Source organism: Lethenteron reissneri, chromosome 27, assembly GCF_015708825.2.
Source record: "Lethenteron reissneri isolate LAM-NWPU_2019-01 chromosome 27, ASM1570882v1, whole genome shotgun sequence".
In the NCBI taxonomy this organism is placed as follows: Eukaryota; Metazoa; Chordata; class Hyperoartia; order Petromyzontiformes; family Petromyzontidae; genus Lethenteron; species Lethenteron reissneri.
Genome location: NC_083805.1, coordinates 129,097 through 196,386, shown reverse-complemented (window position 1 = coordinate 196,386; position 67,290 = coordinate 129,097). Strand labels below are relative to the sequence as shown.

At 56.6% G+C, this 67,290-nt stretch overlaps 1 protein-coding gene across 2 annotated transcripts; it reads left to right on the top strand.

Annotated features, from left to right (window-relative positions):
• Positions 1–24,028: 24,028 nt before the first annotated feature.
• On the top strand, positions 24,029–55,630 carry LOC133348247 (T-box transcription factor TBX2-like). Of its 2 annotated transcripts, none has more exons than XM_061560962.1 (6): positions 24,029–24,784; positions 27,637–27,904; positions 41,951–42,097; positions 52,569–52,645; positions 53,118–53,263; positions 54,454–55,630. In XM_061560962.1, exons 1-6 carry the CDS (start codon positions 24,441–24,443, stop codon positions 55,521–55,523), a joined length of 2,052 nt encoding a protein of 683 aa, XP_061416946.1. In that variant the 5' UTR covers positions 24,029–24,440; the 3' UTR covers positions 55,524–55,630. The 2 variants fall into 2 exon arrangements, with proteins under 2 accessions (XP_061416946.1, XP_061416945.1); XM_061560961.1 differs by having other exon boundaries at positions 24,033–24,784; positions 41,930–42,097.
• The last annotated feature ends 11,660 nt before the right edge of the window (positions 55,631–67,290 follow it).

The window sequence follows — 67,290 nt, the reverse complement described above, 5'->3', positions numbered from 1 at the left end:
TCTCACAGACACAGCCTGCGGGGGGGGCGATGCTGCTGCTGTTGCTGTGTGTCTCACAGACACAGCCTGCGCGGGTGGCGATGCTGCTGCTGTTGCTGTGTGTCTCACAGACACAGCCTGCGGGGGAGGCGATGCTGCTGCTGTTGTTGTGTGTCTCACAGACACAGCCTGCGAGGGAGGCGATGCTGCTGCTGTTGCTGTGTGTCTCACAGACACAGCCTGCGAGGGAGGCGATGCTGCTGCTGTTGTTGCTGTGTCTCACAGACACAGCCTGCGGGGGAGGCGATGCTGCTGCTGATGCAGCTGTTGTGGTCTCGCCTCGGGGCGCCTCCACTGGCAGCTGTCCCTGTGTGACACGTATGTTCGTTGAACTTCTTTCGCACCGTACGGAGACAACCGTGCTGGTCGGAGGTTCGGGAAATCGGAGGCGCTGCCGTGTTTCACAGACACAGCCTGCGGTAGTTGTACAGTAGGGGGTAGGGGGGGCAATGCTGCTGCTGCTGTGCCAATCGCAATTGAGTCATTTGCTGGTGATTATTCTAATTTGGTCAAGTTGGACCGTGACGCCGGCACGGGATCTTTAACGTCCCCACACCGTGAATGACGCACAGACGACGCGTCCTAAGATTATTCTCACGATGAATCCACCCGCAGAAACAAAACTATTAACCAGAGCGACCTGCCGGGGTCGAACCACGAAGCTTTGCAACACGCATCATCACCCACATACACACGTGACATGGGCGACGTTTGGGGCAATGGCCCTTCTTCATGACAGCAGAGAGACCATGATAGTGTCCACTCGTGTCCATCGCTGTGGGACGCGGTCTCGCATTGTAGACGCGGCGTGCACCTCAATCCACTGCTGGATGAGGGGCGGGCCGCGGGGGGCGATTTGACCATACTTCACCACGCTGGTCAGTGCCGGTCGAGGAAGGTGAGAGGGCAGTGAATGTTGCCGTGTGGTTACAACGGCAACGCGTCCACGCGCGGATTCACATCGCATCGCGTTGTGAATATCTCGGTAAATACTCACGAAATCAGTGGTGTGTCGTTATCGCTCCGTGTACTTTGTAGTTGTTAGTCGAGTATGTCACGACTATTTGTATACGTGTGTGTGTCACCTGCGTGCATGCGCGTTGTGTGTGTGTGTTTTAATGTGTATGTATGTGTCGTGATGCACTAGAGAGACGCTAAAGTAGGAGGCACTCTGCTTATTTAGAGCCCTCGCAGGCAGAGGGAATACTTGAATCGGGTCAGGACAGCAACAGGCTGCCTGGCCCACGAGGCTGAAGGCGAGGGTAGAGGCGGTGTTGAAGACGAACACTCCAGGGGTCCACTCCAACTACCGCCCCGAGTCCTCTCCGGGTCCCCCTTTTACCCCCCCCCCCCCCCCCAGCGCAGCCTCGCCCTCCCTCGGCTACGCCCCCCTTCTCGAACCTCCTCGAAGGTTCCCGGCTTTCTCCCGTACCCCCTCCGCCACCTCTCCCCACGTCCCTTCTCCGTAGCGTATGTCGCGTTATGCTTGACGTGCATGCTGTGTTGATGTTGTGTATTTTGTATTGATCTTGTGTATATTGTGGCGATGTTACATAGTATCTTGATGTTGTGTATACTGTGTTGATGGTGCGTATATTGTGTCGAAGTTGTGTATATTGTGTCGATGTGTGTATTGTGTTGCTGCTGTGTATATTGTGTTGATGGTGTGTATATTGTGTTGATATTGTGCATGCTGTGTTGCTGTGTATATTATGTTGATGGTGTGTATATTGTGCTGCTATTGTGTATGCTGTGTTGATGCTGTGTATATTGTGTCGATGTTGTGTATGTTATGTTGATGTGTATATTGCGTTGATGCTGTGTTTACTGTGTTGGTGTTGTGTATTTTGTGCTGATATTGTGTATGCTGAGTAGATGGTGTGTGTATTGTGTGTATGTTGTGGATGTTGTGTATGCCCTGTTGAGTATTGATCAGGAGGCGCCAGGTTTCCACGTGGCCGCAGGAGCCAAATTCACGGACTGCCCGCTCAATCCGCGTTCATTGACCCGGGGACGCCAATTAATTAATTAATAATCCATTAATCGACCCGCGGGGCGACTCGGGGGCGAGGGTCGCGGACCCCCCCCCTCCCCCCGAGTCGCGTCTCACACCCCGTGAACTCGGGACGGGGGCTCGTACCACGCCACGCATGACACGCCACGGTGTAGCGAATACCATACTGCACACCACGCAGCACAATACACCACGCCCCAATGGTACTCCGACGACCAAGATAAATCCCACGCCAACTCCCATGCAAAACACCGCGCCACAAAGCGCGTCCCACGCGAGACCGCCACGGCGCGCGCAGGAGGATGCCCCGTGCCACCACGGCGTCTATCGCCGGAGAGCCGCTCCCGCCGCTCTAATTGCTGCTGTGGTCTCGCGGGCAGAGGGGCTAGCGCCTCGTGAGGCGCGGGATGTGTTCACCGCGGTGCCTTCGAAGGGAGAGAGATCGTTTTCAATCATTGCATTGATCAAACATATCAACAACGGCGATCTGCGATGGAACAGCAGCAGCAACAAAGCAACAACCTCACCGTGTGCGCAACGGGACAGGCAAAGTGGCATCTGAGAGGCAGAGAGAGGAGGAGGAGGAGCACGTGGACCAGAAAATAAATGCAAATCTCGCACCGCGTTGTCTGCCAATATTCATTTTTGAGCGGCTATGGGGGGCATGCCGCATGGCTGGCAGGCGAGATGACGAACGGGGCTCGAGACTAACCACGGGCCGCACGGCACGGCAGGCTGAGGATTGAACACGCTCCCGAGAGGAGGCCCACAGTAGCGATGGGAGGGATGGGGATCAGCTCGGTGACCTGCACGCATCGCGGGCGGGCGGAGGGATGGCCAGAGGCATGGGTTAGTGGGGGCTCATCCAGCAGTGGATCGGCCGTGGCTGGTGACGTTGCAATAAAACCGCGCGCGCCGTGTTCACGGTCGGCGGAGGGGCGGCGGTGAATGCCGCGGTGAGGGAGACGCGGGGACCGGATCGCGACGATGTCGGAGTACCGTGGGCATCGCCGCGGTCGTCCCGCCTCGTCCCCGTGGCCACGCTCGCGGCGTCCCCCGCAGTGGAGTCGAGAGTCGTGAGGAGCGGAAGCCCCCTCGTATTCTAGCCGGAGGAAGAGAGATCCCACAGACAAAGATCCCCCGTGTAGCCTTCACAGACTGTTAGGGCAAGCGCTGTTAGCCTGCACTATACATTCCGGAACGGCGCGTGAGGGGTTGCCACTACCACGCCCGACCGCCACTGTCTCCCAAGTGGCGATATTTCCACAACGCCCCAGGTACTAATTTGAGGCTGAGGTGACCTAGGGGAGGCCCAGGATTGGTTCGGATGATCGTTACTGGTGTTGACCAGAGAATCTGATTCGGGTCGCCGGGTTCGTAGTGCAGTGCACTAACTACTGCACCGCTGCTCCCACAGCCCAGGGAACACACGTGGACACACAGGGACACGCAGGCGTCTTGTGTGTGAGTGTGTGTGCGTGTGTGTGAGTGTACATACATGTACTTGTGTGGGAGAGTGTGTATTTATATGTTTGTGTTTCTATGGTGGGGAGCGGTGGTGTAGTGGTTTGAGCACTGCTCTATATACGACTCAAGAGACCACCTGTTGTGACGTGTCATAGACCACCTGTTGTGACGTGTCATAGACCACCTGTTGTGACGTCATAGACTACCTGTTGTGACGTGTCATAGACTTCCTGTTGTGACGTGTGATAGACTTCCTGTTGTGACGTGTGATAGACTTCCTGTTGTGACGTGTGGTTGTTGAGGGAAACATGCGGAAATTGTCCCAACAGTCTGCTGAAGACTATACGGTGGACCTTTGTCTTTATATATGTTTGTGTGTATATATATACACACGTGCGTATATGTGACCACGTGCGTGCATATTGATGCGTGTTCATATGTACGTATGTACGTGTATATGGTTGTTGGCCGTTGTGTGTGTTTATTTGTGCATGTGCGTGTGTATTTGCGTCTTTATGCATATTTTAATACCGCATAGCTATTTATGTATTGGCACATGTCTACATGCACGGCTTGAATAGATAATTTGACGGTTAAGGTGAGTGGCCTTGGACAGGACGCGTCGCTAGAAGGGTTGGTGGCCGCTGGGCGAGACTAACAGAGGAGTGGCAGCCAAAGTCGGGAAACTCGCGCGATGGGACGTCCGCCGCGGAGACGGAGCGATCAACCCAGAGATCAACTCAGCGATCAACCCAGAGATCAACTCGGAGCTCAACTCGGAGATCAACTCGGAGATCCGCGAGCGGTGCGGTCGTGACATCGCACAACCGCGAGAGGTAGCGACGGCTTAGCTTGGGGGGGGGGGGGGGAGGCCCCATCCAGCAGTGGATTGATCACGGCTGCTGCTGATGATGTTGGCGTGTGTGTGTACTTAATTAACGCACGCATGTGCTGTGGTTAACACACCACACAATTCGTGAACCAACCGTGCGTGAGTGTCAGGAGGCACACGCACGCCACGTATCCTCACCAATAAAAAAGATCCCCCGTATAGCCTTAACAGACTGTAGTGGCAAGTGCTGAAGGCCGGAACGGTAGACGAGGGGGTGGGTGGGTGGCCAGCACCACGCCCGACCGCCTTTGTCTCCCCAGTGACGATGTTTACACACACACGTATCCTTACCACCACCAACAGCCAGTCCACTACTGCATGAACGCTTTCCCCAAGATATCGGCACAAATACTCGAGCCAATGCGCCCACGAAGCACCTGTACATTTCGTCACTCCATCTCCCCTCGGACGAGACCCATTGACCACGCGCAACACAATGTCTACTTCACACACACACACTCGCTTTACACACACACACACACTCGCTTTACACACACACACACTCGCTTTACACACACACACACTCGCTTTACACACACACACACACACTCGCTTTACACACACACACACTCGCTTTACACACACACACTCGCTTTACACACACACACACTCGCTTTACACACACACACACTCGCTTTACACACACACACACTCGCTTTACACACACACACACTCGCTTTACACACACACACACTCGCTTTACACACACACACACACACTCGCTTTACACACACACACACTCGCTTTACACACACACACACATTCGCTTCACACACATACACACTCGCTTTACACACACACACACTCGCTTTACACACACACATACACACTCGCTTTACACACACACACACTCGCTTTACACACACACACACACACTCGCTTTACACACACACACACTCGCTTTACACACACACACACTCGCTTCACACACATACACACTCGCTTTACACACACACTCGCTTTACACACACACACACTCGCTTTACACACACACTCGCTTTACACACACACACTCGCTTCACACACACACACACACTCGGTTCACACACACACACTCGCTTCACACACACACACACTCGCTTTACACACACACACACTCGCTTTACACACACACACTCGATTTACACACACACACTCGCTTCACACACACACACTCGCTTCACACAAACACACACTCGATTTTCACACACAAACACACTCGCTTCACACACACACACTCGATTTACACACACACACTCGCTTTACACACACACACTCGCTTTACACACACACACTCGCTTTACACACACACACTCGATTTACACACACACACACACTCGATTTACACACACAAACACACTCGCTTCACACACACACTCGCTTTACACACACACTCGCTTTACACACACACACTCGATTTACACACACACTCGCTTTACACACACACACTCGATTTACACACACAAACACACTCGCTTTACACACACACACTCGATTTACACACACAAACACACTCGATTTACACACACACACTCGCTTTACACACACACACTCGCTTTACACACACACACTCGCTTTACACACACACACTCGATTTACACACACACACACACTCGATTTACACACACAAACACACTCGCTTCACACACACACTCGCTTCACACACACACACTCGCTTTACACACACACTCGCTTCACACACACACTCGCTTTACACACACACTCGCTTCACACACACACACTCGCTTTACACACACACACACTCGGTTCACACACACTCGCTTCACACACACACTCGCTTCACACACACACACTCGCTTTACACACACACACACTCGGTTCACACACACTCGCTTCACACACACACTCGCTTTACACACACACACTCGCTTTACACACACACACTCGCTTCACACACACACACACTCGCTTCCCACACACACACTCGCTTTACACACACACTCGCTTCACACACACACTCGCTTCACACACACACACTCGCTTTACACACACACACACTCGGTTCACACACACTCGCTTCACACACACACTCGCTTTACACACACACACTCGCTTCACACACACACACACACTCGCTTCACACACACACACTCGCTTTACACACACACTCGCTTCACACACACACTCGCTTTACACACACACACTCGCTTCACACACACACTCGCTTCACACACACACACTCACTTTACACACACACACACTCGGTTCACACACACTCGCTTCACACACACACTCGCTTTACACACACACACTCGCTTTACACACACACACTCGCTTTACACACATACACACTCGCTTTACACACACACACACTCGCTTTACACACACACACTCGCTTCACACACACACACACACTCGCTTCACACACACACTCGCTTTACACACATACACACTCGCCCTGCCTCTCGCCCTCTCTCTCGTAGCGGAAAACAGAGGCGCGACCCGGGGTGAGAGAGAGCACGGCATGGGGAGAGAGACGAGGAGAGAGACGAGGAGGGGGGGGGGGGGGCTATGGGGGGAAGAGAGAGGGAGAGAAAGGGGGGAGCGCGGGGAGAGAGAGGAAACGTCCCTTTGAGGGAAGCGCCCCCCCCACCACCCCCCACTCCCCCCCCCCACCCCCTAGCCCCTCCCCCCAACCGGGGGGCGCCAAACCCTCACCGCCGCCCATTGATTTTTTCCGCGGACAAATTTTGTAAGATGGGGGGGTGGGGTGGGGGCGATCCCGCTCGTGTCGCCTGCGCGTCCGCGCCGCCTCTGGGCGCAGCGCCGACGGCGCAGAGAGCGGCGAGGAGCCGCGCGCGGCGCTCGTCGAGTTTCCCGTAAAGCGAGACGCGCACTCGGCGCCTCCCGCGTCTCCCGCGTCTCCCGCGTCTCGCGTCTCTATCCGCAAGAACGCGCGCGCGTGCGTGTGTGTGGGTGTGTGCATGTGTGTGCGTGCGTGTGTGTGCGCGTGTGTGTGCGTGCGTGTGTGCATGTGTGCGTGTGCGTGCATGCATGTGTGTGCGTGTGTGTGTGCGTGTGTGTGCGTGTGTGTGCGTGTGTGCGTGTGTGCGTGTGCGTGCGTGAATGTGTGTGTGCATGTGTGTGTGCGTGTGTGCGTGCGTGTGTGTATGTGTGTGCGTGTGTGTGCGTGCGCGTGTGTGTGTGCATGCGTGTGTGCGTGTGTGGGTGCGGGTGTGTGTGCGTGTGTGCGTGCGTGGGTTTGTGCGTGTGTGCATGCTGCGTTACGAACCCGGCCAGTCGAGTTCGATTCCCGCTCACGGTCACCAACACCAGTGGCGAATCTTTGAGTAAATGCTGGGTCTCCCCTAGGTCGACTCAGCCTCAATTGAGTATCTGGTGCGATGTGTAAACATTGCCACGAGGGAGATAAAGGCGGCCGGACGTGGTGCTGGTCACCCTCCCGCTTGTGTACCGTGTTCGTCTTTCATAGGTGCTCGCTAACAGCACTTGCACCAATAGTCTGTCAAGGCTTCATATCGCACACGCGCCTTTGGGTATAAAATCACACTCACGCCAACTCATTTTCTCACACCAACTCACTAACTCGCTCACTAAACACCGTCACAATGCACGCACTTACACACTCACTCACTTGCTAACTCATTCACTAACGCACTCGGCAACTAACTCACTAACGCACTTACGAACTCATCCATTCAGGAACTAACTCACGAAATCACTAACTCGCTAAGTCACTCGCTCACGAACGCACTCACTAACGCACCACAAGACACTGCACCTGGCAACGCGCGGAGAGGTCACTCCCAGTCCCCTCCGACTCCGATCCGAGTCTCCATTGGAGCGACAACCACGTGGTCACGGTCGCCATTGGAGCGACAACCACGTGGTCACGATCGCCATTGGAGCGCCAACCACGTGGTCACGGTCGTCATTGGAACGACAACCACGTGGTCACGGTCGGCTCCATCAGAGCCCAGGCCAGGGTAATGCCACGGTTCCTGCCACACGGTCAATTGGCGCTGATGTTCCCATCCAGAGTAGAGCCACGAATCTGCTTGGCACGACATCCCACGTGAGGCGTTATGGAACGGCTCTACCTGAGAAACTGAGTTATATTTGCCGTGCCAGTCTCCCTTGATCACCATCACTGCTGCTGCCAATCTTCATTTTTTCGTACATCTGATGTGGATGCGATGTCTCCTTCGTATTTGTGGACGGGACACGTTGTATGGTCTGTTCAGGATGACCACAGTCGCACACTACTGGAGAGTTTTTAATTTTACATTTGTGCATCAGGTATCCGCATGTGCCATGGTTAAGTGCAGTGGATGCGATTTAGGGTGAACCTTGAGCTCCTGATGCTGCTGAACACAGCAGATTCCGCCCGAGCCTGAATCCTGCTGCCGATGCTGTTGCTGTCACATCTGGAGTGGAGCTCCCAGCTTCTACTTTACAGTTGTAGCCGATATAACTCCGAGAGAAGCAGCAGTCGGGGTGATTGATGCAGCCTGCACTCGCCGACTTGCTCGAGTCGATCGCTCACTCAGCGGCGGTCAGGCGCCTCCCCGTCACTCTCATAGCGCTACCATCAGCGGTAATGTTCCCATACCAACAACTACCATCAGCGGTAATGTTTCCATACCAACAACTACCATCAGCGGTAATGTTCCCATACCAACAACTACCGTCAGCAGTAATGTCCCCTACCAACAACAACCATCAGCGGTAATGTTCCCCTACCAACAACTACCATCAGCGGTAATGTCCCCTACCAACAACTACCATCAGCGGTAATGTCCCCTACCAACAACTACCATCAGCGGTAATGCCCCCTACCAACAACAACCATCAGCGGTAATGTTCCCCTACCAACAACTACCATCAGCGGTAATGTCCCCTACCAACAACTACCATCAGCGGTAATGTCCCCTACCAACAACTACCATCAGCGGTAATGTCCCCTACCATCAACTACTATCAGCAGTAATGTCCCCTACCAACAACTACCATCAGCGGTAATGTTCCCCTACCAACAACAACCATTAGCGGTAATATCCCCTACCAACAACTACCATCAGCGGTAATGTCCCCTACCAACAACTACCATCAGCGGTAATGTCCCCTACCAACAACAACCATCAGCGGTAATGTTCCCCTACCAACAACTACCATCAGCGGTAATGTCCCCTACCAACAACTACCATCAGCGGTAATGTCCCCTACCAACAACTACCATCAGCGGTAATGTCCCCTACCATCAACTACTATCAGCAGTAATGTCCCCTACCAACAACTACCATCAGCGGTAATGTTCCCCTACCAACAACAACCATTAGCGGTAATATCCCCTACCAACAACTACCATCAGCGGTAATGTCCCCTACCAACAACTACCATCAGCGGTAATGTCCCCTACCAACAACAACCATCAGCGGTAATGTTCCCCTACCAACAACAACCATCAGCAGTAATGTCCCCTACCAACAACTACCATCAGCGGTAATGTCCCCCTACCAACAACTACTATCAGCGGTAATGTCCCCCTACCAACAACTACCATCAGCGGTAATGTCCCCCTACCAACAACTACCATCAGCAGTAATGTCCCCCTACCAACAACTACCATCAGCGGTAATGTCCTCTACCAACAACAACCATCAGCGGTAAAGTTCCCTACCAACAACAACCATCAGCGGTAATGTCCCCCTACCAACAACTACCATCAGCGGTAATGTCCCCTACCAACAACAACCATCAGCGGTAATGTCCCCCTACCAACAACAACCATCAGCGGTAATGTCCTCCTACCAACAACAACCATCAGCGGTAATGTCCTCCTACCAACAACAACCATCAGCGGTAATGTCCTCCTACCAACAACTACCATCAGCGGTAATGTCCCCCTACCAACAACAACCATCAGCGGTAAAGTTCCCTACCAACAACAACCATCAGCGGTAATGTCCCCTACCAACAACAACCATCAGCGGTAATGTCCCCTACCAACAACAACCATCAGCGGTCATATCCCCCTACCAACAACTACCATCAGCGGTAATGTTCCCATACCAACAACTACCATCAGCGGTAATGTTTCCATACCAACAACTACCATCAGCGGTAATGTTCCCATACCAACAACTACCATCAGCGGTAATGTCCCCTACCAACAACAACCATCAGCGGTAATGTTCCCCTACCAACAACTACCATCAGCGGTAATGTCCCCTACCAACAACTACCATCAGCGGTAATGTCCCCCTACCAACAACAACCATCAGCGGTAATGTTCCCCTACCAATAACTACCATCAGCGGTAAAGTTCCCTACCAACAACAACCATCAGCGGTAATGTCCCCCTACCAACAACAACCATCAGCGGTAATGTCCCCTACCAACAACTACCATCAGCGGTAATGTCCCCGTACCAACAACTACCATCAGCGGTAATGTCCCCCTACCAACAACTACCATCAGCGGTAATGTCCCCTACCAACAACAACCATCAGCGGTAAAGTTCCCTACCAACAACAACCATCAGCGGTAATGTCCCCCTACCAACAACAACCATCAACGGTAATGTCCCCTACCAACAACTACCATCAGCGGTAATGTCCCCCTACCAACAACAACCATCAACGGTAATGTCCCCTACCAACAACTACCATCAGCGGTAAAGTTCCCTACCAACAACAACCATCAGCGGTAATGTCCCCCTACCAACAACAACCATCAGCGGTAATGTCCCCCTACCAACAACTACCATCAGCGGTAATGTCCCCTACCAACAACAACCATCAGCGGTAAAGTTCCCTACCAACAACAACCATCAACGGTAATGTCTCCCTACCAACAACTACCATCAGCGGTAATGTCCCCTACCAACAACAACCATCAGCGGTAATGTTCCCCTACCAACAACTACCATCAGCGGTAATGTCCCCCTACCAACAACAACCATCAGCGGTAATGTCCTCCTACCAACAACAACCATCAGCGGTAATGTCCTCCTACCAACAACAACCATCAGCGGTAATGTCCTCCTACCAACAACTACCATCAGCGGTAATGTCCCCCTACCAACAACAACCATCAGCGGTAAAGTTCCCTACCAACAACAACCATCAGCGGTAATGTCCCCCTACCAACAACAACCATCAGCGGTAATGTCCCCTACCAACAACTACCATCAGCGGTAATGTCCCCCTACCAACAACTACCATCAGCGGTAATGTCCCCCTACCAACAACTACCATCAGCGGTAATGTCCCCTACCAACAACAACCATCAGCGGTAAAGTTCCCTACCAACAACAACCATCAGCGGTAATGTCCCCCTACCAACAACAACCATCAACGGTAATGTCCCCTACCAACAACTACCATCAGCGGTAATGTCCCCCTACCAACAACAACCATCAACGGTAATGTCCCCTACCAACAACTACCATCAGCGGTAAAGTTCCCTACCAACAACAACCATCAGCGGTAATGTCCCCCTACCAACAACAACCATCAGCGGTAATGTCCCCCTACCAACAACTACCATCAGCGGTAATGTCCCCTACCAACAACAACCATCAGCGGTAAAGTTCCCTACCAACAACAACCATCAACGGTAATGTCTCCCTACCAACAACTACCATCAGCGGTAATGTCCCCTACCAACAACAACCATCAGCGGTAATGTTCCCCTACCAACAACTACCATCAGCGGTAATGTCCCCTACCAACAACAACCATCAGCGGTAAAGTTCCCTACCAACAACAACCATCAGCGGTAATGTCCCCCTACCAACAACAACCATCAACGGTAATGTCCCCTACCAACAACTACCATCAGCGGTAATGTCCCCCTACCAACAACAACCATCAACGGTAATGTCCCCTACCAACAACTACCATCAGCGGTAAAGTTCCCTACCAACAACAACCATCAGCGGTAATGTCCCCCTACCAACAACAACCATCAGCGGTAATGTCCCCCTACCAACAACTACCATCAGCGGTAATGTCCCCTACCAACAACAACCATCAGCGGTAAAGTTCCCTACCAACAACAACCATCAACGGTAATGTCTCCCTACCAACAACTACCATCAGCGGTAATGTCCCCTACCAACAACAACCATCAGCGGTAATGTTCCCCTACCAACAACTACCATCAGCGGTAATGTCCCCCTACCAACAACAACCATCAGCGGTAATGTCCTCCTACCAACAACAACCATCAGCGGTAATGTCCTCCTACCAACAACAACCATCAGCGGTAATGTCCTCCTACCAACAACTACCATCAGCGGTAATGTCCCCCTACCAACAACAACCATCAGCGGTAAAGTTCCCTACCAACAACAACCATCAGCGGTAATGTCCCCCTACCAACAACAACCATCAGCGGTAATGTCCCCTACCAACAACTACCATCAGCGGTAATGTCCCCCTACCAACAACTACCATCAGCGGTAATGTCCCCCTACCAACAACTACCATCAGCGGTAATGTCCCCTACCAACAACAACCATCAGCGGTAAAGTTCCCTACCAACAACAACCATCAGCGGTAATGTCCCCCTACCAACAACAACCATCAACGGTAATGTCCCCTACCAACAACTACCATCAGCGGTAATGTCCCCCTACCAACAACAACCATCAACGGTAATGTCCCCTACCAACAACTACCATCAGCGGTAAAGTTCCCTACCAACAACAACCATCAGCGGTAATGTCCCCCTACCAACAACAACCATCAGCGGTAATGTCCCCCTACCAACAACTACCATCAGCGGTAATGTCCCCTACCAACAACAACCATCAGCGGTAAAGTTCCCTACCAACAACAACCATCAACGGTAATGTCTCCCTACCAACAACTACCATCAGCGGTAATGTCCCCTACCAACAACAACCATCAGCGGTAATGTTCCCCTACCAACAACTACCATCAGCGGTAATGTCCCCCTACCAACAACAACCATCAGCGGTAATGTCCTCCTACCAACAACAACCATCAGCGGTAATGTCCTCCTACCAACAACAACCATCAGCGGTAATGTCCTCCTACCAACAACTACCATCAGCGGTAATGTCCCCCTACCAACAACAACCATCAGCGGTAAAGTTCCCTACCAACAACAACCATCAGCGGTAATGTCCCCCTACCAACAACAACCATCAGCGGTAATGTCCCCTACCAACAACTACCATCAGCGGTAATGTCCCCCTACCAACAACTACCATCAGCGGTAATGTCCCCCTACCAACAACTACCATCAGCGGTAATGTTCCCATACCAACAACTCGGGAAAGATCCGGTGACGCAAAATATCCCAGGCTTCGATCTTCTGGGCCACAGCCCAAACTAAGCTAAACAGCGCCGGCACACAACTCGTGGCAGCAGCTACTGAGGCCACTCAATGGTCACGATGACGGTGGTGATCCACACGTGGAAAAAAAAAACTCTCCTGTCTGCGTGTGGAGTGTGCGGACACCCAGAACAGAACCATGGAGCAAATAACGGAGACTCGGTGCTCGATTCACAATCACAGTGGAGCAGCCATCATCACGGCATTAATGCTACACTCCTGATGCTACTCTTGGCGCCATCATCTGGCTCATCAACAACCTCCATGTTCAATAATACAGGGAGCTGTTGCTCTCCATCAACATCAGCTGCTCCTCCGAACATCACTCAATGACTCCTCCGCCCGCGTGAAAAACTCGGTCTGTACCCTGCCTGCTGCCAAAACAACCACCACCACGCTGTGTTCAACCCCCACCGCCACCACAACCACGTTGCAGCTCACAGCACGTGCTGTTAGCGAGCACCACCTATGAAGGTTGCGACGGCACACGAGGCGGTGGGTGGCCAGCACCACGCCAGGCCGCCTTTGTCCCCTAGTGGCGATGTATTATTACACACTGCACTCATATTCGGCTGAGTCCACCTAGGGGAGGATCAGGACCGGCTCACGGCCAACACCAAACGTCACTGGTGTTGGCCGTGAGCGGGAACCGAACTCTGGTCGCAGGGTTCGTAGCGCAACGCGCTACCCACTGAACTACCGCTCCTCACACTCACTCGCTGACACACTCACTCGCTGACATACTCACCCGCTGACACACTCGCTGACACACTCACCCGCTGACACACTCACTCGCTGACACACTCGCTGACACACTCACTCGCTGACACACTCAATCGCTGACACACTCACCCACTGACTCACCCGCTGACTCACTCACTGACACACGCACCCGCTGACACACTCACTCGCTGACACACTCACTCGCTGACACACTCACCCGCTGACACACTCAATCGCTGACACACTCACCCACTGACTCACCCGCTGACTCACTCGCTGACACACTCACCCGCTGACACACTCACCCGCTGACACACTCACTCGCTGACACACTCACCCGCTGACACTCGCTGACACACTCACCCGCTGATTCACTCACCTGCTGACACACTCACCCGCTGACATACTTGCTGACACACTCACCCGCTGACACACTCACCCGCTGACACACTCACCCGCTGACATACTTGCTGACACACTCACTCGCTGACACACTCACCCGCTGACACACTCACTCGCTGACACACTCACCCGCTGACACACCCGCTGACACACTCGCTGACACACTCACTCGCTGACACACTCAATCGCTGACACACTCACCCGCTGACAAACTCACCCGCTGACACACTCACTCGCTGACACACTCACCCGCTGACACACTCACTCGCTGACACACTCACCCGCTGACACACTCACTCGCTGACACACTCACCCGCTGACACACCCGCTGACACACTCACCCGCTGACTCACTCACCTGCTGACACACTCACTCGCTGGCACACTCACCCGCTGACACACCCGCTGACACACTCACCCGCTGACTCACTCACCCGCTGACACACTCACTCGCTGACACACTCACCCGCTGACACACCCGCTGACACACTCATTCGCTGACACACTCACCCGCTGACACACCCGCTGACACACTCACCCGCTGACTCACTCACCTGCTGACACACTCACTCGCTGACACACTCACTCGCTGACACACTCACCCGCTGACACACTTGCTGACAAACTCACCAGCTGACACACTCATTCGCTGACACACTCACCCGCTGACACACCCGCTGACACAGTCGCTGACACACTCACTCGCTGACACACTCAATCGCTGACACACTCACCCGCTGACACACTCGCTGACACACTCACCCGCTGACACACTCACTCGCTGACACACTCACTCGCTGACACACTCACTCGGAGTGCGCTTCATTTCGGATCGTGTCGTGCAGACGTGATCACACTCCGAGTCTGCGTGAGCGTGCGGTGTGCACACGTGTTCTAATCGTGTGTACGCAGTGTGATTATGTGTACACATGTTCTAAGTGTATGTACACGTTTAGGTGTGTGTGCACGCGGTTTAAGTATGTGTGTGTACACGTTCAGTGTGTCCGTGTACATGTGTGCGTGCGTGCACACGTTCAGTGTGTACACACGTGAGTGAGTTCGTGTGTGTGCGCACACGCGTGAGTGAGTGTGTATGTGTGCGCACACGTGAGTGTGTGTGTGCGCACACGCGAGTGTGTGTGCCCACACGCGAGTGAGTGTGTGTGTGTGCGCACACGCGTGAGTGTGTGTGCGCACACGCGTGAGTGTGTGTGTGCGCACACGCGTGAGTGAGTGTGTGTGCGCACACGTGAGTGAGTGTGTGTGCGCACACGCGAGTGTGAGTGTGTGTGTGTGCGCACACGAGTGTGTGTGTGTGCGCACACGCGTGAGTGTGTGTGTGTGCGCACACGCGAGTGTGTGTGTGCGCACACGAGTGTGTGTGTGTGTGCGCACACGTGAGTGTGTGTGTGCGCACACGCGAGTGTGTGTGTGTGTGCGCACACGCGAGTGTGTTTGTGTGTGCGCACACGCGAGTGTGTGTGTGCGCACACGAGTGTGTGTGTGTGTGTGCGCACACGTGAGTGTGTGTGTGCGCACACGCGAGTGTGTGTGTGTGTGCGCACACGCTTGAGTGTGGGTGTGTGCGCACACGCGAGTGTGTGTGTTGGTGGAAACCGCTGCTGCCCGCGTGGGAGTCGCTGCGATCCCAGCGCCGCGGACTAAACTTAGCGCGCGGGACGTGGGATCGAGTTCGGGTGAAGGAGGGGGGGGGGGCGTGTGAACTCGCGACGGGGGCTGCGTGGGGCCCCGCGTAGCCCCCCCCCCGCGTTCATGGAGCGAGGCGGCGCTCCACGTGTGCACGTCTCATGTCGAGCGAGAGCGCGCTTCTAACACACTTCGCGCGCAGACGCGGCGAGCTCGAGACGAACCATTAAAGACCGGGCCTCATAATTAAATTCCTTACTTCTTGTTTCTTTGTGGGGGGGGGGGGGGGCTTCTGCACAGAAAAAAGCAACCTTAATTTGTTTAGTCTCTAGAAAGTTGATCAAATATCGGAATAATATAATCTGTTAAAATGTATTAGGCGCGGAATAAAAACAACCCAACCGCCCCCAGCCCCCCCCCATCTCCCACTTTACGTTGCAATTTTTTTACACATTGGATGAGTAGAAACCCAAAGGTCCAACGCGTGAAGCGCCCAGCAACAAACCGCGCTATCGACGTGATCACGGATGAGAGTAAACGCGTGTCGTGCATTGTTGTCGCCGGAGCTCGGGGAAACAAGACGGCGGTGACGAGAGAGGGAATCCAGCCCGGAGCGGCGCGAGGAGAGAGGCAGACAGAGAAGTGAGGCGACATGCAGTGTGGTGAGTGGGTGGGGGAGTGGGTGGGGGAGTGGGTGAGTGAGCAAGTGGGTGAGTGGGGGAGTGTGTTTCTGCGACCTGCAGTGTGGTGAGTGGGTGGGGGAGTGGGTGAGCAAGTGGGTGAGTGGGTGGGTGAGTGTGTTGCTGCGACCTGCAGTATGGTGAGTGGATGAGCAAGTGGGTGAGTGGGTTGCTGTGACCTGCAGTGTGGTCCTTGAACACAGCATGGTGGTTGGAAACGGAGTGGTGGTGGATGAGACTAATCAGTGGGTGTGTGGTCCAGGCCGAGTCTAAAGGGACGTTTTCAGGAGCGTCCTGCCAAATGCTGTGTGACCCACGCCGTGCAGCTCGCGTTCTATACGCGGCGTTTGGCGCGTGATGTCCGACGTTTCGCTCCACGTGCTGAGGAGCTTCTTCAGGAACTCAACGTTACTCAATGACTCGAGCCCAAACAACGCCTCAACATTAACCCCGAGTGAATAATAATAATAATGCAGTGCCCCTTTGTCAATCCACTGCTGGATCTCGGCCTCCCCAAGCCACCGCCACCTTCCATGATGCTGCGATGGTGGTCCAGTACCAAAGCAGTCTCAGCATCTACCACTCAGCACTGAACCACGTGGCCGGTAAACCCATGTTGGACGCCACAATAAACACGGATTAGGGTTCGGTGTGGAGCGGAGGCATAGTGGTTAGCGCACTGTGCCATGAGCCGGCCACGGCGAACATCAGTGGCAAAGTGATATCTGAAGCGGGCCTGGGACCATCCCTTAAAAAAAACCCGCACTGACCAGCGTGGTGAAGTATGGTCAAGCAAATCCAACACTAGAAGTGTGGGAGGCTTTCATCCAGCAGTGGATTAACAATTCGCTGGAAACAAGACCAGATTGTATCAATCATGAAACCGAATTAATTTATCATTAAACCCAAATTGACATGAAACCCGAACCATAACCCCAACATTAACCCTGTCCATATCTCTAACCCTGTCTCGAGCCCTAACCCTGTCCCAACCTCAGCCCCATCCTTGCGGCCCTGCAACCCCAACGCAGCCCTGAGCTGAACGCCACTTAGCCCCGCGGCGGGATTCAGCAAAGCAGCGCGACGGAGGGGAAGGGGTGCGTGCGAAATACGTCCGGGGGGGGGGGGGGGGCATGGAGGTGGTTGGGGGGGGCGAGGTTCTAGACTGGGGGGCGGGGTGGGGGCTGGAACCAGGCTCTCCGCCTCGCCCCACCCCCCCCCTCTTCCCTGCCCCCTAATCCACCGCCGCTCCTCCGGCCCGGCAGCCGCGGGTTCCGCTAATAGGCGCCTAATTGACGCGCCGCGGGAGGGGCGGGAGCTGGCGGGGAGAGTGGTGGGGATGGTGGGGGAGGGCTTGGTGGGGTGGGTGGTGAGCGGTGTGGTGAGGGGTGGGTATGGAAGGTGAGTGGTGGGGGTGAATGGGGGGGGGGTCACCCTCGCGGGGGGTCGCGCCCACACGCGCAATCGTCTGTATCAGAATTGGACGCGGTGCGGCTCCGGCCTCCGAGGCGCCTGACGCCGGCGCGGTGACTATTTACACGCGGGGTCAACACGGAGAGCCGGACAGAGATTACACCCCCAACACCCCCCGCCCCACCACCATAGCCTTAACTGCTGATGAGGGTGTTGCTCGTGCTGAACCAATGTCGGTGAGAAGGGCTGATGCCGGGATGCGCGCGATCACACGACTCGCGTTGTTGACGCGGAGAGGCGGGTTCGTGAAGGAGACGTCGCTTAGTCATTTGGTTATAGCCCCCAACAAAGACAAAGATGCCCCGTTTGCCCATATAGATTGTTGGCGCAAGTGTTGTCAGCGAGTACCCATTAAGTTCGCATCGGCACACGCCACCAGCGAGTGGCGTGATCAGGAATCACGCCCGGCTGCATTTGCCTCTCCGGTGCTGATGTGTACGCAACAGGCACTAATTAAAGGCCGAGTAGACCTAGGCGAGGCACCAAACCGGTTGGGATATTCGCCAATGATTGTTTGGTAACCATGAGCGAGAATCTAACTCGGGTCGCTAAGCACTGCGCCACCGCTCCCCACACTCGCGCACAACCGCACACACCTGTGCGTTGTACACGCAGGCGGCGTAGGCGCTGTGCTTGTAATGTGTGTACACGTGTCATCACGAGGTTTGCAACATGTGATCACGTGGTTACGATGCGTGTACAAGCTGACACTTGGACACCCGCGCAAACCCCATCTAAATATTCCAATATATTAAAATATATACATTTAATTCACATCTGATTTGAAGCTTTCGTGACTGCAGCAATCCATACTCTTTGGTTATTCCGGTAAAGTCACGTAGGTAGAAAAATTATAGATCACGACGTCGTGAGCTATTATTTAATTCATGTGTTTATAAAAATTATTGTATTCAACAAGGTGCTGCTGAACAAAATCTACTCCCACAAGGCCATGTGGGCTACTGGGATGGGTAAAACAAATATGCTTTTATTTTAGATGTGCAGAGACATGTATGTGTGTGTCGGATGGGATATACTCCGCTCATCTATATCGCAATGTAGATTATTTAGCGTAATTATTATACCCCTTATTCTCCCTGCAGCGATGCCAGAATGTTGTGTATCTTAACACACGTACGCATTCGCGAGCGGTGGCGCAGTGGTTAGCGCACTCGTCTATACGAACCCGGCAACTACGGTTCCATATCCCGGCCACGGTTATTATCAGTGGCGAGTGATATGTGAACGGTCCTAAGCCTTCATTACAGTAATTCGCACTGACCGGTATTGTGAAGTATCGTTAAACGACCAACATGGTGATAGACAATGATTAACATTCACTTAGACTCAACACGGATGTATATTCAACACAACGGAAGCATATTTGTCACCAATTAGGCATTTACGCCACAACGGCGCCGGTGCTAGTGTTAGAGGTTGGACGAGGAGTGAATATGCACACACATGCACATACACAGGCAAAGACCCCCCGTCTAGGCATTCAGACTGCGAGGGTAAGTGCTGTTATTGAGCAGCTATCAAGGTCTCCACCGCGTAACGCAGGACGCGGTAACGCGCTCGACCGCCAGTGCTAATGTTCACACACCCGCGTCAGCTCATCGTTTAAGGCTGAGTGGACCTACACGAAGTGTGACAGAAACGATTGAGACGTTAATCGAGACTGATTCTCGCTGTGACCCGGAATTGAACTCAGGAAGCCGGCTTCGTCGCGCACTTTGTAAACCACTGCACTACCGTCTCCCTGCGCCAACAAACGCACCCGCACACATCGACACAAATAAACAAACGTAACGGCTGCCGACAGGCGCGTGTGCCAGGCTAGGTGCCCTTTAATAGACACTCTACGCACGCGTGTTTGCCCGGGGCTCGTAGAGACGCGCACGGCTACAATTTGTCAGATTTTCGGTAAAATCGCCGCGATGCCTCCGTCGCCTCCCGCAGCGGCGCGCACCCCCGCGACCCCCACGACCCCCGCGACCCCCACGACGGGGGTCTCGAGGTCTCTTCCCGCTACCCCAGCGGCAGACCCCCATGAGAGACGCCCCCCACCCCGCTCGGCCAAACGCCCACAATCATCCGCACGTTCGCCCTGCGCACCGCGCCCTGCATCCAGCGCCCTGCACCCAGCTCCTCGCACCCAGCGCTCTGCGCCCTGCACCCAGCGCCCCGCACCCAGCGCCTTGCACCCAGCTCCTCGCACCCAGCACCCTGCACCCAGCGCCCTGCACCCAGCTCCTCGCACCCAGCGCCCTGCACCCAGCGCCTTGCACCCAGCACCCTGCACCCAGCTCCTCGCACCCAGCGCTCTGCGCCCAGCGCCCTGCACCCAGCGCCTTGCACCCAGCTCCTCGCACCCAGCACCCTGCACCCAGCGCCCTGCACCCAGCTCCTCGCACCCAGCGCCTTGCACCCAGCTCCTCGCACCCAGCACCCTGCACCCAGCGCCCTGCACCCAGCTCCTCGCACCCAGCGCCCTGCACCCAGCGCCTTGCACCCAGCGCCTTGCACCCAGCACCCTGCACCCAGCTCCTCGCACCCAGCACGCTGCACCCAGCTCCTTGCACCCAGCGCCTTGCACCCAGCTCCTCGCACCCAGCGCCCCGCACCCAGCTCCTCGCACCCAGCGCCCTGCACCCAGCGCCCTGCACCCAGCGCCCCGCACCCAGCTCCTCGCACCTAGCGCCCTGCACCCAGCGCCATGCACCCAGCGCCCTGCACCCTGCACCCAGCGCCCTGCACCCAGCGCCCTGCACCCGGCTGATTGCTCCGGGCGGGCGGGCGGGGCGCCGCGTATCGCCGCGCCGCTATCTGCGCGGCCGCGCCGTGTAATCCGCGCGGATTGTCTCTGTGTGCGCAGCAAACTTCGCGTTTGTTCTGCGCCTCACACTTGAGATAAGAAGTCGGAGTAGAGGCCGCGGCGCGGGGGTCTGAATGGCTGAGCCGGGAGGCGCCGCCTTAATCTGCTTTCAAATGCGAACCCCCCTCCCCTCAGCCTCCCCCTCCCCTATCTCGATCCCTTTGTGCGCCGAGTCCTGTACTTGGTGGTGAGAGTATTTACGGCCACTAAAACGAGCCTCGACATCGGTCACCTCCTCCTGCTCCTCAATATTCCGGAGGTCGGTGCAGCGGATCGCCGGGTCCCCGGTTCCCGCATCCCCCCCCCGCCCGCTCCCCAACCCCACACCGCCACACATGTCCACTCACAATCGTGTTCACTCACAATCGTGTTTACTCACAATCGTGTTTACTCACAATTAGGGAGGGAGGCGCCGCGAGCGGCACTCGAGCCACTCGCCCCACCCCGCCGGTCCCCGCCGGCCTCCTCCTTATCTCCTCGTGCCCCCCCCTCCTCCTCCCCCCCGCAGCGTCCCCGTCCCCTCCTCGGTGGAGGAGGTCGTGGCGCTCCTCTCCTGCGGAGCGCGGCGCGCGGCGCGGCCCGGCGCCACAACTCACCGCGCCGCGCTCACCTGCCGAAGGCTGGGGGGGGGGGGGAAGAGCTGTTAATCCCTCTCCCCTCCCTCTCCCCTCCCTCCCGCCGCCGCTCGACTCCCAGACGCCGCGTCGCCGCCGCGGGTCGCGTCCACTCGTCCCCGCTCCGCCTCGGTCCGGTCACGCAGCGCTAATGACGACGTCACGTTCATTATTTTTCCGAACCCCTTTTTTGTTGTTAAATTAAGCGGCCAGATTAAGGGCATTGTGAGCGCCGCGGCGCCGTGGATTACGCGGCGAGCGTCGCGGGCAGCGTCCTCCACCCTCTCCTCCGCGGCGACAACATCTCTGGGGCACACAAAGCACCCTCGTTGCCTCTCCCACGCTGCCGCCGCCGCCTCACGGCCACTTGCAGCGCGGCGGGCACTGCGCGAGACGCGAGGCCCCGAGAGCGAAGTGACATGGATTCTCGTCCCGCAGCTGCCGCCGCTGCTGCGTTTTGACCGAGTCCGCCAACTTTGAATGTCGAGGTTGGATTCCCGTTGGCCAAATTAGCGAAACACCCCTCCCCGCTACTCCGGACCTCGCGGGATTCGAGGAGAGGACCCCCCCCCCCCATTATCCCCGAGCGTGCGGGGGCCCGGGGCCCCGGGGCCGCGACGCGGGGCTGAGTGGCCCCCGCCATTGTCCGGGCAGCAGCCGCGCTGGCGCCGTGCGGGCGAGTGGTCTGTCGGAGCGGCTAATCACTTTACCCGCCGCGGCCTCTCCCACACCGCCCCCACCGCCATCCCCCTGCGAGCCCCCGCCCCTCATCCCTCATCCTCCCCCCTCTCTCTCGCTCTCTCGTCCCCTCCCCACCCTCGTTCATCCTACTGTGGTCCCGGCCGCCCATCCGTAACCCTGTTAGCACGGCCGGCACCCTCATCCTCCTCCTCCTCCTGCTGCAGCCCTAATCCCCGCGCCGCGCTTCTTTCAGCGCCGCGCCGAAGGAGACACGGGAGGGAGGGGGGGTGACCCCACGCTCGGACAGCGCAGTGGCCCATGAACCCCGCGGGGGGAAGGGATGGGGGTGGGGGCGATGACCTCTCCTCTTCGCCGGGGCGCGGCGCTGCTTATTAAAGGGCGCTAATAACGACGCGAGGCGCTGGACAGGGAGCGCGGGGGGCGGGGGAGCGACGGCGCCGTGATGAACACGCACGGAGGAGCGCGGAGCGCGACGCCGCGCCATGTAAACACGAGCGCGTACCGCGCGTCTCGCCGTGGCACGAACCCGGCGTCAAATCCATCGCGATGACGGTGGGGTGGGGGGAGTAGGGGGGGGAGTTGTGTGGGGAGGAGTAGGGGAGGGGCAGGGGGAGGAGGGGGGGGGGGAGCGTCCTGGGAGCGCGGCGGGATGAGAGGCAGCGGCGCCCCGCGCGTCCTGGGCGCCGCGACACCAACACGGCCCCGAGCACGCGCGGGGGGGGGGGCGGCCGCGATGAAGGCGCCGCCGAGGGGGCCGAGGGGGGGGGGGCGCCGGAACGGGGAGAAAGGGGGCCCTGTGGGGGGTTGGTGGGGGGTCGGGGACAGCGCAGGTGGGCAGTGGGTAGGGACGATGGGCGGGGGAGGGGGATAGGTCACCTGCACGGAGTGGGAGGCGGTAGGTGGTGGGGGTGGGGGGGCGCTATTGGCTGCGAAGCGCCTCGTCCTCGTCGCGGGGGCCGTGCGGGAGCCGCGGGACACCCGCGGCTCCCCTCCCCCTCCCTCACTTCCCCCTCCCTCCCCCCTCCCTCTCTCCTCCCCCTCGTCGAGTTTTTTTTGTTTCTCGCGCTGGGGAAGTCGCGGCGACACCTCGGCCGGCCGCGCGGTGACGCAACGCGCGCGGCGCCGCCGCGTCAAGGCACCACGCCCCGCGCCGCTCGCCATTGGCCCGGGACGCGTCAACGAGCCAATCAGCGCCACTCAATCAGCGAGCGCACAAAGACGAGGGGGGAGCGGGGGGCGACGCGCGGCGCCGCGACTTCGCGCAGCGGCAGAGATCGGCGCTGCGCTCGTGGCCGGACGCAGCAGCAGCAGCAGCTCGCAGCGCCGTCCCCTGCCCGCAGCCCCTCCGCGGAGTCCTCCTCCCTCCCTCCCAAGCGACCGCGCCAAGCCCGGGTGGGCGCGCTTCCATCTCTTCTCGCCACCGCCGCCGATCCTCCTCCTCCTCGTCCTCCTCCTCCTCGTCCTGCATCTCCTCCTCCGCCGCTCCTCCCGTCAGCAGCTGCGACCCCCCGCACGACTTTACCGAGCGAGCGACCCCGCCGCGGACGAGGGCGCGCGCGGCCTCCTTCTCGTGCGTCCCGATGCGAGAGCCGGCCCTAGCTGCGAGCGGAATGGCCTACCACCCCTTCTTCCCCGGCCGGCCGAGCGACCTCCCCATGAGCGCCCTGCTCGCCGCGCAGCCCCCGTTCTTCCCCGCGCTCGCGCTGCCGCCGGGACTCTCCGGCTCCCTCGGGAAGGGGATGCCCGGCGACCCCGGCCTCTCGGTGTCCGCGCTGAGTCACCAGGCCGCGCACCTGCGCCACCTCAAGGGGCTGGAGGCGGAGGAGGCCGTGGAAGATGACCCCAAAGTGACGCTCGAAGCCAAAGATCTGTGGGACCAGTTCCACAAGTTCGGCACGGAGATGGTCATCACCAAGTCCGGCAGGTGAGCGCCGAGACACGGGGTGCGAGAGGGGGGGTCCCAGCGGGAGGGGATTCCGGGGTCCCTCCCCAGCGGGAGGGATGCGGGGCCCGGGGTCCCGCGACCGAGTTCGAGAGACCCCGCGAGGCCCCCACGCCTCCTCCTCCTCGTCGTGTGCGCACCTTCGCTGACTCCGACATAGCGGACTCGGACAGAGCGTGTACGCAAGTGTACGCACGTCGCTGTAACGGGCGTACACTATTGCAATGTGTACACACTGTGTGTGTACACACACACAGTGTGTACACGCAGTGTGCACACGCCATGCATCGCGTACGACGACGCGTATACGCATCACCGTTGCATCACGTACACGTTGTCACAGCGTGTGCGCAATCGCACGCGCGTACACCGCGGCGGGGTGCAGGCGTCGTCCACCGCAGTGTACACAGGCAGAGTCCCCGTCGCGGCGTGCACGGACAGACGTGCGGGCACCATCACGAGGTGGCGTGCGACCCGCGCAGTGCAAACTCCGCGGGGCCCCAGGAGCTGTGCGGGACGTGGGGCCCAGCACGGACCTCAAGACCAGCGCATTTATTTTGCTCCGAGCGAGAGTCGCCGTCGCGCGCGCGGGAGGCTCCTTCCCGTCTCTCGCGGCCCTTCCACGCGGAGCCGCCGCGCCTCGGGCGCAGAAACGGCGGCGGTGACAGCACCGCCGAGCCGGCTACGTCGCGCGCCTCTGCCGCGGTCTCCTCGCGGTGTCGTCTCGCAGTCTCTCCCCGCGGTGTCTCCGGCGCATTCCGGAGCGAGGAGGGTCGTTCGGCGTTCGAGTGAGAAAATCTCGAGAGCGACTCTCCTCTCTCCTCCCCTCGTCCCCCCCCCCTCTCCTTCCCTCGCCTCTCCGCACATTTCCTCTCCTCCCGCGCCGCACAGCTCAGAGCGACCACTGGGGCCGATGTTGCAAACCGAGACTCGACCGGCTGAGATCGCGGCTCGCAGGCAGCACAGGGGTCGACAATCGGGATCGCACGGGGGTGGATTTGAGCGAGAGTGGTTTCGTTTGTAGCTTACACGAGGAGAGAGAACGAGGGGGGGGGGTCTCACAACCCCGAGCGAGACGCGGCCTCGCGAAGCGCCCCCATGACGCAGGCCTGGCCGGCTTCTCCGAGTTCGCTCTCCCACAACAGTTCGCACTCTGCCCGCCTCCGCCGCGCGTCGCTCGCGTGCGAATCGTGCAGTTGGGGGGGGGGCTTGAGAGAGAACTCGCGGGGAGAGGACGCGACGGAGACGCCAGGAAGTCGGCCGATGGTCTTCGCGGGTGTTTGTCGGCCGGGCGCGGTGCCGGCCACCCCCTCGTGTGCCGTCCCGACTCTCGTCGGCGCTCGCGAACAGCACTTGCCCCCACAGGCTACACGGCAGATATGTCTGTGTGTGTATGTATATATGTACAACTCGGTGCGCGATGCACGCGTGCACGCGCACATGCTTGCCCGAAAAACAAATGCGGATCTCGTTAAGATTAATTAGAACATTTGCACGTCGATGTTTTGTGGACAGCGAAACATCGCGTCGCGTTTGCCGAAATGTCGGAAGGACTCGTGGGTCGAGCGACAGCCGCGCGGACCCCCGACACAAAGACAAAGATCCCCCGTGTAGCCTTCACAGACTGTTGGGGCAGGTGCTGTTAGCGAGCACCTACGAAGGCCACATCGGCACGCGAGGGGGTGAGTGGCCAGCACCACGACCGGCCGCCTTTGTCTCCCTATTGACGATGTTTATATATCGCACCAGGCACTCATTGTAGACATATACATAGACACGCGTGAACTCTGCTCATCCTACACACACGAACGCACGATTGTGCTCGTGTCAATCGTTGGTGTTTTCGCTGCTGATAGTTTGTGTGTACACACGCATTCTGTGTACACCGCGTGTGTGTGTGTCTACACACACACACGCGGTGTGTGTACACACACACACGTGGTTGTCTGTCTCTGCGTGGGGCTGGCTTGAGTGTTTGATAGTCCACGACGTTTGCACACGCGTGTACGCACGAACGCGCAGTCGTGTGTGTGTATATGTGCGTAGAGCGTGTATAGACATTGGCTATATGTGTATATTCACTCTTATGTACACGCATTCGTGCGTACGTACTCATAAGACCTCACGTGCACATTTATAATTCAACCAGCAACTGAACACGGAGAAGGTAGCTGGATATCTTCACACACACATACGTATTCATGTGTGCGCTTGTATATATATTTGTATTTGTACTCATTTTATCGTACAAACTTTTCATTGCGCACATGTTTGCATCTTAATAATCACGCACACGTCCGACAATATAAATCGAACCCGTGTACTCATCAGCCCGTGTACGCTGCATCCCGTGTACTCGTCATCCCGTGTACTCGCCAGCCCGTGTACTCGTCATCCCGTGTACTCTGCATCCCGTGTACTCGCCAGCCCGTGTACTCTGCATCCCGTGTACTCGCCAGCCGGTGTACTCTGCATCCCGTGTACTCTGCATCCCGTGTACTCGTCATCTCGTGTATTGGTGTCGGCGCGACTCTTGATCAACGAGGCCACGGTAACCGCGCGGGTTTTCTGTGCGCGGCTCCGCGCGAGCAGCAATAATAGCACGCGACACCGGCGATGTCTCATTTGATTATGGGACATCAGCTGTGTCTGATTATGAAAGGGCATAGCTGCGTCTGATTGCGACTCGTGTGTCTGATGATTCGTGTTTATTTAAAGGGCACACGGCTGTGCCTGGTTATTCGGGGGCGCCGTCTGCGTCTCGCTGTTGCAGCAGCAGACGACACCGTCTTGTCATCGCCGACTCGCCGTCTCCCCCCCCCCCCCCCCCGCAGGAGAATGTTCCCGCCCTTCAAGGTGCGAGTGTCGGGTCTGGACAAGAAGGCCAAGTACATCCTGCTCATGGACATCGTGGCGGCCGACGATTGCCGCTACAAGTTCCACAACTCTCGCTGGATGGTGGCGGGCAAGGCCGACCCCGAGATGCCCAAGCGCATGTACATCCACCCCGACAGCCCGGCCACGGGCGAACAGTGGATGTCCAAGGTGGTCTCGTTCCACAAGCTGAAGCTCACCAACAACATCTCGGACAAGCACGGCTTCGTGAGTACACCACCACCACCACCCGCCCCCCGTCGCGCGCACATGGGCCACTTAGGGTGTTCAGGTGGCTGTGGAAAACAGGCACCTTTAGTCTATGTATACTTACAGACATGTTATGTAAGTACGTGGTTTATGTTGACTTGTACTGCCTTACAAGGGAACGTCTATGCGTTATAAATAAGGTACATAGTCCGAAACGTCATCTATATATGTTATTGACACTTGATATTATTAGTATGATAGTTAAAGTGTTTAGATGTTTTAAATATATATTTGTTTTGATTGTGCACCAAAGCCAACGCAGCAGCTGCAAGAGATCATCAGTCTCACACAAACGCACCGTGAGCACAGAGACTTTAGTCCGGACACAACGCAGCACTTCGACGCTTAGCACAGAAGGCGCCGTGAGCCTCGACCACGCACAGACGCGCGCATCTTCACACGCGAATCTTCGCACGCGAATCTTCACACGCGAATCTTCACACCGACATCTTTGACACAGACACGACGGCCAGGGCGCACTGCGCCAGACCCTGCCTCGTGTCTGCAGGGTCCACAGACGTCCCTGGAGACACGATGCACAGACACGATGGGTAGTCGATAACTTCACAAACAAACTGCGTGTCTAACTGGACACGAGCTAACGGCAGCTACCTACAGGCTGTCGGACGCAGCCGACAACAAGCCTGACAGCCGCACACTGTAACACGGCTACACTGACACATGGGACCCGTCACGCAAACTTGACAACTACCTACACCCGTCACACAGCCTGGCAGCGACACATTTCACACACACTTGACAGCTACACCCGTAGCACAGACTGTACACACATACAGACAAAGATCCCCCATATAACGTTTGTATTCGCTAACAGCAAGGGCAAGTGCTTTTAGCGAGCACCTATGAAGGCCGCACCATTCCCCACGTCTCCACCATCCGCTCAAGTCTCATGATTCATGTGCTACACGTGTTTACCATATATATGTTACATGACCCACGTATGTTGTATGCATATATAGATGCTAGTGAACGTTGTTCTTGTTGCGATAGCCAAGCGCTCAGGTGTAGCCCCGCCAGGTAAGCCACGTGATGATGGTCGTTCCGATAGGCCGAGTGTGTGGGTGCGGAGTCTGGGGCGGCAAGGGGGGGGAGTGTACAACACGCGTGCGTGTGTGTGTGTGTCCGTGTGTACACGAGTGTGTGTGTCCGTGTGTACACGAGTGTGTGTACAACACGTGTGTGTTCGTGTGTACACGCGTGTGTGTGTTCGTGTGTACACGCGTGTATGTGTGTGTGTACAACACCTGCGTGTGTGTTTGTGTATAACACGCGTGTGTGTGTGTACACTAATGTAGAAAGACAAACATCTCCCTATATCCTTCAACAGAATGTCGGGACAAGTGCTGTTACCGAGTAGCACCCATGAAGGCCGGGGCCGGCATACGCGTGTGTGCGTGTATGTATAACACGTGTGTGTGTGTATAACACGCGTGGTGGGCGGATTGGCCAGCACCACCACCACCCGCTCGTATTTGTCTCCCTAGTGGCGATGTTTACATATCGCGCCAGATGCTCGTTTTAGGCTGAGTCAACCTAGGGGAGGCCCCAGGACTGGTTCCGATGAATCGTCACTGATATTGGTGGACGTGAACGGGAATCGAATTCGGGTCTCTCTCTGCTGAGTTCATAGCGAAGCCACACACACACTCGTGTACACACGGACACACACTCATGTACACACGGACACACTCGTGTACACACGGACACACACTCGTGTACACACGGACACACACTCGTGTACACGCGGACACACATACACACACGCGATCCTTTGCACGCGCGCGTGTGTGCATGTGTGCACGACCGCGTGTACACACACGCACAGAGCTGCAAGTGTGCACAGACAACGTGCACGCGCTGGAGTGTAATAAATAAATGACGGTGCAAATGCATTCACGTATGAATTAAATAGTGATCACATGGAGGCATTCGTGTGTGTTATATACGTGTGTGTGTGTGATACACGTGTGTGTGTGTTACACACACGTGTGTGTGTGATACACGTGTGTGTATGTGTTATACATGTGTGTGTTATACATGTGTGTGTGATACACGTTTGTGTGTTGTAGTGAAGTGTTCGTTAGCGCGATTCCCGCTCGCGGTCACTGTCGGTGACGAATATCTGAACCGGTTCTGGGAAAATGTCTCCACTAGGTCGACTCAGAGTTAAATGGGTACCTGGCGTGGTGTGTAAACATCACCGGGGAGACAAAGGTGGCCGGGGCTTGTGTTGTCCACACACCCCCTTGTGTATGCCCCGTATATGCCGTGCCAGGTCTGTGCGCTCGCTAACAGCACTTGCCCCAGTAGTCCGTAGAAGGCTATATGGGGGACCTGTGTATATATGCACGTGTGTCAACTCGGCCTCAAACGAGTACCTGGTGCGGAGCGTAAACATCAGCACTGGGGAGACAAAGGCGGCCGGGCGAGGGGTTGGCCACACAACCTCCTCCCTCTGTGCGCGATGCCGCATTTTGATCGGGACTCGCTATCAGCACTTGCCCGCAACTGCCTGTAAGGCTACAGGGGTACCTCTGTCTTTGTGCGTGCCAGTCGACTCCGACTGCGTGGTTATTTATTGTTGTGTGAGTGTACGCGCCACGGTGTTTGTTTTTTGTGCGCCTGTATGGACGAATGTGCGTGCATTCACACCCAGAAACGTGTGCCATTATCTGTGGACGTGCGTGTTTACGATTGTGTGTCTTTGTGTGTTGTGTGAGCGTGTGTATGTTATTTAGTGCTCGTATTTGCTGTACTGTATATATGTGTGTGTGCATGCATTTGATCAAATGCACGTGTATATCATATGCTGTGTACGCGTGTGTGTGATGTGTGTGCGTGTGCCGTTGTGTATATTTGTGTATGGTGTGTGTGTGGTGTGTGTATGGTATGTGCGTGTGTGTCGTGTCGCGGTTAGCGCGCTGCGAGACGAACCCAGCGACCCGGGTTCGATTCCCGCTTACACCAGCGACGATTATCTGAAGCAGTCCTGGGCCTCCCCTAGGTCGACTCAGCCTCAACTGAGTACGTGGCGCGATGTGTAAACATCGCCACTAGAAAGACAAAGGTGGCCGTGAGTGATGCGGGCCACCCACCCCCTCGCGTGCCGTACCGGTCTTCAAAGGTGCTCGAATGTAACACTTAGCCCAACAGTCTGTTAAGGGGGTATTTGTGTTTCTTGTGTGTGTTATATCAGTGTTTCTATTTATGTACAACCACATACACGTACATCTGTTGTGTGCACATGCATTGGTGGTGTATAGCTGTGTCTATGTATTGGTACACACGTGTCTCTAGTTACGTGTGCACACGTGTTGATGTGTACACACGCGTGCGCGCTCGTAGCTGTGTACACGTGTATGTACGTGTGTGCGTTTATGGGAGCGGTGGCGCAGTGGTTAGCGCGCTGGCGCTAGAGCCCGGCGACCCGAGTTCGATTTCCGCTCACGGCCAAAAAGTTGTCCTGTGCCTCCCCTAGGTTGACTCAACCTCAAATAAGTACTGTACCTAATAGACATCGCCACTAGGGATACAACAGCGGCCGGGCTTGGTGCTACCCCCTAACAGCACTTGCCCCAACAGGCTGGTAAAGGCTTTACGGGGGATCTTTGTCTTTGCACCCAAAGCGTGTGTTCTCGTGCTGCCGCTGCCTTTGCGAGGCGGCATCGCGGCCGCGGGCCCCGAAACGGGGCCCAGGGGCTCGGAGCGCGGTCGTGGGCCGAGGCGGGAGGGGGGGGCTTGTGGCCCTGGGGCCACGGGGCGGACGCGGCGCTAATTGAATCAGCGCCGTTTGTTTAGGATCCTTGCGCGCGGGAATTCGCTGCGCCCCGCTCCCTATTCCACGCGTTCGTGCGACAATTGTGAGCAACTCGACAAAGACAAACACGGCCGGGGGACCTCTCTCCCTCTCTCCTCGCTCTCCTCGCTCCCCCCTCTCTCTCGCACGCACTCTCCGTTTCGTGAATATGCTGTAGTTTGGAAACACGCGGACAGACCAACACACACACGCGGGGACAGACACACGAAGTCGCACGGGAACGCCGCATAGACACTTTCACACACAACACGGAAGACGCACGCAGGGCAACAGGAACACGCTGGGCACGCGGAGAAACACGAACCCACAGACAAAGACACGAACACACACAGTGAGGGACACACAAATACAGACACACACATGGACAAACAACACGCAAAGACACACGCGGGCACACACAGACACACACGCGCAGACTCGGAGCCGGCACCGCGGAAGGCGATGACTCCACATTCCTCTCCCTTCCTCGCCTCCCTCTCCCCATCTCCCCCGCCTCCCTCTCCCCATCTCGTCCGCCTCTTCCCTGCCTTCATCTACTCCCTCCTTCCCACAGTCTCTCACTCTCTCGTCCACCACCGTCTCTCCCCTTCTCCCCGCTTCGCTCTCCCGACCCCGCGAGTCGCTGCCGGGCTCGGGGAACGAACAACGCCGTGAACTTGAGCGGGAAATGGGGGGGGGGGGCGTGGGATGGGGGCAGGGCTTGAGCGAGCTGCATTCAGGGGGTTTCCAAGCCCCCCTCGTTCCACCCCTACTACCCTCTCCAACTGCGATCGACAATCACCGCTCGTATCGAGACCGCCCGCCCCGTTAGCCCCCCTCACCCCCGCCCTCTCGAGACGGGGGTCGCGCGGAGAACAATAGCGGCCTGCGCGTAGCGGTGCCACCGTGACCCCGCGTTGCCGTGACCCCGCTTTGCCTCTACGTTACCCCAGCGTGACCATCGCCCCTGTGTTGCCTCCACCCCTGAGTTACGGGGTCACTCGGCCACGGGGTCGCGTTAAGGGCCGGCCTCGATCCGGGGTCGGCTATGGGGAGTGGCTGTGGTCGATTGGACTCCGGTGTGGTGGGGTGGAGTGTTGATATCGGTTGGGATTGACTGGCAGGGTCGAGTGTGGGCATTGATTCGAGTTAGCCGGCTGACCGGTGGGTTGACTGAGGCGTGGGAATTGGCTGTGGTTGACTAATGAATGTATGGTGGGGTAAAGTGTGTGTATTGGCTGTGGTTGACTAATGAATGTGTGGTGGGGTAAAGTGTGGGTATTGACTGTGGTTGACTAATGGATGTGTGGTGGGGTAAGGTGTGGGTATTGGCTGTGGTTGACTAATGAATGTGTGGTGGGGTAAAGTGTGGGTATTGGCTGTGGTTGACTAATGGATGTGTGACGGGGTTTTCCCGCTGTGTCCCCTCCTCGCGTTCCCGGCTCCAATCCCCGAGCCCACAACGAAACGTCCACGCTTCTGTGCACAAGCGCTGTTGTGTCGGTGAATATTGATATGCGGATGTTGATTATGTGTTAGCTTTGTGTGTGACTGGTGTTTAGGTGTGTGTGTATTTCTGTATTCGGTGTGTTGACGTTTGTGTTAATAACACATGAATTGTGTTCGTGTGTTTTTGTGCATTTCTATGAGTTATGTACGATGTTCTCGTTTTTGACAATCAGGCGTGTGTGTGCTAAATGTACGTGTTTTGTGCGTTCATAAGGGTGTATGTGTATATTGTGTGGTAATTATGTCCGTGTACTCGTTGTGTGTTGGCTCTGTAATTTGTGTAATAAATTACCACGCATATATACAAATGTAGCACCTCCAATTAGTACGGTTGGCTACGTACGGTGCGAAATACGTTCAACATGCTTACATGTATATGTGAACCACTGCACGATTGTGTATTTTCGCATGCGGATTCATTGCGTCACGACACATATTTTTGTTTGTTCTACGCAGTGTAATTAATTAACAAATTGTGTTCATTGTGGTGGTTATGTGTGCATTGCTCGGTTGTGTAGGCGTGTGTACGCGTGTACATATATACATGTATATGTGTTCGGACACATCTTGTTGTGCACGCGTGTGTTCATGGTCTCTGCTCGTTTGTGCGGTGTGCCTGTCCTTATGGTTATGTACACGATTGTGTACGCGTGTTTGTATATATATATACGGCTGTGCGAGTTCAACACGTTCATGCCTCTTTGACTGCTGATGTACACACACGTCCCATGCATGGCCCACTGAATTTCCAGTTCTGTATCCCCTCATATCTTGCACCGCGTTCTCTACGCTGCCGGGTTAATATCGGCGCGCTCCGATATTACACGAATGTTGGTATGAATCACTTGCAGTAGTTCACAGCTCGTGACGAGGTTGTGTCCAGCGTAACGGTGCAATACAATGTGGAGTGGAAGAGCTGCTAAATCACGACCGTCCATCACGTGTAGTAGATGTTGCATACACAGCGGCGTCACCCTTCATATAAATCGCGCCTCTCACAATCGCCGAGGGAGAATCATAGACGCGAGCGTGAAGATGGCAGCATCAGCCAGGGTGCTGAGGAGCCGGCGGTGCTACCAACAATTTCCCGAGCTCTGCGGTCCTCTATATCGATAATACGTTTGTATATTTTCAGGTAATCCATGTTCATAATGTTTATACGAGTGGGAGCACGCGGAGACAACTCACGACGTGCGAAGGGGCAACGCTCGATCCCACGGTACAGAAGGGACGGGGATAACAGTCCACGCTTTGGTGGCACCGCCGTTTCCTGGCACGGCTCCTCCTCGATGCCCACCCGTGGGAAGGGGGAGACATCATCCCCGTGTGCGCGATCCCCCAACCCTCGCTGCTGCCTCCACAAGGCAGGGTCACAGGCGACGTGCGTAGCCACCAACACTGGTCGGCTAATGTGAGCGCGTCTCAGCGGTGCTGCGCAGAAGCAGTGGGGAATGCGTGTGTCGTGTATCTAGAAACAGTGGGCTGTGTCTGTGTGGAGTGCATCTATAAAAGTGGGCTGTGTGTGTGTGTAGAGGAGTGCGTCAAAGGCAGTGGGGAGCGGTAGTGTAGCGGTTAGCGCGCTGCGCTATGAACCTGGTGAGCCGAGTTCGATTCCCGCTCACAAAGCGGCCGGGCGTGGTGCTGGTGACCCTCGTGTGCTGTGTCGGCCTTCATAGCTGCGACTCGCTAACAGCACTTGCCCCAACCAATCTGTTAAGGTCGGGTCTTTGTCTTCTAGATGCAGTCCGTTATAGGCAGAGGAGGAGCTCTTGAGCCTGGACTTAAACAGGGACAGGGACTTGACAGCACGGGTGTCTGGTGGGAAGGGAGGTCCAGACTGTGGGGGCAGCAGAAGAGAAGGAGCGACCTCCGGCTGAGCGGGGCTGGACTGAGTTGTGTGGTGTTTGCCCTGTCTGTGGTGCAGAGAAAAGGCACGTGCTAGTAACAGCTGATGAGACGGCACAATGTGTTTAGCAAATCTGACTGCTGAGGAGACGCATGAGGGCCGAAACCCGCCTACGTCTCGTGCGATGTGTACGTAGCAAAGGTAGCTGGAAGTTCTAATGCTCTCCCACCACACGAGATATATCATGATTCATAATGCGTGGGCATCTGCAGTCCGATACGAGGTGAGGCTCAGCGACGTCGCTTGCCACGGATGGTAGCCGCGGTCGGGAATGGAAGGAACTTTGGGCCATCTGGTCGATCACTGCGCCACCCGCCTCTCGCATACACGTACTTACACACGTACATACACACGTACTTACACACACGTACTTACACACACGTACTTACACAAGTGCGTACACACGTACTTACACACACGTACTTACACACACGTACTTACACAAGTGCGTACACACGTACTTACACACACACGTGCTTACACACACGTACTTACACACACGTACTTACACACACGTACTTACACACACACATACTTACACACACGTACTTACACACACGTACTTACACACACGTACTTACACACACACATACTTACACACACATACTTACACACGTGCGTACACACGTACTTACACACACACGTGCTTACACACACGTACTTACACACACGTACTTACACACACTCGTACTTACACACACATACTTACACACGTGCGTACACACGTGCGCACGGAACGAGAAGATGACTGCACTACCGTTGTGGCAGTGACTGCGCTACTGAAATCATCGCAGCTCGACAGAGCAGCGGCTGACGGCCGTCTTGGATGGAGAGCGACGCGGGGGAGCAGAAGCGATTTGTCGTCGAACTCGCGGACCTGCTCGGTCAGAACCTGGACACGACGAGTGGCATGACAATACTACATTTCGATTTGAAGCTTCTTTCGTGACTGCAGGGATTCATCTTCTTGGTTCTTTCGGTAAAGTCGCGTAGAAGGGAAATAATAAAATAATAAAAATGAAACATAATAAAATACAGCCCTGTTCTTTACCTGAGGACGGCTGCTTGCGTTGTGGTCGAAACGTCGTGAGAATGTATTTAATTATGTTTTATTTTTATTAATTTATTATTTCCCTTCTACGTGACTTTACCGAAAGAACCAAGAAGACGACAATACTCATCTTGATAGTTCTTTAGTCGGGTGGGTCCCGGCCAGGTCTAACGCTCGGCGGCGTTGAGTCCATATCTGGGCGGCCGCCACCTTTCAGCAGCCCGCACTGACCGGCGTGGAGAAGTATGGTCAAACCACTCCCCCAATGAGCGACACGGTGTGTGGAGCTCATTACCAAGGGCGACTCACAAATATATGTTCGTATCACTGAAGAAGGAAAGCAAAGATATCAACGTTTCGACCGACTGGCCTTCGTCGGGAATACATTTATGCAAATAAAGACAAACACCCCCCGCATCGACTCAAGCAGACTGTTGGGACACGTTTCGTGAGCGAGCACCTATATATATGTGTGTGTGCGCTCGCTCTCACACACACATATATATATGTGTGTGTATGTGTGCGCTCGCTCACACACACACACCTATATATGTGTGTGTGTGTGTGCGCTCGCTCACACACACACACCTATATATGTGTGTGTGTGTGCCCTCGCTCACACACACACACATATATATGTGTGTGTGTGTGCCCTCGCTCTCACACACACACATATATATGTGTGTGTGTGCCCTCGCTCACACACACACACATATATATGTGTGTGTGTGCCCTCGCTCACACACACACACATATATATGTGTGTGTGTGTGCCCTCGCTCACACACACACATATATATGTGTGTGTGTGCGCTCGCTCACACACACATATATATATGTGTGTGTGTGTGTGCGCTCGCTCACACACACACATATATATGTGTGTGTGCGCGCTCGCTCACACACACACACACATATATATATGTGTGTGTGTGTGTGCGCTCGCTCACACACACACGTACGGGGGGGGCTTCGTTTCTCACTGGATGCGTCCCGCGCCGCCGCGGCCATGGCGACATGGGGTGTACTGGATGTGGTGTGCCGGTGTGGAAACATTTTCTGGACAGACCCGTGCTGAATTCTAGCCATGGATGTATGCATACGCAAGCACATACCGTGTGTGTGTAACAGTGTGTGTGTATATATTGTGGGCAGCGGTAATGTAGCAGTTAGCGCGCTGCGCTACGAACCTAGCGACCCAGATTCGATTCCCGCTCACGGCCAACACCAGTGACGACTATTTGAACCGGTCCTGGGTCTCTCCTAGGTTAACTCCGCCTCAAATGATTACCTGGTACGGTATGCAAACATCGCCACTGGGGAGACAAAGGTGGCCGGGCGTAGTGCTGGCCACCCACCCCTCGTGTGCCGTGCCGGCCTTCATATGTGCTCGCTAAAGCACTTGCCCCAATAGTATGTTTAGCCTATATGGGTGATCTTTGTATTTGCCTTTGTATATAGATATATACATACCTGGGCGCGAAATGTGCCTCTGAGTTGTGAGTGTAGCCGGGTGTTTGTGTTGGTTTACGCGTCTGTCTGCTAAATGTTTACACGTGGGTCTGAGTGTTTGTGGGTCTGTGTGTTTTGTGAGTCTGTGTGTGTGTTTGTGAGTCTGTGTGAGTCCGTGTGTTTGTGAGTCTGCGTGTATCAGTCTGTCTGTGTGTCGGTCTGTGTGTCATCCTGCGTGTTTGGCTACGGGTGTGAAGAATGCGGTGTGTGTGTATACGGGGGTGGAGCGGTGGCGCAGTGGTTAGAGCACCACTGCGAGGGCGCTATGCATCCTTGCCGCACCTGAGTTCGATTGCCGACCACGGCTCACATCAGTGGCGAGTGGCTCGTGAAGCGCACCTGGGATACTCTCCGCTTCACAGCCCCCTCACTCTGCTGCGTGGTATTAATCCAGCAGTGGATTTACAGCGATGGTTGTAAATTAGAACTATGATTTATTTGTTATTCTATGCGAGGTGTTCAGAATGCGTGTGTTCTGTATGCAAGCACGTGTAATGTCGGTTTCGGAGGAGTCTGTATGTATGCATCGGCGTGATGATCGTGTCGACATATGGGAGATGGAGTCATGGAATCAGGCCGTGTGCACGTGCTGGGTGGATTGTTACTTGCAGGGTCGTTAGTGGGGGGGGCAGCCTGCGTCCAGCAGTGGATTGAACATGGCTGATGGTGATCGCGTTGGTATGTGTACACGCGTGTGTCGGTATGTGTCTGTGTGTAACGTGCACACGCGTTTGTAGCGAGCTGTGTGGCCGTGGTGTGTATTGTATATCCATGGTGGTGGTGGTGGTGTCACCCATGGTGATGTTGTGTGAGTGTGAACGTGGTGGTGGTGGTGTTGTGTCACCCATGGTGATGTTGTGAGTGTGAACGTGGTGGTGTTGTGTCACCCATGGTGATGTTGTGTGAGTGTGAACGAGGTGGTGGTGGTGTTGTGTCACCCATGGTGATGTTGTGTGAGTGTGAACGTGGTGGTGGTGTTGTGTCACCCATGGTGATGTGTGAGTGTGAACGTGGTGGTGGTGTTGTGTCACCCATGGTGATGTTGTGTGAGTGTGAACGAGGTGGTGGTGGTGTTGTGTCACCCATGGTGATGTTGTGTGAGTGTGAACGTGGTGGTGGTGTTGTGTCACCCATGGTGATGTGTGAGTGTGAACGTGGTGGTGGTGTTGTGTCACCCATGGTGATGTTGTGTGAACGAGGTGGTGGTGGTGTGTCACCCATGGTGTTGTTGTGTGAACGAGGTGGTGGTGGTGTGTCACCCATGGTGATGTCGTGTGAACGAGGTGGTGGTGTGTCACCCATGGTGTTGTTGTGTGAACGAGGTGGTGGTGGTGGTGGTGTTGTGTCACCCATGGTGATGTCGTGTGAACGAGGTGGTGGTGGTGGTGTTGTGTCACCCATGGTGTTGTTGTGTGAACGAGGTGGTGGTGGTGGTGTGTCACTCATGGTGATGTTGTGTGAACGAGGTGGTGGTGGTGGTGTGTCACTCATGGTGATGTTGTGTGAACGAGGTGGCCCTCTCGGCGTGGGCTCTGCCGTGAGCGACGCTCCGAGTGGACGAGCCGGCGATGCTGACTGTGCATACATCACGCAGGTTATGTCTCATAGCAGGTTGCGCGCGTGTTGACTGGCTTGAGCCGGTTTTGTGTAAATACGTTTCAAGGTGTGTACAATTTGTGCAATATTTAGATATTGTGTGTGTGTGCTGTTGTGTATCCGTGGCGTGTGTGTATCAAGCCGTATGCGTGCATTGTATTTGCGAATTGTAGATGTTATGTTATAAAGGCATGGTTTTGTAGTGTGTATGTGCATGGGTGTGTGGATATATTGTGTGGGCAGCGGTAGTGTAGTGGTTAGCGCTCCGCTGCGCTGCGAACCTGGCGACCCGGGCGCGATTCCCGCTCACGGCCAACACGACGATTATCTAGGCCGCTCCTGGGCTTCCCTTAGGTCGACCCAGCCTGAAATGAGTACTCGATGCGATGTGTGAACACCGCCACTATGGAGGATAAAGGCGTCCGGGCACGGTGCTGGCCACCCACCCCCTCGCATGCATTGCCACTCTCTAACGCTACTTACTCCTACAGTTTATTTAGGCTGTACGGGGGATCTTTGTCTCTATATATTGCATTGCGTGCTCGTGGTTTGTGGCACATGCTATGATGTGTAAGTGCGCGTTACCCACACATACACAACGCGTATGGGAGCAGTTGCTACGAATTCTATTCTCGGTCACGGCCAATGTCAATGGCGGATGATATCATCTCGGCCACATGCGAGTACCGCTTACGGTGTGTAAACATCGGGACGGGGAGACAAAGGCGGCCGGGCGCGGTGCCATCCACGGCAGCCCCTTGCGCACCGCTACCATCCTTCATCGGTGCTCGCTTGCGCCAACAGGCCGTGTGGGCTACACGGGGCAACTTTGTCTTTGTAGTCGTGAGTTGTCGACTAGCGAGGTGAGCCGAGTCGCTGCGTTGAGTCGCAACCCCCCCCCCCCCCAGATGACCCCCCCCCAGATGACCCCCCCCAGATGACCCCACCCCCCCCCCCCAGATGACCCCCCCCCAGATGACCCCACCCCCCTCGCTGTCAACCTCCCCCGTGTCCCCCCACGCACCCCCGTGTCCTTGCGATTTCGACCCCAAAGGGGGTCACGCCGCGTGACGTCACGGGGCTCGACTGCCCTTGGCGTTTACTCAAAATTAAGGGTGGGGGGGGGGGCAGCGTGGGGGGCAGCAGGGAGGGAAGGAATGGGAAGGGGCCCGGTGTGAAGTTGACGGATGCGTGGGAGGGAGGGGGAGAAGGGGGAGGCAGCGGCGGGAGGGAACAAGGTGGTGGTGAGGGGGGCTTGTTGGCTTCCCAGGTGACACCCCCCGCCCCCTCCCCCCGCCCCCTCCCCCCGCCCCCAGCCCCCCAGCCCCTGCCAGCTCCCGTCAGCGGGCGCGGCTCCCGCGAGTCGCGGCCGCGCGCGGATTTCAGTCAAAAAGCATTAGGGGAGGATTAGGGGACACGCGCCCAGAGCTACCGGGGTGGGGTGTGCGGGGAGCCGCGGTGCCCAACGCCCCCTGCCCCCTCCCGAGCACCATCCCTCACCTCGCTGACACAGCGATAGAGGAGGCATGGCCGGGGGGGGGTCCCTGGAACCCCCGAAAAGGGGATTCATTCCCGTGGGGTCGCGACACTGCGCCACGCGTGAGCGGCGACGTGCGGACCGAAGTAACGCGCTCGGCTGTGCCGCCACAGCGCCGCCTGTGTGCACACACACACGCAGCCGCCTGTGTGTGCACACACACGCCGCCTGTGTGCACACACACACGCAGCCGCCTGTGTGTGCACAGACACACGCAGCCGCCTGTGTGTGCACACACACGCCGCCTGTGTGTGCACACGCAGCCGCCTGTGTAGCGAAGCGCTGCTGCTGCACGCTCCCCTTTGACACCGCCGTGTGTGTGTACTCTGTGTGTGTGTACACACACAGAGTACACACAGCACACACGTGTGTCTGGTTGGTGTTGTCGCGTGAAGCCGCGTACACTACTACGACTGCTCCTGTTTTGTCGCGTACACTGCTACTGTGATGTCGCGTACACTACTACTGTGATGTCGCGTACACTACTACTGTGATGTCGCGTACACTACTACTGTGATGTCGCGTACACTACTACTGTGATGTCGCGTACACTACTACTGTGATGTCGCGTACACTACTACTGTGATGTCGCGTACACTGCTGCGAAGTCGCGTACATTGCTACTGTGAAGTCGCGTGCACCGCTACTGTGTTTGTCGCGTGCACCGCTATTGTGTTTGTCGCGTGCACCGCTATTGTGTTTGTCGCGTGCACCGCTATTGTGTTTGTCGCGTGCACCGCTATTGTGTTTGTCGCGACCACCGCTATTGTGTTTGTCGCGTGCACTGCTATTGTGTTTGTCGCGTGCACCGCTATTGTGTTTGTCGCGTGCACCGCTACTGTGTTTGTCGCGACCACCGCTATTGTGTTTGTCGCGTGCACCGCTATTGTGTTTGTCGCGTGCACTGCTATTGTGTTTGTCGCGTGCACCGCTATTGCTGCTGCTGTTGTCGCGTCGCGTACGCGGTCGCGCCGCGTTGGCCGAGCTGAGCGCGAAGTGAGCCGTGTGTGTGTGCGTGTGTGTGTGTGCCCGTGTGTGTGTGTGTGGCCACTCAGTTGCGGCCCTCTCTCCCGCAGACCATCCTCAACTCCATGCACAAGTACCAGCCGCGCTTCCACATCGTGCGCGCCAACGACATCCTCAAGCTGCCCTACTCCACCTTCCGCACCTACGTCTTCTCCGAGACGGACTTCATCGCGGTGACCGCCTACCAGAACGACAAGGTGAGTCGACGAGGAGCGACCCCCACCTCTCTCACAGCCGTGCCCCCCCCTCTCACAGTCGTGCCCCCCTCCCTCTCACCCGTGCCTCTCTCACCCGTGCCCCTCTATCACTCCCATGCCCCTCTCTCATCCGTACCCCCCCTCTCTCTCACCCGTCCCTCTCACCTGGGCACGTGTCGAACCTCGCCGCCGCACCACGCGCTTAGACACGTCGGCACATTTGCAGTAACAAAGACAAAGCTCCCCCGGATAGCCTTTAACAGACGGTTGGGGGGTAAGTGCTGTGAGCGAGTCGCGGCAACTGTGAAGGTTGCCACAGCCACACGAGGGGGTGGTGTGGTCTCAACCATACCCGGCCAGACAACCGCTATTTCATCCCCCTGTGGTGATATGTATAAACCGCACTCGGTTAAGGCTGAGTCAACCTAGGCGAGGCACAGAACCGGTTTAAATATTCGCCACTGTCATAGGTCGTGAGCGGGAATCGAACTCGTGTAGCCGGGTTCGTAGCGCAGCGCGCTCACCGCTGCGCACACATGTAAGACAAAGGCAAAGATCTGCCATATAGCCTAGCAGACTGTAGGGGCAAGTGCTGTTAGCGAGCGCCTATGGAGGCCGGAACAGCACACGAGGGGGTGAGTGGCCAGCACCACGCCCGGCCGCCTTTGTCTCCCAAGTAGCGATGTTTACACACCGCACCAGGTACTCATTGGAGGCCGAGTCGACCTAGGGGAGACCCAGGACCGGTACAGATAATCGTCACTGGTGTTGGCCATGAGCGGAATTCGAACTCTTGTCATCAGATTCGTCGCGTAATGCGCTAGCCGCTACATCACACACACATTTCAACACACACAATCTGACTGACACGCACAGCGCAATTCACACACAAACCACATGAACACGGAACTTAAATCCACACAGACGTGCACACACTTCAAACACACGCACGCACGTAAACACGGATACTTAAAGTCGCACAATGACACGCACACACGCGCGCGCACACACAGACACTCAAATTAACACACAAAAGACAAACGCAGAAATGTAAACTCACACACGCACTTCCATGCGCGCACGCACACACTGACATACGCACGGACAATTATTTTCCCAGACACACACACACTTAAATTCACACACATACAGCCGCTTAGACTCACACAGAAGCACATACACTCAGCTTCACAGACAGACTAAACTCACACGCACACGAACGCACATGCACTCTTGAATCTCACAATCAAAAACACACTTACAGCGTTAAAGAAAAAGAACCCCCGTATAACCTTAACAGACTGTTGGGGCAAGTGCTGTTAGCGAGTAGCACCTATGAAGGCCGGAACGGCGCATGACGGGATGAGTGGGCAGCTCCACGTCACGCCCGGCCGCCTTTGTCTCCCTGGTGGGGATGTTCATCGAACCATATAGGTATTAATTTGAGTCTGAGTCGACCGAGATGAGGCCCAGAACTGGTTCAGATAATCGTGTTGGTGGCTGTGAGCGAGAATTGAACTCGGGCCTCTGCCGACTTGGTAGTGCAGCGCGCTAACCGCTACACTACCGCTCCCCACACACACACCTCCCAACACACACACACACACACCTCCCAACACACACACACCTCCCAACACACACACACACACACCTCCCAACACACACACACCTCCCAACACACACACACACACACACCTCCCAACACACACACACACACACCTCCCAACACAGACACATTTACACCCTTCTCCCAACACACACACACACTCTCCCAACACACACACACCTCCCAACACACACACACACCTCCCAACACACACACACACCTTCTTTCAACACACACACATCTACACCCTTCTGGCAACACACACACCTTCTCCCAACACACACACACACATCTACACCCTTTTCGCAACACACACACACCTTCTCCCAACAAACACACACACACCTCCCAACACAGACACACCTCCCAACACACACACATCTATACCCTTCTCCCAACACACACACACACTCTCCCAACACACACACACACACCTCCCAACACACACACACACACACCTTCTCCCAACACACACACACACCTTCTCTCAACACACACACATCTACACCCTTCTGGCAACACACACACCTTCTCCCAACACACACACACATCTACACCCTTTTCGCAACACACACACACCTTCTCCCAACACACACACACACACCTTCTCCCAACACACACACACCTCCAAACACACACACCTACACCCTTGTCGCAACACACACGCACACACCTTCACCCTTCTCACGCTCGCTGGTGCGAACATAAACTCGCACACGCAATCCAACGCACGCATAATCGCACACATAATTAAACTCGCACAGACGTGAGCTCACACAAATTCACGTACAAACACACACGCGCACATACACACACGAAATACAAAGATCACCCGTATAGCCTTTATAAGACTGTTGGGGTAAGTGTTGTAAGCGAGTAACACCTATGAAGGCCAGCACGGCACACGAGGGGGTGGGCGGCCAACACCACGCCCGGCCGCCTTTGTCTCCCTAGTGGCAATGTTTACACATCGCACAAGATACTCATTTGAGGCTGAGTCGACCTAGGGGAGGCTCAGGACCGGTTCACATAATCGTAACCGGTGTTGGCCGTGAGCGGGGAATCGAACCCGGGTCGCTGGGTTCATAGCGCAGCATGCTAACTGCTACACTACCGCTCCCACACGTACACACACACAGGTACACACACACGTACACACAGGTACACGCACACACACACACAGGTACACACACACACACGTACACACACACAGGTACACACACACGTACACACACACAGGTACACACACACAGGTACACACACAGGTGTACACACACACAGGTACACGCACACACACACACACAGGTACACACAAGGTACACGCGCACGCACAACACGTGCACCCGATACACCCGTCGGACTCGCGCGGGTGGCAATGCAGGATGCGTGCCGCGTGGGGTACGCGCGCCGCACGCCGCGGTAATGCGCTCGGCAAACACGGGGGGAGCACCGAGGCGCGCGCGGGGGGGGGGGGCGCGGGGGGGGGGCGCGCGGGGGGGGGCACGCGCGGAGAGGGAGGGGGGGCGCGAGGGGGCGCGCGGCGCGGGGCGACCGAACCAGAAAATCAGGAACACCCGGGCGCGTGTGTGTGTGTACCTCTGTGTGTGTACCTGTGTGTGTGTGTACCTGTGTGGGGAGCGGTATTGTAGCGGTCAGCGCGCTGCGCTATGTACCTGGCGACCCGGGTTCGATTTCCACTCACGGCCAACACCAGTGACGATTATCTGAACCGGTGCTGGGCCTCCCCTAGGTCGACTTAGCCTTAAATGAGTACCTGCTGCGGTGTGTAAACATCGCCACTGGGGAGACAAAGGCGGTCCTGCGTGGTGCTGGCCACCCACCCCCTCGTGTGCCGTTCCGGCCTTCATAGGTGCCCGCTAACCGCATTTGCCCCAACAGTCTGTTGAGGCTATACCGGGATCTCTGTCTTTTATTTGTGCATGTACTTTCAGAGCATGCTAAGTACGAATACACAAAGCGTGGTGTCTCATGCACATATCATTTGTACGAATTTCGTGCGTGTTTAACATTATGTATGAACGTGTGGGTGTGTACGTATCAAACGGTCCCTATTGTACCGTACACATTGTTGATGTACATTGATGTCCTTTGTATATGTGTGTATTGTGTCTGCGTATCACACAGCGAACGATATGTTACCCCCATCTCGTGGGATCATCCCGGTGAAATGTTGTTATTTAAGCTCAGCAGCGGTTATGTACAATGTCTGTGTAATGTTCATTGTATGAAGTATTGTGTGTACTGTGTATTATTGTTGCACGGCAACATAACGCGGATTTAAATATGAAGGTTTTAACATCGTAATTTTTTGGCATTATCGGTAACCGAATGAGTAAAACCGGTTCAGGCGCAGGTTACCGATTTTCCGGCTGAGAAAGAGAGGCAGCAGCTGTAGCTGTAGCAGCTGTAGCTGCTGTAGCAGTAGCAGCTGCTGCAGCTGTAGCAGCTGTAGCAGCAGTAGCAGCTGTAGCAGTAGCAGCTGCTGCAGCTGTAGCTGTAGTAGCTGTAGCAGCTGTAGCTGCTGTAGCAGCTGTAGCTGTAGCTGCTGTAGCAGCTGTAGCAGTAGCTGCTGTAGCAGTAGCAGCTGCTGCAGCTGTAGCAGCAGTAGCTGCTGTAGCAGCTGTAGCAGTAGCTGTAGCAGTAGCTGCTGTAGCTGTAGCAGCAGTAGCTGCTGTAGCTGTAGCAGCAGTAGCTGCTGTAGCTGTAGCAGCTGCAGCAGTAGCTGCTACAGCTGCATCTGCTGAAGCTGTAGCTGCTGTAGCTGTAGCTGCTGTAGCTGCTGCAGCTGTAGCAGTTACCTATTCTGGAACCGGTTTAGCTGTTACCGGTTTAACAAGCCTCCTGTTCTCCGTAATCGCGTCTGCATGCGACAGCATCTCCGTGCTGAAACAGTGGAAGTGTTTAATTCATAGAGGTAACCGTAGGTGCAGTGACACACACACATATATATACAGTCTACAAGTGTGTGTTTGGTTTATTATTACTGTGGGGAGCGGTGGTGTAGCGGTTAGCGCTACGCTGCGTTATGAACCCGGTGAGCCGAGTTCGATTCCCTCTCACGGCCAACACCGGTGACGATTATCTGAACCGATCCCAGGCCTCCCCTCGGTCGACTCAAACGAGTACCTGGTGTGGTGCGTAAACATCGTCACCAGGGAGACAAAGGCGGTCGGGCGTGGTGCTGACCACCCCACCCCCTCGTGTACCGTTACGGCCTTCATAGGTGCTCGCAAACAACACTTGCCCAAACAGTCTGCGCAGGCTATACGGGGGATCTTTGTCTTTATTATCCATCACTGCATATACATCACACGTGCGTGCATTGTGTTGTGTACATGGCAGATGTAAAATGTGTACCGTGAGTGCTGTGTATGCATCACGTGTGCTTTGTGTGTATGGGTGCGTCTCATGTACAGGGCTCGACAACTGACATAACGAGCAGAGGCATGTTGGTCGAATTCGGTAAAACGCTCAATATTTCAGGAACCGCGATGCACATGAATACGACGAGACGATGGTCCCTAATAAATGGTACGTCGCGAGGCAGTTCTTGAAGAGCCGCACGCGGCCCCGGAGCGGCAGGTTTCCGAGCCCTGGCCATGCGCGTGCTGCATTATTCAGCCTGTGTGCATCTTGACGCACGTGTACACTCACACTGAACACACACGCCCAGCGTCCACAGCTTACACGGCAATGCGCAGTACAGAGCAGATTCTCGTGCGTACGGATAGCAATTCACAACCCCCTTTGTCTATCCACTGCTGAATTAATGCCTCCCCACGCCGTGCCGGTCAGCGGGGGTTGTTTGACCATACTTCACCACGCTGGTCAGTGCGGGTTGGTGAAGGGCTGGCGGAGTTGGTCGGACTGATTCAGATGTTACTCCCCACTGAACTCAAAGCACAGCGTGCTCACCATTGCACCGCGGCTCTCCCTCTCTGATCTACATGTCTATTGGATCAAGACGGCTCTCTTCCATCGCCATCATGAGCAGCAGCTACGATCAATCTCCTGGTGGATGAAGATTTCCCCACGCGGTCGCCATCTCTCACGATCTCATGATGTAGCGGGAACTTAACACCTCCACTCGTGTAGCAAGTCGCGCCTACGTGGTGCGCATTGATACAATACACTTGTGTACAACGACGACATCATCGCCGTGAAGTGTGATTTGTAGTTAGCCATTGTCATTCATGCAAATCGCATTTCAAATAATAATAATTGACATTTACCCAAGAGAGGCGCGTGCCGCTTTATCTAGAGGGTCCTGCTGCTGCCGCTACGTTGGGTTTCTCGATGTAAGATGTGTTCAGCCCCAGTTAATGATGAGCTGTGTTTATGATACACTTGGGAGAAAACTCACGCGTGCGAGGGGGCAACACTCGATCCCATGGTAATCAGGCACAGGTGATACCAGTCCCCACTTTGCTGTCACTGCCTTCTCCTGGCACAGTCCCAGTGGTTACGGTTCCTCGACGCCGAACCAACGGGGAGAGAATCTCACGACATCTGCGTGTGACCCACCAACCCTCGCCGCTGCCTCCACAGCGCCGGGTCACGTGCGCAGCCAACAACACCACCACCCGCAACATCGCCGCAGTCGCACGGAGGAGACGGGAACCACAGATCAGCGGAAGGGCGGGTGGTAGCCCAAGCTCTGCGATTCTCTATTCTGGTGTGGCCGCCTCTGTGCATGGGGATGAACGTCTCCACCGACGCGTCCCTGCGCCTGTGAGCGTTGAGTTGTGGTGATGACAGAGGTCGCGGTAGACTTCGTGGTGGTAGAGGTAGTGATGGTGGTGGAGGTAGTTGTGTTTGTAGTGGTAGATCATGATGGTCGTGGTGGTCGTGGTGGTAGTAGTGGATGTGGTAGTGGAGGTATTGATAGAGGTGGTGGTGGAGGTAGTTGTGTTTGCGGTGGTGGTGGAGGTAATGGTGGTAGTCAAAGTTGAAATCGCGATGATGTGTGTATACCAGTTATATTATATGTATCCTCACCAATCCGCACTGCCCATCGTGGTGAAGTATGGTCAAATAAAGCCGCATGGCGTGTGGAGCCTCTCACTGGGCCTGAACACATGCGTAGCACATACTTCATGTACATCCATGCGTGTACCGTGTGTATTGATGTGCATGTGTCATACATACAGACGATGGTGACTCACTGCTGTATATTCTATCGATATTCTAGAAGGGCAAGTGGTGTGGTATTTGCCTCTCACACACAAAGATTACCCGTATATCCTTAATAGACTGTTGGGGCAAGTGCTGTTAGCAAGCCCCTATGAAGGCCGGCACGGCACACGAGGGGGTGGGTGGCCAGCACCGCGCTCGGCCAGCCACCTTTGCGTAGTGGCGAGTTTTTTACAAATTGCACCAGGTACTCATTTGAGGCTGAGTCGATCTAGGGGAGGCCCAGGACCGGTTCAAATATTCGTCACTGATGTTGGCTGTGAGCGGGAATGGAACTTGGGTCGCCGGGTTCGCAGCGCAGCGCGCTAACCGCTACACTTCTGCTCCTCACAGACACACGCGCAGAGACACACGCAGAGACACGCAGACGCACACACACACGCAGACACGCGCAGAGACACACGCAGACACACGCAGACACATACGCAGACACACGCAGACGCACGCAGACACGCGTAGACACACACGCAGAGACACACGCAGAGACACACGCAGACACACGCAGACACACGCAGGCACACGCGCAGACACACGCGCAGGCACAGACACACACGCAGGCACACGCAGACACACACGCAGGCACACACGCAGACACACACGCAGACACACGCGCAGACACACGCGCAGACACAAACACGCACACACGCAGACACACACCCAGACACGCGCAGACACACACGCTGGCACACGCGCAGGCACACGCACAGACACACACACGCAGACACACACCCAGACACACGCAGACACACACACGCAGACACACACCCAGACACACGCAGACACACACACGCAGACACACACGCACCCTGCAGTCGAGTCTCTGTGTGCACATATCCGAGACTCGGCACTGTCGCCCTGTGGCTGCTGGCGGCCCTGTAAGGACCCCGAGCTCCCGGGGTCGATTGGTCTCAATCGTAGCGCGGGGTCCACACGATCCATCACCGGTGAACCGAGTAACTCGCCTCCCGCCGGGTGTGACGGTAAAGCCGACAGAGAGTGGGCGAATCCCCCTTTCATACGACAAAGACAAAGATCCCCGTATAGCCATCAACGGAATGTTGGGTCAAGTGCTGTTAGCGAGCACCTATAAAGACCGGGGAGGCACACGACGGGGTGGGTGGCCAGCACCACGCCCGGCCAGCCGCCTTTGTCTCCCTAGTGCTGATATTTTGAACGCCAGACCCAGATGCTATTCTAAGGCTGAGCCGACTTCGGGCAGGCCCACAACCAATAGAAACGCATTTATTGCGTGTCACGAGAGTGGTGGCGCTGTATTTATCGCACTGCGCAGCCTTCCCTGCCATCCAGGTTCAACACCGGGCCATGGACAGACACGACGCACCCAGGGACCAATGGTACCCGAACCCGTCCGAGCTGTCTCTCTCCCTGGCCGATTCAGACTAAAATGAGTAGCTGGCACGGTCTGTGAACATTTGTACTGGGGAGACAAAGACGGTCGTGCGTGGTTCTTTATCTCTCCCTTCCCATGGGGCTTTGATTGGTGCTCGCTAACAGTGCTTGCCCAACAGTGTGTCAGGCTCGAGACATTCTGTACTTGTGTTAGAACGCGTGTGTGTTTGTGAGTGTGATATAGATATACGTGCAGGTATATGTCATTCACGTACACAGTCATTCACGTACACACTCGTGCACACATTCACTCGTGCACACACCACGCGCACACACCCGGGCACACAGTTGCACACACGGACTCTCACACACGCGCACACCATTACAAAGACAAAGATCTCCCGTATAGACGTGACAAACTGTTGGGGCAAGTGCCGTTAGCGAGTACAGTGTCTATGAAGGCCAGAACGGCACACGAGGGGTGGGTGGCCATCGTCACGCACCTTTGTATCCCCAGTGGCGATGTTTACACACCGCACCCGATACTCATTTGCGGCTGAGTCGACCTAAAGGAGACCCACGACCGGTTCGGATAATCGTCACTGGTGTTGGTCGTGAACTCCGGTCGCTGGGTTTCTTAGCGCAGCAGTCCCGCTAACCAATGCGCCACCACTCTCCAAAGACAAAGGTGCCCCATATAGCCTTAAAGGACCGTTGGGGCGAGTGCCGTGAGCGCGCCACCACTGCCCCCGCACATTCACAAAGAGCGCGGAACATCTTCAGGGCTCGGTCTTGAAATCAAACTTGCGAATTGAAGCAATGGGGTGGGGGGGGGGAGAACCTCACCGCATCCACCTCCCACGCTAAGCTAAGTTTTGTTTGGGAGTCGGAAATTCTGCGCAGTTGTAATTTGAGTGAAATCCACGCGCGTCTCGATTACTAATTCCCTCTCTCTCGCCGCGAGCTCCAGAGCGCGCGTGCCGTGTATACTCGCAGTGCACGGTGTGTGCACACGCTTGCTGTGTACACTGACAGCAGTGCGTGTTGTGTGCAAGCTCTCGCCGCGCGTGTGCACACACGCGGCGGGCTACGCGGGAGCGAATTCGCCCCCCGCCACGGACAGTTTCTCGGGGGGGGGGGGGGGGGGTACGGTCCTCTCGGGGTCCCCTTGGGATCGACGCACGGGCTCGGCAAAGACCCCTCATCCTTGTCTCACGCCTCCCTCCCAGTCCTCTCCCCGACCCCTATCTCCTACCCCGCTCTCACAGCTCTCTCCACTACCCCTCTCCTTAGCCCTGTCCACTACCCCTGTCCCCTACCCCTGTCCCCTACCCCTGTCCCCGTCCTCTCCCCCACGTGTCGCTCCCCGCGTACACTCGCTGAAAGGTGGTGCCGTCTCGCTGTGAGTTACGGGGGGCGGTGGACAGGCCGCAGTGGCGGTGAGGCTGTTGTTGGCTGTTGTTGGCTGTTGTTGGCTGTTGTTGGCTGTTGTTGGCTGTTGTTGTTGTGTGTCGTCGTCACTCGCACTGCAGTGATACAGGTCGCGACATCCGTGGGTCGGGGTGTTCCGCATCTCATGAACTGTGGCCGCGTGTTGTGCGGAGTAGCTCGGACCGTGTTGGCTGTATTCGAGTGGCATTGCAGTGTAGGGTGTTGTGTCCGTGTCACCCGGACCGCACGGGCTGTGCGCTAAGGTTGTTGGATCTCGGGACCAACTCTAAGACTGACAGGGGAATAGACACACGCATTGTAGATGCACACGCATTGTAGATGCACACGCATTGTACACAAGTGTGCACACGCTTGTGCGTGCACAGCAAGTGCGCGCATGCAGCCTGCAACATCGCCATGCACGTACACACACGCGTTACACATCGCACATTGAAACACGCTGACATAACAGTATCCACACGTATACAGAGCTTACACAATACATACATAAACACACACGCACAGAGAAAGAGTGTTAACATAGCACTGCACCCATGTCGCTACAGCGCGTGTACATTGACAAAGACAAAGATGCCCCGGAATATATCCGCACGTGCTGTCGGGGCAAGTGCTGCCAGCGAGCTCCGATGTTCATTGACAAACACACACGTGCATTGTACACTGACACATACGGAGCTTAACACAAGCAGAGACGCACACGCTGTGTACACAAACACACACGCGCACGTACGCATTGCACATGTACACAGTGTTCATTGACACGGGGTAAATATACACACACACCGCCCCACGGTGACCCCCCCCCGCCCTCACGTCCCTCTCCTCTCACCCCACCCCTCCCTCCCCTAGATCACACAGCTGAAGATCGACAACAACCCCTTCGCCAAGGGGTTCCGGGACACGGGCAACGGCCGCCGAGAGAAGAGGTAGAGAGTTCGCACCCGGGCGGTGGTGCGGAGGGCATCGCACCACCACGCACCACCACCACGCACCACTACCACCACGCACCACCACCCCGCACGTGCCCTCGCTCACCCAGCTCTACACACCCCCCGGTGGGAACAAACTCACCCCGCTGCTCACCTGCCCCAGTCCTGATTCTCGTCGCCTCGGGGGTCAATGCCGAGCAAGTGGCGCCACCTGGCGGCGATGACGCGGAACGCCATCAGTGTGACCACCAGGGCCACCTCGCCACTCAGCAGGGTGACCACTCACCAGGGTGACCACTCAGCAGGGCCACCTCGCCACTCGCCAGGGTGACCATTCACGAGAAGCATCAAGCTGACCCCCACGTGCGATGCAGGTGTCTCCGTGTCTCACCATCTGCTGCCCCCCATCTCCTGACCCTGACCCCAACCCCGACTGACCCCCGCCCTCCCCCCCCCGTGCCCCCTGCAGGAAGCAGCTGGCGCTCCACTCGCTGCGCACGTACGAGGAGGCGGAGGGCGAGGAGCGCGACGACGGCGACTCGGACGAGGAGCCCCCCCCGGGCTCCGCCAGCGCCTCGTCCAGACACACTCTCCCTGCCAGCCCGCTCTACTCCGGTACGCACACCCCAAGTACCACCACTCACACCCCACCACCACTCACACCCCACCACCACTCGCGCCCCACCACCGTCACGCACACGGCATCCAGACGACAGACGAATTGCGACGAATCGGCGTCGCGGTTCCACTCGGGAGCGCATTCCTCGTACGTCTCGATTGCACCCGTGGGTTCGTCGCGTCGGCCTCCCGTAGCCCCCCATCTACTGTCATCATCATCATCCTGTTCATCATCGAGAGACCTGGGTCCCTGCACAATCGAGTCGGTGTCTGTGCCGTGAACCTGGAGAATCGGTGCCAGATCGAGGATTCCGTGATGGCCACACGCCACGGCGGCACCGGGCAGCGGGATACTATCGCATCCGATTCTCGCGCGATGGCGGCGGCGATGTAGTCCAGGAGCTCGATGACGTTGTCGAGGTTCTGCTGCTGCTGGCTACGACATGGCCACAATCGCACTACTCCCGTCACTGCGTCTTTAATCTCCCATTCAGTGGGGGGGTGCGTGCTCAGGCCGGGCTGAACCCAGGTACTGAGGTTTAAAGTGCGAGCGGGTGATCGGACGATTGCACCTCCGATTAGCACGGTTGGCTACGTTAGGTGCGAGAGAAGTTCAACATTTATATACGTACATCTGTGCCAACCACTCTGGTGCCGTCTCGCGAAGCGTTTGCAAAGCGGCAGAGCGAGTTTGCGACTCCGCGCACGTGGGAGCAGGGATCCGAGATGGAGGCAGACGTGGGCAATGATGGCCGGCGATGATGGTGATGATGATGGGGGCAATGGCTGTCGCTTTGCCGTGGCCACAATCAGGCGACTGGATTTAGAATCAAAATAATCTCGTCGCTCGCTCCGGCTTTGAGGGAGAGCGTTATTTCGGCTGTGTCGGTTCAACGCAAGCAAAACTACGGCCTGGTTTTGATATTCACAGTAAAATATAAAACGCTACCGCGTGTGCACGTGACATCGGTACACAAACACGCGTGCACATCAACACGAACACGCACGCTGTTTCCTCGGATCGCTGCTCTTTATTTGACGTTTGTGCCGTTGGTGGTGACCCAAGTCGTAGCTCTTGCCAACGAGCCTCCTCTCCCCGGAGTTGGCAAGCGCGGGGTTAACCCAGAGACGTCGTGACACTCCGCGAGCTCAGAGCCGTGCTCTCAAACTCTCTTCTCGCGTCGCAGAGCGGAGCCGCGACGACCGCGAGCAGCGAGGAGGCCGCGGCGGCGGCGGCGAGGACCGCGGCCTCGACCTCTCGGCCAAGGAGCTGCGCTCCCCGGGAGACCGCGCGGCCGCCGCGGCCGCCTTCTCCGCCTCGTCCTCCTCCTCCTCGTCTCGCACCCCGGAGCGCGATGCCCCGCGTCACCCGGCGCGCTCCTCCTCGTGCCCCTCGGAGGCGTCGCGCCACCCCGAGCACAACGGCGCCGACAAGCACCACGACCCGGCGGGCAAGGCCCGCGACGGGGCCTCCGCGCGCGGCGGCGGCAAGGAGAGCTTCGCCCCGCTCACCGTGCAGACGGACGGGCCGCACGCGCACGTCGCGTCGGGAGCGCTGCACAACCTCGGCTTCCCGGGCCTGCATGGGCAGCCCTTCTTCGCGCCCATCAACGGGAGCCACCCGCTCTTCCTGCACCCCGGCCAGATGGCCATGGCCTCGGGCGCCTTCCCGGGCCTGAGCGCCGGCATGGGGCCCCTGCTGGCCTCCATGTCGGGCGTGCTGGGCGGCGCGGACGCGGCGGGCGCCCCGCACGGCGTCCCCGCCTCGTCGGCCGCGCTGCACTTCCCGGGACTGCCCCACCACCTGCTCGCGTCGCAGGGCCTGCCCGTGTCGGCCTTCGGCAGCCTCTTCCCCTACCACTACACCTACATGGCGGCCGCCGCGGCCGCGGCGGCGGCCGGGGCGGGCAGCCCCGCGCACCGGCACCCGCTGTTCGGCCGCCAGCACCTGCGCTTCAGCCCCTACTCGCTGCCCCTGTCCACGCCCCCGGCCCCCGGCGGCCCGGGCCTCCTGGCCGCGGGGGCGGCGGCCGCGGCTCCGCCCCCGCCGCCCGCGGCGCCGCCGTCCGGGGCGGCCGAGGCCGCGTCCGGCGTCGAGGGGAAACTTGGGGGGGCCGCGTCGCCCGCCCCCCCGAGGAGCCACGGCGCCAGCCCCGAGCGAGAGGGCAAGAGCGAGCTGCGGAGCATCCAGCGGCTCGTGAGCGGCCTGGAGGGCGGCAAGCGGGGCGCGTCTCCCGGCAGGGGCAGCCCGTCCTAGTCCGCTGCCTGCCGCTCCGCCCCCCGAGCCTGCCGCTGCCCACGCGCGGGAGGGTGGGGGGGGGCAGCCGACCGACAAACACGAAGGCGTTCCGGCGCGCGCGCTCGCTGTGACGCCCCGGGGGTGACGCGAGCACGTACGCACCGATGCCGACACACACGCACGCACGCGCACCCTTCATGCCGACAGGATCCGCCTACGCTCGGGCGGCGACGCGGCCCGGCGGCGGCGGCCGCCCCGATTAATACCGCGGTGGTGCGCATTGGCCGTGACAACACCACGTGTCGTCTGCTTCGCTGCGGACGTTAAAGATCCCGTGACGTCATTAGCAGGGTCCAAGTTGGAAAATATTGCTCGAGTGGGATTGGACGCCGCAAAATCGTGGCAGCAGACTGGGGCCCAAAGTCTCGCTGGCAATTGAGACTCTGTACTGGCCTCCTGAGTGCACACCTGGCCACACACACACACAGAATCAACTTGGACTTGAAACGCTGATGGCGACACATTCTAGACAGACACTGACACGAGTGCGCATGCACACGCTGGGACACACGGAGATGCTCACACACGCGCACACACGCGCACACACGCCTTTGTGCCGATCCTCCACAACACAGACACAACTCCCATGTGTGTAGCAGAGTGGCGGCTGAAATGCGCCATGTCACACACAGACACTTTCATCACCACGTTGAGTGCACACGCAGTGTACACACAGTGAGGATACTCACACAGTACACACAGCCGTGGGTACACAGTGGACCGAGTACTCGTGCCGAGTCCACGACTCAACCACTGATACTTGGGCCAGACTGTGCAGCCCGGCCACGTGATCGCAACGAGAGGGAGAGCCACTGGGGGGGGGGGGGGGCCCATCCCCTCGGGCCCCCCCTCATTGCCCCCCACCCCAACACTACAGAGGAACCACGTAGTGACCGGAGGAGCTGCGGACTGACTGCCCCTCTCCCCGTGGAGGGGGGCGGGGGGGAGAGCCCCCCTGGCCCTGTGGGCAACTCCCGGTGAGATGGGGGGGGGGAGAGCCCCCCTCCCCCTCCTCACCTGCCCCCCACCTCTTTCAGCTGTGACATAGTGTAGCGTCCATGTCATGTTCCATGTAATTCCAATATGATATTAACACGAGTAATTATAATTATAATGATGATAATACAAACCATAACATTAATACAATGATGATGATGATGGTAATGATGATAAGTGAAGGTAATCGCAGCTATTTATGTAATTATTCGGCCAATACTGTGTAAATATCACGACCACACCGTCGCTCTCATCATCGGTTGCGTAGCCTGTTCCACAGAGTTCATCATAATTTATTGCACATTCTGTAAATATTCACGTGTACAGTCGGGGGGCTAACCCGTGCCCCCCCCCACCACCATTGCCCCCCCCCCCCCATCGTTCCCCGCACCCCCCCTCGCTCCCCCACACCCCGCCCCCCCCCTCCTGCTGCAGCTGCGGCGCTTCCCCAGCTCCCTGCACCCGCCTGCCTTACCCCCCCCCCTTGCAATCCGCCCCCCACCCCCAAGCTGCCACCCTTGACCCCCACCCCTCATCTCGTGGGCTGGTGGTGGGGGGGCGAATTGAGGTGGAAAGCTGCGCCCGTCGAGGCGCTGGCTGCGTGGTTGGTTTGGGGGGAGGGGCCACCCCCCTCCGGGGGGGGGGGGGGGCTCGTGTTTCTGTCTCGTGATGCTCTTTGTACCCCCCCCCCCCCACACGCGCCGTGTGCAGCCCCGTGAAGGTGCGTCCCGTGACCCCCCCCCCCATCCTCCCACGCGACCGAGCGACCCCCTCCCCCCCGCCCCTAAATGTTAATCATTGAAATAAACATGACGTCATTTAATCATTGAAATAAACATGACGTCATTTAACCCGCGCTGTTCTGAGCCACCCCTCCCCCCCGCCCTGTGTGTGTATGGGGCGGCGGGTGGGGGGGTCCCCTAATGGACGCTGCCGGGCCCCCGATCTTGGCACGGGGGTGCGGAGCGCGATCCGCGCAGCCGATGAGCACGGTCGGTTACGTACGGTGCGAAAGAAATTCAACATCCACGCACATACGATCGCGTCACTGCTGCCCAATCCCCCCCTCTCCGCCTGCCCGCTCCCCGTTGGACCCCGCGCATCACCCGGGTCCCTCCCGGGGGGGTCCCCTTGACTCCAGCAGACCCCCAGGGGACCCCTCCTAAACGGGGACTCCCTTTGATTAACGCGATTCCAACGCGCGGCGGCGGGAGACCCCCGATGCCTCGTGGGGTTAGCGGAGTGGGAACTGCGGGGATGCTGAGTCGATGTGACAGGGGGTTGTGTGCTGTGCGGGGTGTGTGTGTGTGGTGTAAGAAGGGTGTATGTGTGTGCTGTGCGGGATGTGTGTGTGTGCTGTGTGTGCTGTGCGGGGTGTGCTGTGGGGGGGTGTGTGGTGTAAGAAGGGTGTGTGTGCTGTGTGTGCTGTGCGGAGTGTGCTGTGGGTATGTGTGTATGCTGTGTGGGGTGTGTGTGTGTTGGGCGGGGTGTGCTGGGTGTGCTGTGTGGGGTGTGTGTGTGCTGTTAGAAGGGTGTGTGTGTGCTCTGGGTGTGTGTGCTGTGTGTGTGTGTGTTGTGCGGGGTGTGTGTGTGTGCTGTGCGGGGTGTGTGTGTGATGTACGGGGTGTGTGCTGTGGGGTGTGTGTGTGTGCTGTTAGAAGGGTGTGTGTGTGCTGTGGGCGTGTGTGTGCTGTGTGTGTGCGGGGTGTGTGTGTTGTGCGGGGTGTGTGTGTGCTGTGCGGGGTGTGTGTGTGTGCTGTGCGGGGTGTCTGCTTTGGGGTGTGTGTGTGTGGTGTAAGAAGGGTGTGTGTGTTGTAAGAAGGGTGTGTGTGTTGTGCGGGGTGTGTGTGCTGTTAGAAGGATGTGTGCGTGTTGTGCGGGGTGTGTGTGTGCTGTTAGAAGGATGTGTGGGTGTTGTGCGGGGTGTGTGCGTGTTGTGCGGGGTGTGTGTGTGCTGTTAGAAGGATGTGTGGGTGTTGTGCGGGGTGTGTGTGTGCTGTGCGGGGTGTGTGTGTGTGCTGTGCGGGGTGTCTGCTTTGGGGTGTGTGTGTGTGGTGTAAGAAGGGTGTGTGTGTTGTAAGAAGGGTGTGTGTGTTGTGCGGGGTGTGTGTGCTGTTAGAAGGATGTGTGCGTGTTGTGCGGGGTGTGTGTGTGCTGTTAGAAGGATGTGTGGGTGTTGTGCGGGGTGTGTGCGTGTTGTGCGGGGTGTGTGTGCTGTTAGAAGGATGTGTGGGTGTTGTGCGGGGTGTGTGCGTGTTGTGCGGGGTGTGTGTGTGCTGTTAGAAGGATGTGTGCGTGTTGTGCGGGGTGTGTGCGTGTTGTGCGGGGTGTGTGTGTGCTGTTAGAAGGATGTGTGGGTGTTGTGCGGGGTGTGTGCGTGTTGTGCGGGGTGTGTGTGCTGTGCGGGGGAGCTACTTGAGCCTCTGTTTAATTTCCTGTTCCCCCCACCCCCCTAATCCCCGCCCCCCCTCGTGTCGCTGGCACCGGAGCCGAAGCGACCGCTTGGAGGAGCGCGGATTATGCGTTCATTGGAAGCAAAGACAAAGATTCCCTGTACAGCCTCTAACAGACTGTTGGGGCAAGTGCTGTTAGCGAGTAACACCTATGAAGGCCGGCCCGGCACACAAGCGCTTGGGTGGCCTACATCACGCCCGGCTACCTTTGTTTCCCCAGTGCTAATGTTGTTTAATACACACTGCATCGGGTATTCATTTGAGGCTGAGTCGATCTAAGGGAGGCCCAGGTCCGGTTAAAATATTCGCCACTATTATTATTGGTCGTGAGCGGGAATCGAGTAGGGGCGCTGGGTTACGCACAGTGAATGTTTATATATATATACACGTGAATACATGCACAGTGAATGTTTAATCATATATATACACACGTGGATACAAGCACAGTGAATGTGTGTATATACACACGTGGATACATGCACAGTGAATGTGTGTATATACACACGTGTACACATGCACAGTGAATGTGTATATATACACACGTGGATACATGCACAGTGAATGTGTGTATATACACACGTGTATACATGCACAGTGAATGTGTATATACACACGTGGATACATGCACAGTGAATGTGTGTATATACACACGTGGATACATGCACAGTGAATGTGTGTATATATACGTGTATACATGCACAGTGAATGTGTGTATATACACACGTGGATACATGCACAGTGAATGTGTGTATACACACGTGTATATATGCACAGTGAATGTGTATATACACACACGTGTATACATGCACAGTGAATGTGTATATACACACACGTGTATACATGCACAGTGAATGTGTATATACACACACGTGGATACATGCACAGTGAATGTGTGTATATACACACGTGTATACATGCACAGTGAATGTGTGTATACACACACGTGTATACATGCACAGTGATTGTGTGTATACACACACGTGTATACATGCACAGTGAATGTGTATATATAAACAGGTACACACGTGGATAGGTGCGCACACAACAACCACCGTTCACCACAAAGTGGCGGTGACGTGACCAGGGCACGTGTACCAGGCTAGGTGCACTTTGAAGCCACACGAAGTGTCGAGGGTCTGCTGGCAGGTCACGGAACAGCTCCGGGTGCCATGGGATGACTGGCAGACACCCCACCTGTGCACCCCACTGCCCCAACGGTTTATCCACCAGGCGCTCTGCTCGTTGTTGTGAGCTTCGCTCCTCTGCCCTCCGTTGTTGCTGGAGGCCAACTGCCTCCCACTCCACCCAAACGCGTGTGCAGACAACCATACCAGCAGCATACACGACGGTATAGGCGATCTTAAATGACCGATGTGAATTTTAATGATGCGATCAAAGGGCTAGAGAGCTGAAGCATGGCACTAATATAGTCGAGGATATATTTACATTCATCATCAGCAGCAGCAGCAGCCATGTTCAATCCACTGCCAAGCGCCACCACCTCTCACGACCCGGCGATTTAGCGATCCATCGCTCCATCTCCGCTGTGGCCGCCCTCTCGGACGCGTTCCACTCCTTGACTGCCGCTCCGTGACGACTCTCGACCATCGTCCATCACGGTCGCCTCCTGTGGCCGTGACGCGTCCTGCCCAGGCCCCGCCCACTCCTCTCGGCAGTCTGGGGGGCGATGCCGCGGCGTGCGTTCTCGAGCCGCCGTGTTCCCGTCTCTCCCCGTCTCTCGGTGCGATCCCAAGCGAGCGTCTCTCCACGCTTCTTCGCGCACTCTCCAGCCCGTGTTGCGTCTTCGTCGTGAAAGACCACGGCGAGTGCGATCTCTTAGCTCGGCTCGTGGCTCCCGTGTCCTTCCAGCCGGAGCGAAGTCAACGCGGTCTCACCCCCTTCGCGCACGGGACCCCCGAAATGAGGGCATGGAGTTGGAATCGAACTCAGGCTCGTGACGCAGCGCGCTAACGACAGCGCCACCGCTCGCCACGCGCACGGACGCGGTACACGACGCTCGCTCCGTTCATCAGCAACACGGCCTCATCACAGGAACATACATATACACAAGTACTGACGTTTCGGGAAATAGTCCTTATTGATGGTAGAGAGAGGATGACTGTTATTAGAAACGTCACACGATTACATATTTTACTTTGTTGCATTTCAGCAGTGTTTATGAATGCTACGAATTTATTTATGCGTGTGGACAACTGCCCACGCACTGTTTATGCAGTTTCCATGAATATCGTGTCCACTCGCCTGCCGGCACGGCTCACGAGGGGGTGGGTGACCAACACCACACCCGGGCGACTTCGTCTCCCAGTGAGGATGTTAGCACACCGCGCCAGACGCGGATTTGAGGCCAAATCGACCTACGGAAGGCCCAGGACCTATTTAAATAATCGCCACTGTTGGTGGTGGTCGGAGGGAATTGAACTCTGGTCCCGGGTTCGTAGCGGTGTGCGATAACCGCTGCGCCACCGCTCCCCAGATACATAGACATATACACAAACACGTACATACACATATACGTACCGCTAAGGCCCACACATCGGAAACACACAGGTACACATATACACAAATACATACATGTACGAAAACATGTACACTTACAAAGTAAAGAATCCCCCGTATAGCCGAATTAGATCGCATGGGATAAGTCCGGTAATTAGCGAGCACCTATTAAGGCGCACGAGGGGGCGCGGGGCGGTGCCAAGCGCGCCCGCGGTGCTCTGTGTATAAATCAGCACCGGGGAGACAAAGGCGGCCTGGCAGGCGGGTCGTGTGCACGTCAAACAAAAGCAAAGATCCCCCGTACAGCCTTTAGCAGATGAGTGAGGCAAGAGCTATTAGTGAGCACCTATGAAGTCTCACACGAGGAGGGGGGGGGGGGGGGTGGCCGTCTTCGTCTCCCTCGTGGTCCTGTGTACGCGCCACCCCAGGTACTCAGTTGAAGCCGGCTCGACCTGTGAGAGGCCCGGGACCGGTTAAGGTCATCGTCACCACGCGGTGTTGACCGCGAGTGGGAATCAAAGACGGCTTACCGGGTGCGTAGCGCAGTGCGCTCACCGCTGCGCCACCGCTCCCCACACACGCACACGCGGCCGCTGATTGTGATCAACGCGCCCGGTACGAGGATCATCGATGGATTATTTGGGGCGTGGGGGCGCGATCGCTACCCCCGTGATGAGGCGGGGGGGGGGGGGGTATCACCACCATCACCACCACCATCACCATCATCATCACCACCATCACCACCACCATCACCACCACTATCACCACCACCATCATCACCAGCAGTCCCCCCCCCCGCCCCCTGGACCTCCCGAGGGGAGACGCGGGGCCGAGGGCGCGCACCTCCGCGGCCATTTCCTCCGTGCACAGTTTACACAGCACCACAACAACAGCCAATACAATAACAACAGCCAATAACAACAACAGCCAATAACAACAACAGCCAACAACAACAGCCAGACAAGGCTCGCCTCGGATCGTCATCTCTGCAGCCTGATTATGGCTCACGCATCATTAAGAGGCCGTCGTTCAGAGCAACGGGCCTGGTGCAGCATTGAAGATTCGTCATTTGCCTGTGCACCACCACCACGTGTCATGTTAGTTACATTCTATTAGCTCGGTATTATGACGTGGTGGTCGGGAAATGGTGGTGATGTGTGCTGGTGGAAATGATGATGGTGGGTGTGATGGTAGTGATTATGGGGGTGCTGGTAGTAATGGTGGTGGTGTTGATGATAGTGGTGCTGGTAGTGATGATGGAGGGTGGGTGGTGCTGGTAATGATGTTGGTGATGGTGGTGGTGATGAAGATGGTGATGATGGTGATAATGAGGATGGTGGTTATGGTGGTGTTGCTGGTAGTGATGATGAAGATGTCGTTTGATTGATGGTGGTGCTGGAAGTGATGACAGTGGTGGTGGTGGTGGTGGTAACGATGGTGGTGGTGGTAGTGATGATAAACACGGTGGTGCTGATGGTGGTTGTTGTTGTAAATCGCCAACACAAACACTTCACGAATGTCAGCCACACGGACGCCGTGACGCAGGCGCTCGCTGACATTTTAAACGCCGCCGACTCCACCCCGTGTCCACCCGCCCTCTCAATGCGACATCCAATGAGCGCTGTCAACATCCATGTTTCTGCATTACCGGTAAGTGCATGCAAACAAGCGGTGAAAGCCGTTTGCCGCACAAGTATCAACTTTATCGGGCAATAGCCAGAATATTGCTACCGCTGTGTATTTATTTAGAACTGCTTCCGCACCGTACCCAGCCAACCGTGCGCATCTGTAAGAGGGAAGCGAAGGGAGTTGCCACGGTGGCGCATTGGGCAGCAGCGCGCGGGACGCGTCCAGAGGTCGCCGCACGTGTGCGCACGTGTGTGAGTGTGTGTGCGCATGTGTGTATGTGTGCGCATGTGTGTGTGTGTGCGCACGTGTGTGTGTGCGCGCGTGTGTGTTGTGCGCGCACGTGTGTGTGTGCGCACGTGTGTGTGTGTGCGCACGTGTGTGAGTGTGCGCACGTGTGTGGGTTTGTGTGTGTGTGCGCACGTGTGTGTGTGTGCGCACGTGTGTGTTGTGACGCACGTGTGTGTGTGCGCACGTGTGTGTGTGTGCGCGCACGTGTGTGTGTGTGCGCACGTGTTTGTGTTTGTGTGTGTGCGCACGTGTTTGTGTTTGTGTGTGTGCGTGTGTGTGTGTGACGCACGTGTGTGTGCGCACGTGTGTGTGACGCACGTGTGTGTGTGTGCGCACGTGTGTGTGTGCGCACGTGTGTGGGTTTGTGTGTGTGTGCGCACGTGTTTGTGTGTGTGCGCACGTGTGTGTGTGTGACGCACGTGTGTGTGCGCACGTGTGTGTGACGCACGTGTGTGTGTGTGCGCACGTGTGTGTGTGCGCACGTGTGTGTGTGCGCACGTGTGTGTTTTGTGTGTGTGTGTGACGCAAGGCCGTAGCAATGGAGTCAACATTGGGGGGGATCAAATCTTCCAGGCGGTCTGGGGTCCCCCCCCCAGAAAAAAAAATCTAAATTGAAAACTCATTTCCTGCCATTTCCTACCTATAATATTAAAAAATTAACTAACACATAGGATGGACTTTTAATGTATTTTTTACAATAATGTCTAATAGTGTATTGTATTACATCGCTCTGTTTTTTCTTTTTTACCTTTTCTTCTTTCATTGTATGTAATGGCAGAGATGAGGGATTTATAAAGTACAACCATAACCACAATAATATAACCAGAAATCTATTTTATAGAAATATATTGGGGGGGGGGACATTTTGAGCAAGTGTCCCCCCCCAATATATATTATAATTACGGCCTTGGTGTGACGAGTACGCGTGCCAGTGTTCGTGTGGAGAGCGGCAGTGATGCGGTTAGCGCGTGCTTCGCTTGGAACTCCACGACCCGAGTGCGATGCTCACGGCCACCAACCACAAGTCCCGATTATATGAATCGTTCCTAAGCCTCCCCTAGGTCGACTCAGCCTCACACGAGTACCTGATGCGATGTGTAAATAATACCATCACTGGGGAGATACAGGCGGCCGGGCATGGTACTGGCCACCCACCCCCTCGCGTGCCACGCAAATCTTCATCGGAGCTGCGCGTCGCTCCGACGGGGCTCCCCAGGGTGGTGGCGCCATCTGCCGGTAGGGCTGCTGGCACCGCCGTGGCCACCACCCGACTCCCACTCATCATCCACAGACCCCGCTCACCCATCACTCACCCACTCACTCACCCATCACTCACCCATCACTCACCCACTCACTCACCCATCACTCACTCACCCATCACTCACACACCCCACTCACCCCGCTCACTCACACACCCCACTCACCCATCACTCACACACCCCACTCACTCATCCATCACTCACCATCACTCATCACTCACTCACCCATCACTCCATCACTCACCCATCACTCACCCATCACTCACACACCCCACTCACCCATCACTCACCATCACTCACTCACCCATCACTCACCATCACTCACTCACTCACCCATCACTCACACACCCCACTAACCCCGCTCACTCACACACCCCACTCACACCACTCACTCACCCATCACTCACACACCCCACTCACCCATCACTCACTCATCCCACTCACCCATCACTCACCCATCACTCACCCATCACTCACTCACCCATCACTCACCCATCACTCACTCACTCACTCACCCATCACTCACACACTCCACTCACCCCACTCACTCATCACTAACTCACTCACCCATCACTCACACATCCCACTCACCCATCACTCACACACCCCACTCACCCATCACTCACCCATAACTCACCCCACTCACCCATCACTCACTCACCCATCACTCACACCTCACTCACCCATCACTCACACACCCCACTCACTCACCCACTCACCCATCACTCACCCATCACTCACTCACCCATCACTCATCCCACTCACCCATCACTCACCCATCACTCACTCACTCACTCACTCACCCATCACTCACCCATCACTCACTCACCCATCACTCACACACCCCACTCACCCCACTCACTCATCACTCACCCATCACTCACACACCCCACTCACCCATCACTCACACACCCATCACTCACACACCCCAATCACTCATTCACCCATCACTCACACCCCCACTCACCCCACTCACCCATCACTCACCCATCACTCACACACCCCACTCACCATCACCCACACCCATCACTCACCCATCACTCACTCACCCATCACACACACCCCACTCACCCACTCACCCATCACTCACCCATCACTCACACACCCCACTCACCCACTCACCCATCACTCACCCATCACTCACACACCCCACTCACCCATCACTCATACACCCCACTCGCCCCACCCATACACAGCACTCATTGCAACAGCATTCCTTCAACACAAACCAACTCCGGACCGGTTTCGACATTCACCGTTTCATCAGCAGACTTCGGCTCGCTCGAACTAATGCTGGTGAATTGCCAGATGCGTGTGGCTGATGGGACCTGTAAAAAAGACGTGAATGTTGTTATGTGGATGGACAGATACGGAGGCGGATTGTCGGTCACGTGGTTCAGCGGAAGCACAGCTGGCACCTGTTACAGAGGTTCGCGGTTCTAATCCCAGGCCGCCCCGGTCACTGCTTCGAGTGTAGTTACCACGAAATACTACTACGAGCTGTCTCCGTAACGGCGGACTTTGAAGAACCCCGTGACGTCCTCCGAAACGAGAAGGCCATTGTGTGCCAGTGTCATGGTCCACATTTGATAAATTGAAAGCAAATGACACCGCAATTTACTCAATTTGGATGGCAGACTGCTGCTGTGCAACTCCCGCTGGCTGTGAGAAATGGCAACAGCGACTCCCTACCTGATGATAGCCTTGCGCCACACCAGGGCAGCTACCGCTGGGGGTACCCCTAGGGTAGACCACACAGCAGCATTATCGCCACCCCCCCCCCTCTTTGAAATTACCGCAGGCTGTGTCTGTGAGACGCAGCGGTGGCGCCTTCCTGCGCGATGTGAACCACAGCGCCCGTACCAAATGTACTCAATTATTAATTCTTTATGCACTCAATCGTTGTCTGCTAATTCATCTCGGTGCTTGCCTTCTGCACCAGGGCGCTCTGCGTTGCTTTGCGTCGGGCTTGGAAGGCGGGGATGGTCGGGGAGGGCGCGGAACGAGCGCTGCTCCCACTCCACACCCGGGCTCTCTCTGGGTCTCGCATGCGGGGGGGGGGGGGGCGGGGGAGTCGTCCAGGAGATAATCATGCCTGGGCCGATAGCCCGCGCCGCGTGGCCGCTCGGCGAGCGGGGGTATTAGGGTCCCGCGTGGGGTCTAATCGGCGCGAGGGCCTGGCTGCCAGGAGCCGAGAGGCGCCTTCGCGGCCACGAACATCATCAGTCATCACCCTAACCCCCCTCTAACCCCCTTACATCCCCCCACGCTCCCCACCGCCCATTGCCGCGCACCCCCCTTCACCTCGAGCTCGCAGCAAAGCCCCGCGCAATCAGGGCGCGCGCGGCTCCTCCACGCGGCGCGGCGCGGATCAGGGCGGATCAGGGCCGCGGATCACGGGGCTCAGAGAGAGACGCGGGGAGAAGGTGGAGCAGAGAAGAGCGGGGTGGAGCGTGGTGGAGCGGGCTGGAGCGGGGTGGAGCGGGGTGGAGTGTGGTGGAGCGGGGTGGAGCGGGCAGGTGGAGCGAATCGCACGCCACACAACCACGTTACCCATCTACACTGTCTAACCCACAGTGCTCG

Bases quoted from the DNA above. Each gene is read 5' to 3' on its own strand.
- LOC133348247 (XM_061560961.1), top strand. From the start codon at position 24,441: ATGCGAGAGCCGGCCCTAGCTGCGAGCGGAATGGCCTACCACCCCTTC. The intron at 24,785-27,636 runs GTGAGCGCCGAG...CCCCCCCCGCAG, and splicing joins GTCATCACCAAGTCCGGCAG to GAGAATGTTCCCGCCCTTCA. The intron at 42,098-52,568 runs GTGAGTCGACGA...TCCCTCCCCTAG, and splicing joins CCGCCTACCAGAACGACAAG to ATCACACAGCTGAAGATCGA.